The sequence below is a fragment of the Mercenaria mercenaria genome, unplaced genomic scaffold, assembly GCF_021730395.1.
Source record: "Mercenaria mercenaria strain notata unplaced genomic scaffold, MADL_Memer_1 contig_2075, whole genome shotgun sequence".
Lineage (NCBI taxonomy): Eukaryota > Metazoa > Mollusca > Bivalvia > Venerida > Veneridae > Mercenaria > Mercenaria mercenaria.
In genome coordinates, this window is record NW_026460109.1 from 4,453 (window position 1) to 73,267 (window position 68,815).

Sequence of the window (68,815 nt, forward strand, 5' to 3'; positions counted from 1 at the left end):
ATACAAAATTAGAAGTGCCTTATTTGAAACTACAATACCGAAACACTAGAATAGTTATATCTACGTATTTAATGGTATACGAACCAAAGTCCAACGGTAATGATCTTTCGGGTTCATTTATTACACCAAATACTGTTCCAGTTAATGTGCATCTATAATTTTTTCCGTAGTGCTTCTAATATTCCGTTAATTGTCAAAGTGTCCAAAGTGTCATTTCATAAGAACATTTATAGTTTAACTGAAAAATTGATTTGTTTTGCATTATATCATTTATAAATATCTAAAATCCTTCAGTTTGTCGTATTTTACATTAAAGCAATCTTCTATAAATGTTTTCTATTTATTAATACACTGTAGAGTACCGACCAGAGAAGAAGAAGTTAGTAAAACGTAATGGGATGTTTATTATCGTCCACCCGCTTTGTATTATGTTTACATAGAGAAATGTCTTCTAGGTATGTCGGTTTTAATCAGCTTCTTTATTATAATAGTTATCTTTTGCTGGAGTAAGCCTTAGTCATTTCCCATTACAAATGTCAGCAGTTTCATTATATGTGGCACTACTGTACTTCATTATTGTTTTCTAATTGTTTCACCAAAATTCAGCATTTGCATCTTGCCCCTGGTTGGTGTTTGTACACCTTTCGAAGTAAATATACTAAACTTTTATTGAGATGATCTCGACGGTTTAGACTTATTTAGTTCGTCAACTATATTCCTGATACCGTCCCAGTCTACTGTAAGATTTGGCAGACTCCTAAGCTTCTCAACAAGCGTGCCAATAGAAGCTGTTTCTGGAAATGTATCACGCCAGTGAAGAAGCATTTTATATATCCTCATGGATGTGCTATGATTGTCTGCTTTAATATGTTCAGTCTCAACCCTTCCTAATCCAAGTGCTTGTCCTAGTATTTGCCAGTCCTCGCCAATTACTTGCGAAACTCTACCTAGAGTCTGATCAGATAAGTCTTCCGAGGACACCAATTCTAGCGCTTCATTGCCTTGATACCATTCAGACTTCGCAAGATCAGTGTCAATCTTATGTGACTCCACATCTGGACACGGAATGCTCTGTATGCTAAATTCCGTACCAAATGTTATGATATTTTTGCTACCAGACACACCGTGGCTTTCGTGATTACATGCATATGCTTGTGTATATGGCAATTCCATGTTCTCTGTAACCCCCTGAAATTTTCGAAATTCGTACGTGATAACGGATTCAGCAAAGCGCCTTAATTTATCTGCAACCACTCTTTTGACATTACTAGGAGGACAAAGATTCAGCAAAGAAAGCTGTATATGCCTGTCATTTAATCTTATTACTCCAGCATGCTTCAGATCAATTCTGACTATTGACAGGTTTTCGAAAAGAAGTTTTTTCTCCCTAAATTCTAAAATGGACCACTTTCCGAGAACAGCAGCAATTAATCGGTGGTAAACTGTTGGCACGACTGCAGAGTTGTCAAATGACATGACGAACTGGATCTCTGTTTGATTCTTTCCCTTCAGAAAATCTCTTATTTCCGCTTCTTGACTATGATCTTTAAGTAGGCTTGGGACGATATACCAACCTAGTCCAACTGCCACCTGTTCATTTTCATCGAATCTCAAAGCTTCTGAAAGGATGCGATGTTTCTGAAGGAACCAGAGAATTGTGTCTCTGTGAGTCATTATCAATTTGTCTTCAGCATTTGTCCACAGTTTGTCGATCAACGAGGTTTCTAACTTCCCTTCTGTTTTAAGGGTTTGCCATTCATTCCAAACATCTGGCATGTTCGTGATGAATCGATTTGCTGTAATGAGACACTTGAAAGCATCGATAAGAAACTGTGGATCCAGGACAACATATTTTGATACTGGCTCCTCGTCAAAGAAAAAGAGAGTTCCCTGATCATGTTGGTGTTTCAAAAACAGCTTTATTTGTTCGGAAGAACCAAGACGGTACTCGTTTTTGTTATCTATTTCAACTATTTTTGAGAATTCAACTATCTTTTCTTCCTTGTAGGGGTATAAAGATTTTTCAAGCTGGATCCATTTGGCTGGAACTTTGTTTGACTTTGAGAACGCTTGTCCGACATGAAATATTGTATCATTCAGTTTAACAAAAATATCATCTTTAACATCTTTGTTATCTACTGGAAAATCATGATGATATATGTGGTGAAGTGATTGCTTCCCTTTAAATATTGCTCTAACATTATCAAAGTAGCTATTTGCCTGTCGTCGTTTTGATCGATCGTCTCCTTTTAAGTTGTCAAAATGTGTTCCGACAAGAATGATTTTAGGTTCTGTTCCATCTCTGTTTCCAACAAAAGAGTGAATTGAGTTTACCCAAAACCGTATGTAGTATTCCATGGTTCTCTGGCTTCCGTAAGTACAACATTCATCCTCTTCATTGTCGTTTGGCACAACATCAGTAAGCCCATAAGATAAATTGAACACTAGCAGGTAAATCGCTTTTCTGCTATGAAACAGCGTATGGGTTGCATAAAATACGTACTGACCACCGAAATCCCAAATGTCATAAATTTTAGAGTTGTCATTGAAACTGTCATGCTCATTTGTGCTTTTAATCACTTGAATTAACTGATGTTTTTCTTCTTCTGACATGTCCTTTGGTTGATACGCTGTTCTCCTTTCAAATGTTTCGTCTCGTTTCGCTTTTTTCTTTTCCACAGGTCTGGACACAATTTTAATTCGTTTCGCAATATCTGATGGATCAAGACCAGAGTTTATTTTGTATGTTATATTTCCATATGAATCTCGTTGGCATTTATAGTGCGCGATGTCTATACCGTTCGTACTTTGCTTACTGTCAATATCTTTTCTAATAAGTCTGTTTACTAGTGATGTTTTCCCTTGTCCAAAATTTCCCACGACATTTACTCTAATAGAAGAGTCTTCTTCGATACCGTCTTCAAGTGCCTTTCTGTACAAATCAAAAGCATATGGTCCATATTTCCATTCATCTAAAATACAAAATCACTCCAAAATTATAATGCGAAATATTAAATTTAGGTTATTTTAACCTGTTAAGGTACTTGTGTAGTTCATGTTTTATAAAACTGGCATAACATTATTTACCTCATCAATAAAGAACGAATTATTTCGGATCATCTTAATCATAGAAAAGTATCTCAGAGCTAAGCTGAAGGACCTCTTGTGTTAAAATTTGACCGTATGATAAATATAAGGGAAATCTGCACCTTTGTTTGCTTATTTATTGAATCGCATTTCAACGCTCACTGACTTAAGGGCTCTGTGCAAGCATCAAGTACACAAAGGTGTGAGGTAAGTAACAGGAAGTCAGCGACGTGATCCAATAGGCTATGGAGTAAAGCTGTGCGAATTTTAAATATTACATATTGTAGGTTTTGCAAAAATATGACTGTTTGTTCATGTAGCAATGATGTGATGGGATTTCTTTATGAATGAATACTCTCAAAACCAAATGTAAATTCGTCATGATTATTTGATACCTTGGTAGAATGTAAACATTCGTTACATGAGACAGGTTTTCAGAAATCTAAAAATTTACAGATAGCTTGGGCTATAAACATTTGTGTCTGTTAGCCCGAAAAGTCTGGTTTATTTGGCAATAACCATTTTATTTTATGTTTCAATATTTGCTAAGTACTTGTATACTATAGTTTGATGAAATGTGTAATGGACCTAGGACACTTCTAGCTTATATTTTGAATGCAAAATTCTCATGACGTATTTAAAAGTACACGAATTGTTTCGAATCACATATAAACCAATGTGTTAGTTAACATATTAAAGCTGAAACTGGTTTGTATCCGTTCTTATTAAGATGTTTTTCTTATTTCTGTACCTGTTGCAAAACTAAAGGTTAAACATAGTATGAACTTTTTATGCAGTTTATTTCAAACTATCAGACCAAATAATAATTTTGTATCAGCAAATATTCGTCGACTCCGGGCTGTCAAAATTGTTTTCGAAATGCTGCTTCCAGGGCAAAAACAATTACAGACAATTTTACCATCATGTTTCACATCTTGTTTATTTAAATGTAATTAAAAATATGTTGTTTATGCAAATTTGTGATTCGTCTGCACCCTTTTAGGCAAGAATGCTTGTTGCATCATTAGTTTTTTTTTTTTACAGTAAATACGTTTTGATAACTTCTATTGTATAACTATCATGATTTTTGTGGGAGTAAATATGTTTTTTAGAGACTAAATGCTTATCTTGTCATTTAATACATAAATGGTTTTCTTTTAAAACTATACCACTGGGCGAGCATGGGTCCTGTCCACCTGGAAAAACGATGGAAACAGTAAATTGGTGTTATGCCCGATTTCCAAAGTCCCGGAAGTGTTTACTATAAATTGGATCATTTGAATGGGACAATGCCTGGGTAGAACTAACGAGGCAAAGAAGTTGATATATAGTATTACAATAAAAATATTGCAATTTTAATGCCTGTTCTGGGCGAAGATTAAGATATTAAGAAAAGGCAGTCATCTCATCAAGGCCTTAGGGTTCGTAGGGTTCTCGCTGGGGATGAGTACCAGTGGCACAGAAAGCATTTGGCTAAAACATGACAGTTCTTTGTAGGGCTTGCCTAAGGAAGCTGTATCGTAAAATTTAAAGTTAACTCAGGATGCGTCTGACTGCAACCCCGCTAAAAATGTCAAATTCAATGAAAATTCAACCCAATGAATAATAATGATTACACAGTATTTACAGTGTTTTCTTCTGTCATTACAATACATGTATAGCATACCAATGTCCATGCTTTGCGAACATTTGTATGTTATTTGAGTTACAAACAGATGTAAAAATATGTGACTATCAAGTTATTAAAAATGAATATAACAAGTATTGGTTAGTTTACATTTGGGAACACCCTTTAGTTATATTTTTTTTTTTGTAAAACACAATAGTTACAGAAAATGTGTATAATTAATATCTACATATTATGCTGGCCAAATTTGGTTTTGATGCACGGGTGAAATAATGTTGTGTAAAGAAAAAAAGCTTTTGTATGTATATCACAGGATACGTAAATCCATTTAGGGTAAACAGTCACCGTTTATGGTAGAAATATTGAAAATTTGACCTTAAAAATAATCTCAAGTATGTAGTTTAGTTTTCACTCTTTGAGAATGCAATGACTAAACCGCTAGGTGAAGTGTCGTCTCTTTGATTTCAGCCAGCAGCAGTGTGATCAGTAGCATATATTGTACCTAGTATCAGGTAAAATTTCAAAATACATGTACATACATAAATGTATAACGACTTATTTTGTATTTATGATCTAAATCGGTTGACAGTTTCGTCCCGTTATGATTATTACCTGGAGAAGTTGCCAACTAATCAGACAAAAACAGATATGTGACATTTGGGACAATTACAATATGCTGATATGTGGTTGGTAGAAATAGTCAGTATGCCAAATGCCAGTTAGCTACCTAACCCAAAATTGGAGTATGCACAAAATATTTTTACATGAAACGGTCCTACAAAATGTACCTTCATAGAAACTGGATGATGAACTTTTTCACCATTGAGCATTTTGAAATATTCAAGATGGTCGCCAAAATTCAAAAAAAGACTTGTCGCCTAAATTATAGAAAATTTGGACAATATTATTAATTCATATATTATTTTTGTTGCTAGAGGTAACAAAATAAACATTAACTGTATATTTCAAAGAAGAAAATCATTTAAAAATCCAAAATGGCTGTCAAAATGGCCGCCAAAACGGAAAATCCCTTTATTTTGCATTAGACATTAAATATGCAGGTTTTCCTACTGTATTAAATCATTTCCAATAATTGAATGTTTATACATGTAACACTTTAAATGTTTCTTTAGTAACTTTATAACAAAGAGGTGGATAAAATGGATGTTCTTATTCAAAAGCATTACAATCTGAACACAAAACATATAAAAGAAGGTGGTATGTTTTGTGATCAGTTTGCTACAAATAACAGTAAGGATACACTCAAGGACTTTAAAACGCCCAATCTGTGCATTTGCAAAATTTAATTCAAGAAGATAATCGTTACGCATAGGCCTAACAGATAAAGGTAAAATGGCGGAAATTGGTATGTGCTTCTTGAAGCTCATATTCGGATAAGTATTATTCGGATATCGGTTGCCATCGCTGGATAGGAATAGCAAATAACTGTTTGTCTTTACATTGTTAAAAAATAAACAAATTGACCATTTTGTCCAATGATAAAAGGGTAAATTTATTTTTTACGTTGCAACACGCCAAAGTAGGTGACGTTGACGTAATGTATTTAACGTTAACATGGTGGTTTTAAAAAAGAAATACTAAAGCCGCAGCTTGTCCACTATAATTTTGGTAACTGAATCTCCCATACCGATATAAGTGGTTGGTGATTGATATTTTCGATTTACAGCGTTTCAGTAAAAGTTTTGAAAAACGCCTTTAAATAAAAGTCGAGAAATTTTGACGAAAACGTTGCTAATGAGCTTGGTATCGACGCCAACATGTAATAACATTTAATTTTTATAAATGCGTGGTGTGAATTTTGTATAAGGCGAGACAGTGCACAAGCTACACATGCATAGGCGGCATAGACGGCAATGATCATGCTTCAGGTATCACAAAAGGAACCACAATATCAGATCAGATATAATGATTAATAATAGGCAAGTATATAACTGCTTTAAAGCAGCATGCCTCCAGATTTGGGAAAAATATTTTTTTCTTCTTTCAAATTGAAGTTTGGCCATATTATGAACATTAGAATATGAATTTTTGTTTGAGGCTTTATCAAGTGTAATCATAATGCTACTGTATTTAATTAACTTATCCCTGTGCTGTCTTAATATTAGAACACTTATTATTCAAATACGTTATATCCAGTTTGACTTTCCAAAAAGCTATTGGACGATTGACATGTATAGCACTTCAGCTTTCGAAGTCTCTGCCAGAATCACTACATCAACATCTACATCACTGAATGTTTCACCTTCAACCTTCGTGCACCTATATTGAGAGGTTCAGGTTTTATGGCAGTTACAGAATATTGTGCAGCGAGGTGAGCTACAGGACAATACCAAAGGGATGTTGCAAATGGTTATTCTGATGCACAATTACAACAGATTTTGGGGAGGAATGTTGCCTTCCGGGATTGTCGACAGTTCAAGCCTCTAAGAGGTCTGGGTTCAAAGCACTCCTCAATATGCGTGCCTGTATGTGTGCTCCTTTGACATTCTCATAGAAAGAGTCTGATGTAGGTGAGAATGATTGTAATCTGAGCATCATTTGGATGGTTTTCTTTCCCATATCCCATACCCAAATGTAATATCTGATATACTTTCAGCTCATTTCTTACCCTAACAGGTTGCAATGAAACATCTTCTTTAAACTGCATCGACATATCCACTTTTGTTCAGATTGAACTCTTTTGTCAGCTGTTTGGTACTTAGCTTAGATACATTATCGCACCCAGGCAGACAGGACATGAGCAGCTAATTGGGACATCAACTGCCTTACTTAGTCAGTCATGTGAGATCATTTTTCTTGCTTGCTGTTGATACTGTTGCAACCTTTCCAAAGATATTATACATTAAAAATTGCTCAGACACTAGGACGTCATAATACGACGTCCAATTATAATGTCAGTATGCGCATATGTTCTCTAGCCTGTATTTTCCCGCGTGGTGGCAAGAAACAATCAGTTATATCGTACCCAGTATGGATACGATATGTTGTCAAACTATGTTTACCGGAAATGCAACCATTGTCAAACAGGTGAAACAAGGATGTGTTCTAGACAAACGGGATATGATCAAGGTCTTTGCAGGAGGTATCAGTTTTTTGCCCCCTGTTACGAAATGAAAGGGGCTAAAGGGCTGTCCGATATCAGGAATGATTATTTGGACATGAAAAATGAGAAACGAAACTGCTGATCGTTGCCACCTGCATTGAATTGTTCAATGATAATGTTAAGAGCACACAAACAGACATGCATATGATGGAGTGGTTCTGACCCTGACACCCTTTAGATTCTGATATGATATCTGGAGCAAGGATACAACTCTTTAAGAGGCCTGTCTGTACCAACCACAATCCTTGAAGTCGCCCCCACCCCAACCTCGGTACCAGCATTATCTTAAAGTTCGTTCTTTCTGGATCAGACAACCATGTGAAACAGCCGTTTCGTTCTGCAGCTCACCTTGCCTGCACAATATTATGTAACTGTCATTAAAACTGTAGCTGACAAAAAAATTGGCAAAGGACGTAGATGAAATACGGCAGGTGATGATTCTAGTGATTCTGACGGAAAATACTAAAACTTTACAATTATACACATGCCAATCGTTCAATAGCTCTTTGGAAAGTCATGCACAATATATCATATATAGATAACAGTGAACTTATTGAACACACATAGTAAATTTTATTCAGTAACGTTGCAGTGACACTTGATATATCATTGCTGGCATTTATAGCAAATTGTTCGCAAATCATACCTTCTTCTTATAAACATTTTATGCTTTTGAATAAGAATATCGAACATTACAGAAGGTGTGACCATTTTTATCAAAAAAATTCTATTACAAGAATAAAAATAATAGTTTTTATTACAAGAACTAAAGTAAAAGAATTTGGAACCTGTGAGGGCGTAAAATCATGGTAAGCATACTCCTGATACAAAAGAGCTTAGTACCGGGAAGGTATATTGCGTCTGTTAATGATTTCTATATTTTTAACATCTGTTTTCCTACGCGTAATGACATGGACTTGTCTACACATGTTTGTAAATAACGGCAGTTTTATCATAATTATAACAAAACAAAATTAATTTTGAAATTATGTGGCCATAAGTACGACATGATAGAAAGAGTGTAATACAGGGCTAATACATTCAATGGCGGTATATTTCATTTTTTTTTTATTTTCCTCTATTTATGCATACACAAATTGGAGCTATCTTTAAAGAGGCACCACAAAATAACTGTATTCTTTTGTATTTCCATGATGGTAATTATACATGCTTTCCATGAAGAAAATGAGAAGTAACAAGTATCTAGTTACAAATTGACAGTGACATATATCAGGCCGAGACAATGTGTGTAATGTCTTAACATTTTATTGAATTACTGTAGCAATATCTACAGAAATCAGTGTATTTAGTTAAATTTCAACCACAATTTGTTTCTACAGTGTAAGATAGTTATTCATCTATATTTTTGAAACTATGCTGAAAGGAGATTGACTTAATAAGTTTGCAGTTGAAGTTGTCAAAACACATTTAGTCAGGAAAGGCCTAAATTGTCCACCTGAAAACCTGTAGGAAATACGACTTATTTATAGACTAAACAATTTGATTTTACCCCGTTCCGACTAAGTTTCTTGAAGATACAGTCATAAATGTGGTCTCTAGAGTGTTAACAAGCTTTTCCTTTGATTTGACCTGATGACCTAGTTTTTGACCCCAACTAATAAAGATTTGAACCTGACCTATAGATCATCAAGATTAACATTCTCACCAAGTTTCATTAGGATATGGTCATAAATGTGGCCTCTAGAGTGTTAACTAGTTTTTCCTTTGAATTGACCTGGTGACCTAGTTTTTGACCCTACATAACCCATATTCAAACTGGACTTTGAAATTATCATGATTAACATTCCGACCAAGTTTCATGAAGATACGCTCATAAATGGCCTCTACAGTGTTAACAAGCTTTTCCTCTGATATGACCTGGTGACCTAATTTTTGACCCCAGATGACAGAATATCAAAATCGTCAAAGATTTTATTTAGGAAACAATTCTGACCAAGTTTCATTAAGATTGGGTCAAAATTGTGACCTCTAGAGTGTTAACAAGCTTTTCCTTTGACTTGACCTGGTGACCTAGTTCTTGACCCAAGATGACCCAATATCAAATTCATTCAAGATTTTTTTAAGGGTAACATTCTGGCCAAGTTTCATTAAGATTGGGTCAAAATTGTGACCTCTTGAGTGTTAACAAGCTTTCCCTTTGACTTGACTTGGTGACCTAGTTTTGGAACCCAGATGACCCAATATCGAACTTGTCCAAGATTTTATTGAGGGCAACATTCTGACCAAGTTTCATTAAGATTAGGCCAAAATTGTGACCTCTAGAGTGTTAACAGTCAAATTGTTGACGACGACGGACGGACGACTGACGACGGACGCCGGACACAGGGTGATCACAAAAGCTCACCGTGAGCACTTCGTGCTCAAGTGAGCTAAAAACTGAATAGAAACTTCTTAAGTCGAAAAAGGGGCATAATTTTGAAAAAAAAATGCATTAGAATTATGCTAAGTAAATGTCAGATCATGACAGTGAACAAGTGTGTGAAGTTTCAATCCATTGCCATTAGTGAGTACTGAGATACCAGCTTACATACAAAATGCAAAATAGAGTCATGGAACCTGTGCAATGTTAGTCAGTTTATCACAGTGAATAAGTGTGTGAAGTTTCAATCCATTCCCAAAAGTGGTTACTGAGATACAGCTTACATACAACTTTACTAAAAATTTCTGAGGCAAAAAGGGGCATAATTTTGTAAAAATGCAAAATAGAGTTATGGATCCTGTGCAATGTAAGTCAGTTTATCAAAGTAAATAAGTGTGTGAAGTTTAAATTCATGTCCACAAGTGATCATTGAGATACCAGCTTACATACAAAATTTCCACCCAAACAGGACGCTGCGGACGGGCGAGTCCAATAGCTCTAGTGTTCTATAAATAGTCGAGCTAAACATTCTTGTCTTGTTTTTAATCATTAAGTAGTATTATTGACAATGATAGTTACAAAATGTAAGACGACTTACCTATGTATCTTTGCTGTTCATCTGAAATAACAAATAAATCAATTTATGCAAATATGATAGTATAGACCATTATGTTTTTGTTTGTTTGTTTTGGGTTTTACGCCGTTTTTCAACAGTATTTCAGTCATGTAACGGCGGGCAGTTAGCCTAACCAGTATTCCTGGATTCTGTACCAGTACAAACCTGTTCTCCGCAAGTAACTGCCAACTTCCCCACAATCCGAGGTGGAGAACTAATGATTTCAGACACAATGTCGTTTATCAAGTAGTCACGGAGAACATACGCCCCGCCCAAGGATCGACAGACCGACGCTCTACCCTACCTACTGAGCTAAGCGGGCGGAGTAGACCATTATGTTCTTCTATCTTGATAATATTCCAATAATGCAAACAGACCGTAATAAGTAGAAAATTCGAGGACGTAAAAACATATCTTGAAAATTCTAGCCACATGATATGTAATATATAGATACAAAAGATTTTGTCATACAATCAGTAAAATTATGCTGATAGTATCAAATAATTTTGACTGCATCATTTGCATTGTTAATTCAATACAAACGTGATTGTCCCACACTCATATTAGAGTGTTTTTTTTTCAAGTATAATACCCCGATATTTCACATTTGATTTAAACAGCGTCAGTGTTCATTTCAAATGTAATTCTGTTTCCAGGCATACGAAAGTTTTTTTTTGAAGAGAAAGGATTCTGTGTTTTATATCTTCTTAAAAAATTTAAGCCCGTGAAGAACTGTAATGGCCGGCTTACCAATGAGAAAGTTATTAACATTTCAATATTTAATTAAAATCGCGGTCATTTAGTTTCCATTGCATCTACTTCGTTTTTTGACTTTATCCAGCATTTTAAGAGTAACTGCTAAATAAATTGTTTAGAAGTGTGTTAATGACGTCATAAACTATAACATGATTCCCTTTTCCGATTGTCATATCTTTTTGTTTGGTCAGCGTTATTGACGTATAAACGATGGCTTGTATATAACTCCGTACTGTTTAAGCAGTTAAAGATATGATATGAATAGTTACCTGATATAAGCCTGATATTTTGGTAAGGGGGATGTGAGTTCCTTCATACGCAAATCTAAAAATAAATCTGACTTAAGTACTACTTGATCTTCTAAATGAAGATCTGAGAATGACCCAATCACATTCGTCCTCGTATATTTTGGATTTCCGATATTATTATTATACCAGATTTGTTGAGCGCCCTTTTCATATGTAATATACGTTCAAAGGCGCTTTACAATTAAACATGTGACACATCGCAGATATGTAGGAAAATAACAAAACATGACATATGCAATCACAAAACTGAAACTGAACAATCTGATTAAGCGCCTTTTTTATAAATGATATTTTCAATGGCGTTGTACATAATAATAAAAAATAATAGTTATTACAACAATATCATAAATGAACAATGACAATATTTACAGCCTTATTGTAACAAACAGCCATGACCGCACCCCCCACCCCTGAGGTCGTTTTACCCCTATTGCCAATACCAGTGCTTTAAACATCTGGTACGTCCAGACGGGTTGCATATAGTGGTTCAACCTCCCGGTAAATGGTGCCATCATGTACTGTTTTAGATAGAAATACCACACATTTCAAGTGAAACTCAAGTCTTGCGAAAAACACACACATAGAACGTCATAACCCCTAAAATGTGACATGATGAAATAAATGATGGATTGTCAGTTTAGTTAATTACATGATGAATTGTACAGTTAAGAGACCTTCGTCAGCGACGAATGACTTGCTGTAGTTCTGTATTACAAAAATAACAATGGCATATTTATTATGAGTAGAAACAGTCACAGTTGGTATCTATATTGCTATTTTTATTTTAGTAAATCTATTTTTATTGAACCAGACAACCTGTTCGAATGTCAAAGAGTAAGAACAATGTGCAGTCAGTCAAGGCCTCGAACCCAGGATCCCTCGTTCACTGAGCAAGTGCCCTACCGACTGAGCTAACCGGTATCTGACATAAGAATTGTTATTATCAACAAGAGCTGTCCGTAAGACAGCCAAGCTCGACTATTTGAAATATTGTCACAGAAGCAGGAAATTATTACCCAAAATGTTAAATATCAAAAGAGTTTTAAGTTCGAAAGGGGACATAATTTAACCAAAATGCATATCAGAGTTATGGGACTTGATGCTATCAACTAGTTTTATAACCCCGAAGAAACATGTTAAGTTTCAATTCAATATCTGCATTAGTTTTGGGGACAGTAACTTGCATGTAAAACTTTAACCAGAATTTTCTAAGTCCAAAAGGGGGCATAATTTGCTCAAAATACATGTTAAGAGTTATGGAACTTGACCCAGTGAGGTTGGTAATTGACCTAGAAAAAGAACAAATAAGTTTCAAAGCTATATGCCTTTAAATGATAGCTGTATGTACTTGCATGCAAAAACTTAACCAAGGTGTGACGCCGACGCCGACGCCAGGGTGAGTAGAATAGCTAGACTATTCTTCGAATAGTCGAGCTAAAAACCAAGACTAAATACAGATTTTCTAGGCTTGCAAAATGTTGTAAGTAAGCCTTTAAACTGGCTAGCGAAAAAGTCGTCAGAACGAGGCTATCAATATCTCGTCTTCAGATCCTAAGCGTAGCATAATAGTGGATAGGGCCCTCCATCCTTTCTACGAGTTTCAACGGTCAATCTCTGCAAATAATATTCAAGCTTTTTCATGTCCTTAATTTCACAAACATTTTCGGGGATAGGAAAACCGAGTTCTAATGTCGTCTCGAAGCGCCAATGGATAGATCCGATCTGTCAATCAAACCAATAATACTGGCCAATAAGATAAGGCGATATCCGTCGATCAGTATACATTGTTGCTAAGGCGTCATTGTGTCTCACAAGCTTATTGTAACTAAGTATCTACAGACTGTAAAGTTCTAAATAACAAGAGGGCCAAGATGGCCCTAGGTCGCTCACCTGAGAAACACACCATAACACAGCATAACAGAGTAAACATGTTTGACCTAGTGATTTCATGAAAAAAAAATATTCTGACCAATTATCATTAAAATTGGAGCAAAAAATCTTGAGTATAAATACGTATTTTCTTTGATTTGACCTAGTGACCTAGTTTTTGACCCCAGATGACCCATATTCGAACTTGACCAAGATTTCATCAAGGCTATCATTCTGACCAAATTTCATGAAGATCAATTGAACAAGAGCTCGTCGAACACGAAATGCCCCCCTTGATGCCATTTAGTAACAGGGTTCATACAGACAAAGCCAAGTCAAATTCAAGGACTTTTCAAGGACTTTTCAAGCACTAGTCTTATAGTTTTCAAGGACTTATTCAGCCATAATACCGTGTTACTACCTGCTGTGATTCTTCATCCCAAAACCTTATATGAAGATCCATCTGTTTTTCTTGCATCTTTTTATTTCAAGTTTCATCAATCAGAGCGACAAATGGTCCCCTGATCTTTTCAATCAGTAAGCTTTTAAACTGGCCAAATACACAGATATAGGCAGTTTTTCTTTCACCAAGAACAAACTTTTTCGCTATTTTACGGTCTGGAAACATGGTTTGAAATATTTTATTAATGTTTTCATTGGACTTGTTTAAGGCATGTTTCTGGTTTGCATTGTCCATATAATTTCTGCTTTAAGTACATTATTTTTTTATACTTAGTTTGAAATACTAGCACTCGATGATGCAAACAGAATGGTAACTGTTTGGGGTGGGGGTACCGTTAAACTGTCACACACTTTCCCATTACGATAAGAATTGTGATTCATGCTCCGTGACGAATTGACGCCATTTTAGTCAGGGGAGACAACGCTAAACAGAAAGTACGAAACATTCGTACCCAAACTTTGCTTTCGTCCCGAACACATTCGACCTTTTTTTTATTACGGCGTTTTCGTAGCTCTGCCCATTGTTCGAAACTTGCCATTTTATTCTAAAAGATTTACTTTTGGTTTTTGGGGAGATTTTAATTGTCTAGCATACGAGAAAATAAGAAATTCAAGTACTTTTCAAGGCCTTTGGGCAATTTTCAAGCACTTTTCAAGACAAATTGTGTTTTCAAGGACTTTTCAAGACTGCCCTTCATTTTCAAGTACTTTTCAAGCCTGTGCGAACCCTGAGTAATTGCACAAGGAACAGAAATTATATGTTCACTGTAAACAAAAGTTCTACCATTCTGGTTTAATCTGACCTTGACCTTTAACCTATTAACCTAACAAGAGATTACAGGGTGATCTTGGCGCCATCCACTGAGCCATTTTTGAATGTTCCAAATTTCAAAACTAGCTCAAGGTCAAAATCAAGGTCAAATTTCATTTTGGTACAAAACAATGTGTATGTGGTCCAAAATTGAAAGCTGAAGCTTGAGAAATGTGAAAGTAGGTCACTAGATCAATTTCAAGGTCAAAGTTCATTTCGGTAGACAGACCTATGCATGTGCTTCAAATTTGGAGGCTGTAGCTTGAGAAATGTGGAAGTAGGTGATAAGTAAAAATCAATGTCAAATTTCAATTCAGAACACAAAAATATGCACACGGTCCAAATTTGAAGCCTATAGCTTCAGAAATGTGAAAGTAGGTCATTAGGTCAATTTCAAGATCAAAGTTCATTTCGGTACACAATAGTATGCATGTGGTTCAAATTTGAAGGCTGCAGCTTGAGAAATGTGAAAGTAGGTCACTAGGTCAAAATCAATGTCAAATTTTATTTCGGAACACAAAACTATGCAAGTGGTCCAAATTTGAAGCCTGTACCTTCAGTTATTTATTTATTTTGTTGGGTTTAACGTCGCACCGACACAATTTTAGGTCATATGGCGACTTTCCAGCTTTAATGGTGGAGGAAGACCCCAGATGCCCCTCCGTGCACTATTTCATCACGAGCGGGCACCTGGGTAGAACCACCGACCTTCCGTAAGCCAGCTGGATGGCTTCCTCACGTGAAGAATTCTACGCCCCAAATGAGGTTTCGAACCCACATCGATGAGGGGCAAATGGTTTGAAGTCAACGACTCTAACCACTCGGCCACGGAGGCCCCCCTGTACCTTCAGAAATGTGAAAGTAGGTCACCTGGTCAATCTCAAGATCAAAGTTCATTTCAGTACACAAAAAAAACTATGCTTGTGGTTCAAATTTTAAGCCTGTAGCTTAAGAAATGTGAAAGTAGGTCACTAGGTCAAAATCAAGGTCAAATTTTATTTTGGAACAAAAACCTATGCCTGTGGTCCAAATTTGAAGGCTGTAGCTATAGAAATGTGAAAGTAGGTCACTAGGTCAAGATCAAGGTCAACTCGTGTCAAGGTTCATCTTGCCACTCAAAACTATACATGTGGACCAAATTTGAATGATGTAAGTTTTGGACATGAAGATTCTAAGTTTTTCCCTATATAAGTCTATATGAACCATGAGACCCCTGGGACAGGGCCATATTTGACCCTAGAGGGATAATTTTGAACAAACTTGGTTGAGAACCACTAGATGATGCTACATTACAAAATATATAAGCCATAGTCTTTGTGGTTTGGACAAGAAGATTTTCAAAGTTTTTCCCTCTATAAGTCTATTTAAACCATGTGACCCCCAGGGCGGAGCCATATTTGACACTAGGGGAATAATTTGAACAACCTTAGTAGAGGACTACTAGATGATGTCATATACAAAATATCAAAGCCCTAGGCCCTGTGGTTATGGACAAGAGGTTTTTCACCAAAATTTCCTATATAATCCTATATAAACCATGTGACCCCCGGGGTGGGGCCATATTTGACCCCAGGGAAATAATCTGAAAAATGTTGGTAGTGGACCACTAGATTTTGCTACATACCAAATATCAAAGCCCTAGGCCCTATGGTTTTGGACAAGAAGATCAGAAACCGTTTAACTGTTCCTGGCCAATGTGACATTGACCTTTGACCTAATGACCTCAAAATCAATAGGGGTCATCTGCTGGTCATGGCCAACCTAACTATCGATTTTCCTGACACTAGGCCCAAGCGTTCTTAATTTATTGCCCGGAAACCATTTTACTGGTCCTGGTCACTGTGACCTTGACCTCTGACATACTGACCTCAAAATCAATAGGGGTCATCTGCTGGTCATGACCAACCTCCCTATCAATTTTCGTGACCCTAGGCTGAAGCGTTCTTGAGTTATCATCCGGAAACCGTTTCACTGTTAAGGGTCACTGTGACCTTGACCTTTGACATACAGACCTCAAAATCAATAGGGGTCATCTGCTGGTGATGCCCAACCTCCCTATCAACTTTCATGATCCTAGGCCCAAGCGTTCTTGAGTTATCATCCAGAAACGGATTGGTCTACATTCCGACCGACCGACCGACCTACCGACCGACTGACAGACCGACCGACATCTGCAAAACAATATACCCCTCCTTCTTCGAAGGGGGGCATAAAAATACAGCCATTATCGTATACACAACGTTTTTATTTGATTTGACCTAGTGACCTAATTTTTGATCCATGACTACCCATATTCGAACTTAACCTAGATTTCATCAAGGCAACCATTCTGACCAAATTTTATGAAAATCCAGTGTAAAATGCAGCCCCTATTGCATACACAAGGTTTTTCCTTGATTTGACCTAGTGACTTAGTTTTTAAACCCAGATGACCCATATTAAAACCTGATCTAGATTTCATCAAGGCTATCATTCTGACAAAATTTCATGAAGATCAGTTGAAAAATACAGCCTCTATCGCATACACAAGGTTTTTCTTTGATCCAACCTAGTGACCTACTTTTTGACTCAGATGACCCATATTCTAACTTGAGCTAGATTTCATCAAGGCAATCATTCTGACCAAATTTCATGAAGATTAATTGAAAAATACAGCCACTATCGCATACAGAAGGGTTTCCTTTGATTTGACCTAGTGACCTACTTTTTGACCCCAGATGACCCATAATCAAATTCAAAATAGATTTTATCAAGGCAATCATTCTGACCAAATTTCATGAAGATCAATTGAAAAATACAGCCTGTATTGCATACATAAGGTTTTTCTTTGATTTGACCTAGTGACCTACTTTTTGATCCAAGATGACCCATTTTCTAACTTGAACTAGATTTCATCAAGGCAATCATTCCGACTTAATTTCAGGAAGATCAATTGCAAAATACAGCCTCTATCGCATACAAAAGGTGTTTCTTTGATTTGACCTAGTGACCTAGTTTTTAAACCCAGATGACCCATTTTCGAACTCGGCCTACACTTTATCAAGATTATCATTCTGACCAAATTTCATGAAGATCAGTTGAAAAATACAGCCTCTATCGCATACAGAAGCTAAATGTTGACAGACAGACAGACAGACGACAGACGCCGGACATCGAGTGATAAGACAAACTCACCTGAGCATTGCTCAGGTGAGCTTAAAAGAGTACTCTTTTACATTCTCTTCACAGTCATATGTGGAAAAAGAGATGCTTTACATATAAAATGTAAATATTACATCTAGAAATAAGAAAAGAAGTGACCACATGTAATAAAAACCAATGTAGAATGTTCATTTATCAAGTGTATCATTTCAAGAAATTACAGCTTTTCATGTATTTTTGAATTAATTTTTAAGACAGGTGTCACAGGATTTTCATTCGATGCTGCACTCGAGAAAACCGCAATTCTCTAAGGCAAATAAAACATATACATGTGAACGGCGATCTCCAAATTTCGACCACACGAAGAATTTTGATGCTAAATATTCGTGAACTGTTTTTTTTTCTTTTCTCCTAAGAATGTCAGAAGTAATGTCGAATGCATTATCATTTTTAGTTTCAGCCACACTCAACAGATTTTGTATAAGAATTTAAATGCTAGATATTCCGTGAATGGATTTTTTGTTGTTGTTTTTTCTCATTAAGGATATCAGAAGTAATTTTGGATGCGCGCCACGCGTTATTCATGTTTCTTGCCTTATTTAATGTTGCAGATGGTGCGTGAACCAACTGAAACAAAGACTGTTATGAAAATGATGTTGGTTGCATTACCACACTCACCAATAACGCCTAATAAACATAAGTTGCTGTTCTATACTGATACACAAATTAACTATTTTTATAGATATAAATATGTATTTTTACATGGGAATCAGCATACATTCGGAACAGGGCGTTTCAGCATCTATTTTCCAACGTTATGTATATATTTCGGAATAATGTCTGTGAGTGCGAGTGTGCGAGTGCATGAGCCTTTTTAATTTAGCAATTAGCAGAAAATTCCGTAATGATGTATACACATATATTTTTTAACTTTCTTGTTTACAAAATACAAATCTCAATGAAAATAGAATTAACATGCGTTAAATGATCGTATGGCTTCTGTATTTAATAACTACTTAGATGTCTATAAACATCATTGCGTACATCTTGTAAGAAATACGTCAATTTGTAGCACTGACTGATCAAATAATAAGATAATTTAATTAATGACATGAATAAATGTGTCACATATTGAACAAGAGCGCCGCCAAGCGGGGCAATATACGCCCAAAGGGTTACATCACAGGATGGGAGAAAAATTTAAAGAACAAGACTGTTGAAGCCCAAAGGACAGGAACAACAAAAAGAAGAAATTCCAAAAAAAGAAAATCTAAGTCCACAAAAAAATTCTTACCAGGTAAAGTTGGTAAAGTTTTGTCAAAATACATCTAAACATTAGATGTACCATCCATGTTGTACCACAGAAAAGTGGTCTCGGTTTTTCCCTACAGCCAATAATAAAAAAGTTTCAAAATAAGCTATATATAGTAACAAAAAAGGGAAGTAATTAAAAAAAAATATTGTAAGAGAACAAAAAAATGATCTGCCAAATAAAACCAAGAGCACTGCAATGCATAGATATATATATATGGAAAGCAAAGTCATGTATGACTTTTGACCCCTAAGTGTGACCTTGACCTTGAAGCCAGTCATCCAAAACTTGCGCTCTGCACGTCGCCTCAGTGTGGTGAACATTTGTGCCAAGTTTCTTTGAAATCCTTCAAGCAGTTCAAGAGTTACAGAGCGGACACAGCAGTCATATATGACCTTAAACTCCTAAGTGTGACCTTGACCTTGAAGTTAGTCATCCAAAACAAGCGCTCTGCACGTCGTCTCAGTGCAGTGAACATTTCTGCCAAGTTTCTTTGAAATCCTTCAAGCAGTTAGAGTTACAGAGCGGAAACAGCAAAGTCATATATGACCTTAAACTCCTAAGTGTGACCTTGACCTTGAAGTTAGTCATCCAAAACAAGCGCTCTGCACGTCGTCTCAGTGTGGTGAACATTTGTGCCATGTTTCTTTGAAATCCTTCAAGCAGTTCAAGAGTTACAGAGCGGACACGAAACACACTCATATGACCTTTGACCCCTAAGTGTGACCTTGACCTTGAAATGAGACATCCAAAACATGCGCTCTGCACGTCATCTCAGTGTGGTGATCATTTGTGTCAAGTTTCTTTGAAATCCTTGAAGGGGTTCAAGAGTTACAGAGCGGACACGAAATTGCTAACGGACGGACGGACGGACAGACGGACACCGGGACCATAACATAATACGTCCCTTCGGGCGTATAAAAACGTTAACACCTGCAGATTTGTTACCCTTTCTTTTCAGTAAAAACATGTATAATCAATTACAACTTATAACAGGTACCCTCTACTTGTGATTAATACCAATGTGACAATCGATCTGTTTCCTTTTGTCGTTCGCAGCGGGCGATAACCGTGGTACCTACTGCCAAAGTTTAACTTTTTCAAACCGTGGGACATTCCTTCACAAGGTATACATAAATATTGCATAATTTCCACACCTAACGATGTTGTAGCTACCAGTATCAGTCGAGTCTGCAGAATAATACAACATATTATAAAATACAACGATTTTATTTACATTTAAATATAATACTGGTACTTAATTATTCGCAAATATAGAAATGAATGAGATTTTGAATCATAATATATCGGTTGCTTAAAAGTAAACATAATCATGCACGAACATATAGAATTTACAACGCGTAGGTGTTATTCAGTGAAATCAACAGATTAAATTTAATCTATTTATAGACATATTCCTTGTATCGTGATTTCTTTTTATCATACGTATCATACTTTATATCAGTAGTCTGTGAACATTGTGTGCGGTCCCAAAATAAACAAATTTATCAAATTCTATGACTTTCATATTTATGAAGACCTTATTCGCACCGACATTTAACGGCTACATTTCATCACTTTTCTTCATGGAGTTAATATAACCTTAAGTATAATCATTAAATGATTCATTTAGCGCGTGATCCGACAGGTTTTTGATCTTTTTACAGTAATAAGTAGAAGATTTAGATACTTTATAAGAGAGAATCTGTCATAACGGTATAATGTATATCCGCCATTTTGGAGAAAGCTTGTGAGACATAGCAACAATATCCAAGAGGGCGTTCCTTATCAGAAAAATCGGATCTATCCATTCTTGTAGAAGCCCATTCTCTCCACACTGAGGTTGTCCAGTTATTATTTTGGAGAGTTATTTTTAGGAAACGCTTCGATGTGTTTCTTCTTCTCAAGTTCGTCTGTTGGAACCGAGGGGGCAAACCTTGTATCACCTGTCCCAGAAAATTAAAAAAATCATGAAAATCATCTTTACATTGTTTTCTTACTTTTAAAACAAATGCCTGTGTTTTTAAACCTTATCATACACATCCTAACCATGAGTAACCGAATAACTCAGCATCTGGTCAAACTTGAAAATATTAGAAAAAATAAATGAATAAAAGGGAGACGAGAATTTGAGCAGAAAACAATTTTCACAGCATGTCGAGGGCTAACGTCTGACTTTTTGGACAGACGTCTCTGTAGACCTACATTGACATTTTGGATTGATAGACATACGGACAAGTCAGCACAAAAACAAGCGGTCGCTAGATCAGTGATGCTGACAGCTGAAATTTGTCTAGCCTGCTTTGCACATTTTCAATTTTTCTCTTTTAACGCCTATTTGTCAGTAATATAATTCGTAAAGAAACTAAGGCTCTTACCGAAACAGACATGCGAGAACTGAACCGACGACCCTCTTTCAATGATAAATCAAGTTTCACTGACTACGGATCAGACGTGGATTTTCTGCTGTGCAACAGTAATAGTGCTGAATGAAATGGTAAATGGATAAATTATATCTTGTTCAGGAAGCAAATCGTAGGTTACAATGGACATAATCTGGGTTGAGTAGGTACCTCTGTTATATTGAAATCATCACCGAAAAGAGCTTCAAAATCTCCGGTTGCACATAAATCAAAATTAAATGTTTCTTCATTGAAACTCTTTGTGGTATGTAAACCTATGCAGAAAATAATCACAATATGTATGGCTGGTTGCACCACTAGGTAAACTGTACCGAGTAATCTGAAAACGTCTGGAGAGGCGTCGCTAGATAATTTTCACTTGACACATACATGGTGCCTAAAAATAGGTTATGTCACTGGCACCAGACCAGAAAGAAAACGCCTCTGTACATGTTTTACCCTACTCATAGGTATTCTAAAAGGACCGTGGTCATGAACGTAAAAACATACTAACCCGTTTCAATCGCGCATTTCATACCTAAAGCACTCAGTGCGGTAAATGTGTACTATGGATATTAAACAAGTGGTAATATATCTTCCATTGTGTACCGGTCACATTTTGTCTATATTTCTTATCATAGAGAAACAACGCACACTTTATAGATTTTTTTCAACGTTACAGAAAAAACTTGGTTGTACTTCCCTGGTGAAGTTCCAGTCTAGATTATGAAACCATTCTGATCGGCTGATGTTAAAAATGTAAATGTCAGTCTTCGTTTAAGTGCACGTGTACGCTAAAATGTGTATATACAGCACAAATGTGCCAAATTAATTAAATGAGCAAAACAGATATATACTACATGAGCCATAGGGTTGATTGGTACCATCTCGGGGGATTAATTCTCATAGTGATTTTTGGAAAGGTATACAACCCTGGAGTAAGATAATGTATGATAGCAAATGTATTGACGGTAGCTTTTGGTGTGATATCATCCTGTTATATGCCTGCACTTAGATACAAGTTCAGGTGAGCTAAAATATATCCAATGTAGACATACGAATTATGGAACATATGCTATTCAGTTTGAATAATTGATGTATTTGTAACAAGTATTTCAGAACAAATACATAAAATATTTCCTTAATTTTCGACATTTTTTGGGTTTGCTTCTTTGAATAAATGTTAATTAGAATAATGATTATAAAGAAAATCATTGCAGCATGGACAACTATTAAGCATAATTACAGTTCTTAATTTAGATTTTCTTCAGATAGATGTTAGACCTTGAGGTACCATTTCCCCCTGCCTTCCCTAAGGAATTCAACATTATGGCTTTCGGAAATACTGAATGCTTTTTATTCCTACATAAATGCCGTTTGATTGTTAGGGCTTTTGTAATTTACGGGACATTTAATGTGTTTCCTAAAAACATTTAAGACGATGAAATAGTGTTACACAATGATTAAGAAAAAGTGCATTCTGTAGTTTATTAACATTCTTATTTAACCATGAATTGAATGTGCTTTAAAACAAGATATCTTTGACGTACACGTTAACATCTTAATTAGTGTAATTTACATAATAGTGACTTTATTACCAACATTATAGATATTTTACTCGAACTTATAACCCAATAACCAAGATGTTATGATTCTTCAATACAATTGAAAGTACAGATTGAATAGAGTTTCTTATAACTATATTTTCTGCGGTGAAAGGAACTTTTCTACATGATGTAACTCCGTAAAAGTTTGTATGTTACCAAAATGTTACAAATCTGAAACTTCTAAAGTGAAGAAAATACCCTCCACAGCTCGTTAAAAAAATTATAACATTTTATAATAACTATACATAATTTGTATTGTTGAACTAGATATTTACTAGAATGCAGTGAATCACCATCTCATTTCAATAGTTGTGTGAATTTTACATTACAATTATATGTGTTACCGAAATCAGTACAAATCAATTACAAATAAACAAGAACATACTTTTACATGTATATATTGTAGTACGTTTTAGAATTAGGTTTTAAACAGATAGAAAACTAGAATGTGTCTATAGGACACAGGGTGTGCCCCCCACTGGTACATTTGTCACAAATAAGGGGCAATCATTCAAATGTTTGCAGTCTTAATGGGGTAAAGCCTCAACAAACATTTTATGAAAAGGATTCATTATTATAGGCCATTTACTTTTTGAGCTATGAGCATCACAAACAAAAAATCCACTATTTTGTCTAAATCAAGGGCCATAACTCTGTAATAAGCACTAAGATTCTCAAGAAGAATGCCAAATGTGCAAGGTCACATCATTATAAAGACTCAAGCAAGGTTTCATGAATTTACATCAAATACTTTTTGAGCTAGGCACATACTTAGGTAAAATGTGCATTTTTTTACTATTTCAGGGGCCATAACTTTAAAAATAGATAGTGAAACCAGCCAAAAAAAAGCGGGGAGGGGGTGTGTGCAAGTTTATATCACGATAAAGACTTGTGCAAGTTTTCAACCATTTATATATCATACCTTTTGAGCTAGTGCATCACGGTGAAAATGTGCATTTTTTAATATTTCAGGGGCCATAACTCTGAAAAAAGGGAGCAGACCCAAATGAAAAACAGGAGGTGCGCAAGTCATATCATGATTAAGACGCATGCAAGGTTTCATGAATCTATATCAAATACTTTTTGAGCTAGGGGTGTCAATAGGTGAAAATGCGCTTTTTGGCTATTTCAGGGGCAATAACTCTGAAAAAAGGGGGCGGAGCCAGACGAAATATAGGAGGTGCGCAAGTTCATATCGTGATTAATACACATGCAAAGTTTCATGAATCTATATCAAATACTTTTTGAGCTAGGCGCGTCACAACGTGAAAATGTGCATTTTTTACTATTTCAGGGGCAATAACTCTAAAAATAGGGGGCATAGCCAGACGAAAAATAAGAGGTGCGCATGCTCATATCTTGATATAGACTCATGCAAGGTTTCATCAATTTATATGAAATACTTTTTAGCTAGGCGCGTCACAAGGTGAAAATGTGCATTTTTGACTATTTCAGGGGCCATTACTCTGAAAATAGGGGGCAGACCCAAATGAAAAATAGGAGGTGCGCAAGTTCTTATCATGGTAAAGACTCATGCAAGGTCTCATCAATTTATATGAAATTCTTTTTGAGATAGGCGTGTCACAAGGTGAAAATGTGCTTTTTGACTATTTCAGGGGCCATAACTCTGAAAATAGGGGGTGAACCCAAATGAAAAATAGGAGGTGCGCAAGTTCTTATCATGGTAAAGACTCATGCAAGGTATCATCAATTTATATGAAATTCTTTTTGAGATAGGCGTGTCACAAGGTGAAAATGTGCTTTTTGACTATTTCAGGGGCCATATCTCTGAAAATAGGGAGTGAACCCAAATGAACTAGAGCTATCACTAAAGGTGATGAATGTACCCCCCGCATGCACTGACACAGTACATTGCAATTTGACACACACAAGATTGCATAATTATGTGGACTGTATGTATATAGACTGTATGTATACAGTATAGTAACAAACAACAAAGTCCCATAACTATGCAATATATTTATCTAAAAGAATGTAACATGCACCATGCACAACTAGGGTTGGTACTGATCACTTGTGTGAAGTTTCAATAAATTGTGTGCAAGGGTTTGGTAGATTAGGCACGCACAAGATTGCATATGCAGACTGTATGTACATAGTATGTTAACAAGAAACAAAGTCCCATAACTCTGCAACTTTTGTCGCTGAAAGAACCTAACATGCCCCATGCACAACTACTGTTGGTACTGATCACTTGTGTGAAGTTTCATTAAATTGTGTCAAGGGGATGAGGAGAGATGGTGCGCATAAGATTGTGTCTATGTATATAGTATAGTCACAAAAAAACAAAGTCCCATAACTCTGCAATTTTTGTCACTGAAAGACCCTAACATGCCCCATGCACAACTACTGTTGGTACTGATCACTTGTGTGAAGTTTTATTAAATTGTGTCAAGGGGATGAGGAGAGATGGTGCGCACAAGATTGTGTCTATGTATATAGTATAGTAACAAAAAAAAAAGTCCCATAACTCTGCAAATTTGTTTTCTGAAAGAACCTAACATGCCCCATGCACAACTACTGTTGTTACTGATCACTTGTGTGAAGTTTCATTAAATTGTGTCAAGGGGATGAGGAGAGATGGTGCGCACAAGATTGTGTCTATGTATATAGTATAGTAACAAAAAAACAAAGTCCCATAACTCTGCAAATTTTTTTTCTAAAAGAACCTAACATACCCCATGCACAACTACTGTTGGTACTGATCACTTGTGTGAAGTTTCATTAAATTGTGTCAAGGGGATGAGGAGAGATGGTGCGCACAAGATGTGTCTATGTATATAGTATAGTAACAAAAAAAAACAAAGTCCCATAACTCTGCAATTTTTTTTTCTAAAAGAACCTAACATGCCCCATGCACAACTACTGTTGGTACTGATCACTTGTGTGAAGTTTCATTAAATTGTGTCAAGGGGATAAGGAGAGATGGTGCGCACAAGATTGCGTCTACGGACAGACGGACAGACAGACAGACAAACAACCTGAAACCAGTATACCCCCCCCCCCCCCCTCCCTTACAACTTTGTTGTCGGGGGGTACAAAAATAGGAGGTGCGCAAGTTCATATCATGATTAATACACATGCAAGGTTTCATGAATCTATATCAAATAGTTTTTGAGCTAGGCGCGTCACAAGGTGAAAATGTGCATTTTTGACTATTTCAGGGGTGGATCCAGATAAAAAATAGGAGGTGCGCAAGTTCATATCATGATAAAGACTCATGCAAGGTTTCATGAATTTATATCAAATACTTTTGAGCTAGGCGCGTCACGAACTTCGGACGGACGCACGGACAAGACCAAATCTATATGCCCCAACCACTCATGGCGGGGGGGGGGGGGGGGGGGGGGGGCACAACAAATAGATACTTATTGAAACACCATGGCTTAATAGGGACACTATCATTCTTAGTTTAAATGTTAGAAATCTTTTGACACTTACTTATTAACAGATGACACATATATTCAACCATAATTATTTGACCTTCAACCGATGTTTATGTAAACAAGTAAAGGAACTTGCTGACAATCCAACTGAAAGTCAAACAGCGTTCAAAGAGTACTTTCAAAAGTACCAACACTTCGAAAGTGTCAGAGAGACATCACGGAAAAGGGCACACTTCTGTATATACTTTATTGATATCATTCATTATATACTGGCATTAATAGAGGCCACAAATGTCAACGACCTGGATGTGCATATAGGAATCTGGCACAACTTGTGCCCACTATCATTTGCGTCCAATCATCTGAACGATGCAATATATCTACCTGCTTATCAGTTAGTTTATACTAATTTGTTTTAGCTCGATTGTAATGAAAGCTTCAAGCCTATTGGTATCACTGTCGAGTCCGCTTCCTGGAAAACCAGTACTGGTGTCAATAGAAAAGTCATGGTTGTGACCCCAGTGGGCCTCGAACCCACGACTCCTGGATTGAGCCGACACCTTATCCACTAAGCCACCGCTCCCCTATCTGTTCCTTATGAAGAATCTTGAAGTAGCTCACCCTTGTTCAGAAAAGCTTTTGAGGGGTCAAGGCTTCAGTGTGTCTAGATCAGCCGTACCAGCATCAAAGAATGCTGGAAAACTTACTATAGAACAGACTATCAACCTTCATGACAAGAAAAAGAAAAGCATCATAAGTTTCAGCAGAAAATGTTCTTCATTCTACAGGTGTTGTTTGATAGAGCACATGCGAGCTAAATATGTTAAGCTACACAACCATGACTTTAGAAGACAAATCCACACACAAAGAAGTGGAACCTGCGCAGATCAAAGCCGATTATGCGGATGAAAAAAGTGATGACAGTTGTAGAAAAATTTATGTTACCATTCAAAGCTGAAAGAAATGTGTCTGGGCTATTCGTGATATTAGTTGTTGAACGCGCATGATGTAGACATAGAATTTCCTGTGTCCTTGGCAAACTACGGAAACAAAGACAGACAAAGCCAAACTATTAAACTACGTTGAAGTATCGAGCTGCAACAATCGTACCATTCTATTGAAAATGTATCTCACATCATTGATGGCGATGCTTTCATAGTAGATTTCGTTGCAGATACATACTTTTCCAAAACAATCTAGTCTGTCGAAAGAAAACGACGTGGAACTGCACCAACACTTCTGTTTTCTAGTCAAAAATACCAAAACATCCGCAGAATTGGAAATATTTCGTGAGCAATGATGACAAAACAAGAGCTGTCTCCATAGGATGACACATGCCCCCGATGGCACTTTAAATGAATAGTTATGGCCGATGTTAGAGTTTAGGACCTTTGACCTACGGAGCTGGGTCTTGCGCGCGACACGTCGTCTTACTGTGTCACACATTCATGCGTATTTATTTTAAAATCCATGCATGAAAGACAAAAATATGGACCGGACACGCCAATCAATGCACTATCATGAAAAATGACCTTTAACGTCTAAGTGTGACCTTGACCTTTGAGCTACGGACCTGGGTCTTGCGCGCGACACGTCGTCTTACTGTGGTACACATTCATGCCAAGTTATTTGAAAATCCATCCATCGATGACAAAGATATGGACCGGACACGCCCATCAATGCACTATCCTTTAATGTCTAACTTAGACTAAGTGTGACCTTGACCTTTGAGCTACGGACCTGGATCTTGCGCACGACACGTCGTCTTACTGTGGTACACATTCATGCCAAGTTATTTGAAAATCCATCCATCGATGACAAAGACATGGACCGGACACGCCCATCAATGCACTATCCTTTAATGTCTAAGTGTGACCTTGACCTTTGAGCTACGGACCTGGGTCTTGCGCGCGACACGTCGTCTTACTGTGGTACACATTCATGCCAAGTTATTTGAAAATCCATCCATCGATGACAAAGATATGGACCGGACACGAAAAATGCGGACAGACCGACAGACTGACAGACCGACAGACAGACAGACGGTTCAAAAACTATATGCCTCCCTTCGGGGGCATAAAAACTCAATTATGTTCAGACAGCTTAACAGGTGGGACGTCAACATGTGTGCTCCGACGACGTTTTGGGGGACTGAGTGTCATTTGTATTTGCAGTATAATGGTCATCCAAAATATCGGAACATCAACAAGGTTAGGTACGAAATCAAGAAGACCGGCAACCAAAACGGCGTTCTTGATAGTTCCGACGGCATAGACATGACCAGTCAGCTATCAGTTACATATTTGCGAATCGTAACAAATCAAAAACTTAATAACAGATTAAGTTTGTTCCTGACAGTTTTTGAAATGTACAACACCCCTCACGACCCGCTAGCATCTTCTAAAGCGAAACTCTATGTTCATAATAGTAAAGGAAAAAAGCTAAAGAAAGCCAAATCTGGGAACTGTGTGATCCTTAATATGCAATTAATTGTCTGTAAGCAAATGTCATATACGAAACGAAGAAACTCAAAGCTTAAATGCCTGTGATAGTTCTTTTACCATATCGTTATAAATTCATTCATTTGTCGGCACGGTAGAAAAGTGAACTCTATCAATTATTCTTTTGAACATGGTGATTTAACGGAGTTACAAAAACAAAGCATTATAACACTATTACCCAAAAAAGGAAAACCTACAGTAGACATCAATAACTGGAGACCTATCTCACTATTAAATGTTGATTATAAAACCGCAACTAAGGTTATCGCCAACAGAATAAAAAAAGTTTTATTCAAAATAATAAGTAATAACCAAACGGGATTTATAAAAGGACGCTATATCGGCGAAAATGTACGAATTCTATTCGACGTCATAGAACAAGTAAATGAATCTGACGAAGAAGGTATAATTTTCTTCTCAGACTTTCATAAAGCTTTTGACAGCCTAGACCATTCATTTATTTTTAAATGTTTAAAACATTTTGATTTCGGCCACTCAATTTTAAATTGGGCGAAACTTTTCTATACGGATGCTAAGAGTTGCATTACAAATAATGGACATATGTCAGAGTTCTTTCCTATTAAAAAGGGAGTTCGTCAAGGCTGTCCTTTATCCCCTTATCTATTCATAATATGTATTGAAATCCTTTCTACAGCTGTCAGGAATAATACAGATATTAGAGGTATAAAAATGTCAAATACCGAGACAAAACAAACCCTCTTCGCTGACGATGCAAGCTTCCTTTTAGATGGTAGTAGAAAATCCTTCGAAACCCTAATAAATACACTGGATAATTTTGGAAACGTATCTGGTCTAAGACTGAACGTATCCAAATGTGTAGCTTTAAGAATTGGTTCACTGAAACACTCAAATGTTATATTCTGTAGCAACAAAAAGTTCACATGGACATCAGAACAAGCAACAACGTTAGGAATGGTATTTTCGAATGATTTAAACCAGACACATAAATTGAATTTAGAACCCCAAATAGCAGAATTTAAGCACACACTACTTTCTTGGAGTAAATGGAACTTATCATTAATTGGAAAAATAACAGTACTAAAAACGTTTGCGTTTCCTAAACTAATTTATCCATTAACAGTTTTAAGCAATCCCACACACGAAACAATTTTAGATTTAAAAAGAAGCATGTTTAACTTCCTGTGGGACGCTAAACCAGAAAAAATAGCGAGAAATATAATTATACAAGATTATGAAAATGGAGGTCTCAAAATGATAGATTTAGATTCCTTTATAATTTCCTTAAAAGCTGGCTGGGTAAAAGACTACTCCAAGAAAATAATGCACAATGGAAAATACTATATAAACATGAACTTCAAAATTTAGGAGGTACATTCTTTTTCAAATTTAATTGCCATTCGACGGATATACAAAATATGAACATAAAATATAAATTTCTTAAAGAAATATTGAATGCTTGGTGCTCGATAAATTATCATACAAATAATGGGATCATTTCACATCAACTACTATGGTATAATCACCACTTGAAAGATAAAAGAGGAAATGTTTTCTTTTACAGAAAATGGTTTGACAAAGGGATATTATTTTTAAAAGACATTTACGACTACAGATTAAAGAAGTTCTATTCCTTCGATTTCGTTAAAAATCTTTACGATATATCAGAATGTGATTTTATGTTATATCATAAAATAATAGGGGGAGTAAAAGCCAATTGGAAACTGAGATTAAAACATGAAGACATAAATACAATAGTACAGAAAGAATATTTGGTTTCAAAAATAAAACAGGATACTCAAGTAAATAAACTGTTCTACCAATTACAAGTGAGGGCGAAAAAAATTACTAATACCCGAAGTCAAAAATGGGAAACACTTTTTTTAAACGACAATCTAAATTGGAAAAGTATTTATACTAATCCCATTATCAGTACAACTGATACCAGATTGAGAACATTTCAATATAAATACTTAATGAGAATAGCACCAACTAATGTATTCCTATACAAATGTAAAATATCTTCATCAAATATGTGTGAATTTTGTTCAATGGCACCAGAAACATTTATACATATGTTTTGGGAATGCCAATCAATACAAACCCTATGGAGTGATATTAAGACATATCTTTCAAGAAAAAGTATCGCAGATATCCCTTTTAAACTTTAAAAATTATTTCACTAGGTTTCTATGGAAACATTGGGAAACGCAAACAAAAAATTATTAATTTTATTCTAATTTTAGCAAAATATTTTATTGTTAAAAGCAAATACAACAAATCTCCACCAAGCTTTGAATTATTCAGAGTATATCTTCAATACAGAATAAACATAGAATATACAATTGCAAGTGTAAAGAATAAAACGGACACGTTTAATGCGAAATGGAAAGAATTTCTTGATGTTGCATAAACAGTACCAAATACAATGTACATATATATATATATATATATATATATATATATATATATATATATATATATATAATTTGTGAGCAAAACAAATACTCTACTCTGATTACTCTTTGTATTTTTACATTATATTACAAATAGTGACACACACCAACCCCTCCCCCCCACGCCCCCTCTCCCCCTCCCCACACACTCCCTCATCATTTCATTTCATTTATCATCATTTTCCATTATTCATCATATAGAAACACATTTTAGAACAAAAACAAAATGCATGTCCTTTATTTCTATTACTGTCTGTCATTGTTACAACGTTTAGTTCAGAACTATAGATATATATAACTGAATAATCTTCTCTTTGTATTGTCAGATAGAATAGTATATGTTGTTAATTGTTTAATTTGTTCTAAAGTGAAATAAAAAATTGAAAAAAAAACAACAGAAAAGTGTTCTTCATTGTAAGTGCGAATAAAACTAACTAAAGGACTTTTTAGAAGATCCGCTAGTGATTTCATCCAATAAGGCAAATCAAATATTTTAATATTGATCAAATATGGCTGTGTCTTTCTTTTTTTTGTAGTCACACTTCGATTAACACAGTAAAAACATATTTCCAAAACACCAATATAACAGTTTATCTCAGTTTAACAATTCTATTAACTTTTGTATCGTTTTATTTTCATAAAAATGCGTGGACTGGTTTTACAGTCACGGATACAAGAGCGTTTCAAGAATTGCGCGGTACATGTATTGAAGAAACTGGAACTAGAACATCATTTCTAAATGCAAATTTCTCAATCATTAATTTTGAAATTTGCCCACTTCTTCGGAGGGCAACTTATGTCTTTGGACATATGCAAGACAAAAAATTTGAAATTGCAGAATGTTCCATGCTGCAAACTTAGGCGAACATCTTTTTTAAATATACAATTCCATCTGTTTGGAATTAATTAATACAATCAAAATTTACTACTTTATATTTTTATGAAATTATATCATTGACGCCAATAAATATAAAGTCTTAGTCGACTCACCTAAACCCACGGGCAGGCAGGGATCTGAAATAACGAAAAAATAACGTATTTAGCCGAAACAATGCAGTACAATAACTCAAGAACTTGAATCCTTAATTAATATTTCAAAGTCCAGAGCAAAATTCATTTTGTATTCAGGTACAATTTAGCCTTTCAGGGAATGTGAACATGCTCGGAAAATGTAGTCTTTATTCAACTTACATTCTTAAATTGTATCAGAACGTCGTTTAACACAGTGAGATTAACCGTTCGTCAATATGTGTAGCTATCACAATAGCTACACACTCTACTTTCAACAGATAATACTTTGTGACCTTCTGTGATACGAGACGCGGTGTGTGTACGCCCATCTGTAAATGTTTTACTCAATCGTGGTTTGTTTTAAGTATTTAACCAAGAAAGAAAACTTGCTTTGCCTTACTTTCGTTGCAGTACATATACATTATATCAATGATACCCTGTCAAGTATATTTACAATACCACACGTTCTATGTTAACATTAGCGCTTTACGAAAAATGTCAAAATTGTAAGACAATGTTATTTGACATTCTACTTGGGTTCGCAAAAGATAACCTATTCATAATTCGTCCATGGTGTTACCTTCATCCAGGCGTGCTAAAAGTTAGTGTTGTAGAACTTGAATGCAAGGATATCTTTTTAACTTATCAGTTGTAAATAAAGATACTTAAATACCTTACGCATAAATGTGTGTATTTAATGCAGAAAATTTCAAATGTATTACATTTGTACTTTGATTATTCACAACAGACTGTCAGGCTATTCTTACTTTTGCTCCCGTTATCATATACAATTAAGATTACTTTGATTTGCCATTATGCCAATAATCAATGCACAAATTGATGAAGTTTTGAAACTTAAACACAAAGCTATTAACTTGAACTCACTGCATATTATTGTTTGAGATCATATATTAATGAACGGTATACATATATTGCTGTAAACATAATTTGACGTATATGTAAGATGTATGAAAAATACTTCATAACTCAAATAAAATCCAAAATATCTCCGTCGATACGCTCAACCGGATTGTATTTTTTCAAAACCTGATGTGTTGATTATCATAACATGCACGTTTTTTTAAAGCACGTTTACCTCTTATTCTAACACGATCCGATTCTTTTGCCTATTAAACAAAGAAGGCTGAAAAAAGTGAATCATTTTACAACAGCTCACTGTTCTGCGCCCTCGTGATATAATTTCATCGCATCTGACCTCCAAAAAAATGATTTATTCATCGACAAATCACTAAATGAGATATAATATTTCTTAAATATATATATTTACTGTTCTACGTACGAGTCTCATGAGGTAGTCAGGCAAGTATGTTGACCAGCATTTGCTTAAAATATCCAGACTTTTTCCAGACCTCGCATTGTGGATATGGTAGACTGGGTTGTTTAGGTATATGCACATATTAAGGGGGTAAACAGGAATTTTCGATCCTAGGTACTATGCCGTTTTATAAAGATTTTGTTAGGAAAAGTGATTAGATTTAGATTTAAATCTAGAAAAAAGGTAGGTCACGAGATTTCAGTCTTTACTTCCTTCATAATTCTGCGTTCACGTTACACCTAAAATGAGTATTTTCACAAGAGAATGAGTGAATTGGGTTTTACGGCGAAATCGACACAAATGGTCATATATCGCCGAGTATTTTCACAAGGAAATATTACGTGGTGCACTTGTAGATTATTTTGTCCTCAAAATTTTTCATTTTGTTTTCAAATTTTGTTTTCTTTTGAATATACACTCATTAACATGATTAATAAATTAATCAGGAACAAAATGAAGATGGCCTAATAATTTGAAGTGTGTGCGAATTATGTACATCCCAAATGATGAATGTATGCAATGACCTACATTATGCAGCAATGCATAAAATCGTTTTTTCGCTGGTTTCATTGTCATTATCTTTACAATCTCTTTATATAAAACCAATATATGTATTGGAATTTATAATTAGAATATATGTCACATATAACGGTCTTATTTAGTTTTTGCATTTAGGTCTCAGCGTTAAATAAAAGTAATTATTATTTATTATCATAAATTAGGATTTTTAATATAATTATAGGATATTTCCTGTTTCTCGAATGATATGGAAATATCTTCACAAATACATGAATAAACTAATATGTTTTCACGGGCGAATTCAAATGTACGAGTTCCATGACTTAACGGGTGGGATACCTAGGATGACGTCCATGTGTAAAAACAACGTCATTGACCAACCATGGTTGACCATACATATTGATGCGAGGAATGTAATTCTTAATATCAACATTACACAAGGTATATCAATGACTGGATTGAAAATATTGGGTTTTTTTTCAAACTGATAGAACTGTAATTGTACAGTTACTGAAGCAACCACAGCTATGAAGTTCCTAAGGTATTGAGATTTGTGCTCGTATTCTTGATCCCAGAGCCCATATAGATCTTAAACGTTTTAAATCCATAAATTGGCTACCAGTTAGCAAGAGTCCACTGGCACAAGAACAGAAAGAAAATGCCTCAGTCTGTACATATTATATCCTACCCCTAGGTATTCTATAAGAACAATGGTCATGAACGGAAAAGTGCACTAACCCATTTCAATCGTACATTTCTCACCTAAAACGCGCAGTTCGGTGAATGGGTACCCAGTATATTGAACAAGTGGTAATTTATCTTACATCGCGTACCAGTCACTTTGTCTCAATATTTTATATTGCAAGATACTCTACATATTTTATGCTTTCGTACACGTTACAGATAAAAAAAACTTGCGTGAACTTCCCTAATGAACATCCGGTCTAGAGGTCACAGCTGTGTGCACATGTTAGGCTAAATGTAAACAAACATAACAGAATGCAAAATATTCAAAGTTTTACAATAAAACTCGAAATGATGAATGAAATTAATCTTATATATGATTTTGAATTTGAAGTCATACATTTGTATACATCTGTACTGTTTACTTAATTCATATTGCACATTTACGCTGCATATACACATATTGGCGTACACGTGTAGTTAGACAACGACTGACATACATTTTCACATCAGCCAATAAGAATGGTTTTGTAATCTAGACCGGAACTTCACTTGGGAAGTTCAAAGAAGTTTTTTGTGAAACGTTGAAAAACTATAAACTACGCGTTGTTTCTCTCAAGTAAGAAATATTGAAACAACAGCTGTCACTAATGGTGCCAAATGCCTCCGCAGTGCCTTGACCTTTGACCCGGTGACCTTGACCTTTGATCTGGTGACCTTGACCTTTAACCTGGTGACCCCAAAGTCAGTAGGGGTCGTGTACTCAATAAGTACTATCAGCAAGTGAAGTTTGAAGGTCCTGGGTGCAGTGGTTCGCGAGTAAAGTGCCATCATGCAAAAATTTAACGTTGTGACTAACGAACGAACGGACAGTTGAAAACTAATATGCCCTTTGGGGGCATAAAAACTAGAATGTGTCTGTAGGACACAGGGTGTGCCCCCCACTGGTACGTTTGTCACAAATAAGGGGCAATAATTCAAATGTTTGCCGTCTTAATGGCGTATAGCCTCAACAAACATTTTATGAAAAGGATTCATTATTCTAGGCCATATACTTTTTGAGCTATGAGCATCACAAACAAAAAATCCACTATTTTGGCTATTTCAAGGGCCATAACTCTGTAATAAATGTGAAGATTCTCAGGAAGAATGCCAAGTGTGCAAGGACACATCATGATAAAGACTCAAGCAAGGTTTCATGAATTTACATCAAATACTTTTTGAGCTAGGCACATAATTAGGTGAAAATGTGCATTTTTATACTATTTCAGGGGCCATAACTTTAAAAATAGGGAGTGGAGCCAGCCAAAATATAAGAGGTGTGCAAGTTTATATCATAAAGATTTATGCAAGTTTTCAACAATTTATATTAAGTGCTTTTTGAGCTAGGTGCAACACAAGGTGACAATGTGCGTTTTTGACTATTTCAGGGACCATAACTCTGAAAATAGGGGGTGGACCAAATTAAAAAATAGGAAGGTGCACAAGTTCATATCATGATGAAGACTCATGCAAGGTTTTATGAATCTATATCAAATACTTTTTGAGCTAGGCGTGTCACAAGGTGAAAATGTGCAGTTTTGACTATTTCAGGGGCCAAAACTCTGAAAATAGGGGGCGGAGCCAGACAAAAAATAGTAGTTGCGCAAGTTCATAACATGATAAAGACTCATGCAACGTTTCACCAATTTATATCAAATATTTTTTTAGCTAGGCGCGTCGCAAGGTGAAAATGTGCATTTTTTTGGATGAATATTTTGTTCCTCAAGATTCTATACATACACATAATACAAGACTAAGTCAAACAGATGGCTATAGTCGACTAAAATGTCAAAGGACCTGGATTAGAATATTTTAGTTTTAATGGTCCTTATCTTTGAAACAGTCTTCCAGTGGAAATCACTAGAATTAACAAATTTCAATCATTTAAGGTACCTATCAAAAGTCATTCTAATATGCTTTTAAAACACTCTTACGCTAGAGTGACGTTACATTAACGTGCGGTGACGTCAACTATTTTGATTGCGACCAAGAAAGAGCGCTTCTATATTTTATCAATTGTTTTAGATTAAGGGCATATTAGAATCGATATATCATTTATAGCACAAACGTGTTTCAACAATAATTATAGGTTATTAGCTTTGTATCGGGAAATATGCAGCTTTAGGAGCGCAATATTCTTCCGCTGAAGAACGAGTGCATATTTCCCGATGCAAAGATAATAACGTTTTTATTACATACGCATCTACACGTATAAATATTATGTAATTATCATAAATATGTTCATTAGCCTGAATAGGATTGACAATACTGAACTAAACAGAAAACAAGAGCTGTCGGATGACAGCGCGCTCGACTATTCGAAGAATTGATTGAAGAATGGGGTCAAAATATTTCCATAGATTTTCAGACAAAAGAAAAAAATGGATTAAACAAAAAATTTTCCTGTATTTGTGGATTTCGATTAGTCTTGCACTAAGTGGCAATGTGTGACCATGATGGCAAATATGTTATTAAGTTATATGTTTGGCAAACACAGACTTGTATGAAAAGTTTAACTAATTTCCAAGTCCAAAAAGGGTCATAATTCAGTCAAAATAGTTGACAGAGTTATGTACACTTGCCTACAGATGGAAATCATGTTGATATACTAGTGTTAACAGTTTCAAAGCCACAGTTCAAATATTTTGACAAAAATGTCAAAGTCCAAAAAGGGCCAAAATTCAGCCAAAATAGTTGTCAAGAGTTATGTACTCATAATGGAAATCATAATGATAAACAAGTGTTTAAAGTTTAAAAGCCATATGTCAAATAGTCTTGACAAAACATGGACATATATGAAAACAGAACCAATTTCCAAGTTCAAAAAGGGCCATAATTCAGCCAAAAAAGATGACAGAGTTATGTACTCTTGCCTATTGATAGAGTCTATAATACTGAACAAGATATAAAAGTTTCAAAGCCATATGTCAAACACTTTACACAAAATATAAACTGGTACGAAAAACTTAACCAAGACTTCTAAGTCAGAAGGGGCCATAATTCAGCCAAAATGCTTGATGGAGTTATGTACTCTTGCCTACAACTAGATATGGTGATGGTAAACAAGTGTTGAAAGTTTCAAAGCTTTATCTCAAAAGACTTTGTCAAAATGTAGACTGGTACGAAAAACTTAACCAAGATTTCTAAGTAAAAAAGGGGCAATAATTCAACCAAAATGCTTGATGGAGTTATGTACTCTTGCCTACAACTGGACATGATGATGGTAAACAAGTGTTGAAAGTTTCAAAGCTTTATCTCAAAAGACTTTGCCAAAATATGAACTGGTACGAAAAACTTAACCAAGATTTATAAGTCAAAAGGGGCCATAATTCAGTCAAAATGCTTGACAGAGTTACATACTCTTGCCTATAACTGGACATGGTGATGGTAAACAAGTGTTGAAAGTTTCAAAGCTTTATCTCAAAAGACTTTGTCAAAATGTGGACTGGTACGAAAAACTTAACCAGGGTGTGACGCCGACGCCGACGCCGTGGTGAGTAGGATAGCTCTACTTATTCTTCGAATAGTCGAGCTAAAAATAGTGCAACAACACACACTGAATTACGTCACGCACCCGATATGAAATTAAGGCGTCAGTGTATGGAAAAATATTGACGTTTCCGGTACCAGTGTAACTTAACGGGGAATAGAAACGAGTATGTAATATTAGTGACTATTTATACACTCGGGTGGTGATACGTCGTTCAAATAATTTCACTCGTATAACCACCAATCGTGCATAAATAGTGTCAAAGCACTCTTATGCTATAAATTAATTTTTAAATAAATGCATTTGAATGTTTTCTTTTAATGTGTTTATTGCATTTCTATTGTTTATGTAAGCGGATATCTTAATACTATTAGTAACAGTTTGATAAAGTTCGCGATAGTCTAACTGTGATAATTTTTATTTTATAATTTTAATTGGTGATATAAATCTTTTGCCTTTTATATAATTTAATTCAATAAGTGCATCTCTATGTCATGCCGTTTATAATGAGGACCACAATGGAAATAAGAGTTTGCTCTTTATTGTGTTATCCTTGGTACTGACTACTGAGAGCATGCTATGGTTTCCTTTTGCATAACGTAGTTTTTAATGATGCTTATTGTTTTATTCTATATTGTGATTTTTAATTACGTAAATGTTATCATTTGCCGAAATGAATTTATCTATAATCTATCTATCTTTCTAGGTATGTATGGCCCGAGTTATTCTCGCATTTCATATGGACTTTCATTCGAATAAATAACGCATTTATTTTAGAAACGGAAACACGGACAGTTTAGTTTTGCCAACACTAAACCAGCATTACAACATAATTAACTTGTGACATTGTTGTCATGTTGAATAACGATTGACATGAATTAAATTTGCGTAAACTGTTCCTTTTCCCAGTATATATTCTAAAGATGACATTTAGTGAGTCTTAATAAAAGCGGCATTTATCAGCGCTTTACGTCCTGAAATCTACAATCATAAACGTTAAATTCACTGTATGTAGTAAAATTGGGATTTGGACATTTTGTTTCTAAAAACGCTTTGTGTATTTTTTTAAAGTGATTATAGCTCAATAAATGGATAAGCAATTAAACTACAACTAATTATTATTGTTCCTTCTCAAGAGAAGGAACACTTATGGTGAACATGTCACACTTGACTGAGCATGTAATGGATGCAAGGGTATCATCAAAGGAATCCGATTTCCCGTAGGGGGCCGCCATCTTGGACTCATGCATATTCATTACAAATAGCTTCTAGCCCAATATGTGTTTACGCATAATCAATCTTTATTTCAGTCTTTATAGTGCAATACAACTACTAAAATAACAGAACAACAAGACACAATAATAAAGTTTAAATCATGTAACTCCTCAATTAAATATATCATAGTAAAGAATCGAGATTAATGAAATGAATATGAATATGCATCATCTAAAAATAGACTCCCGCCAAATAAAAATTTACGTAATGAAATTTTCCCTGGTCACGTGATTCTTTTAGCTTCTAACGTTTCGGATTTGCAGGTGCTTTCTTTTGCGTACTTTTTTTACTCTTCCTGATTTGTTTTTCGAATCGTAAATGCATGTATTAAATTTCTTTGTGTTAAGTGTGCAGGTACTCGCTGGTGTAGTCGCGTGATGAAAATATCCGGAACACAGACTGCAAGACAAATGCTTCCAAATAGCAGAATATGTACTGCACTTGCTTATATTAAAAAAACAATTTTGGGTTATTATAAAACCGTTTATACTTAGATTAGTTCTTAATTAAGTTTGCACCAATAATGACAGCACATATTTTTCTCGTTGCATTATTAAACATTTGTAACATTATGCTAAAACAATATCCCTTAAAAAGAATATTTTATATGCGCTAGAAGGAACCTTTTGGTAAGCTAAATCTTGTTGGAACGATTTGTTTTTAATGTATCAACATGCGCAGTATTACTTTTGTGCAATCTTTATAATCTTGCTTATCTCACCTGCGTGCTCCAGATAAATCAAAGCCTAGCAATTGCTATGTAATGTCATATCCTTCTTTTGTTATTCAAATTTTACTGCTTAAACATAAAACCAAGTTAGATTGTCAAATTATTAACTGTATTAATTGGACGAACTAACTTATGTTTCCAAGACATCACCTATAATCATACAGTTATGATTTCTCAATAATTTATTGAGTTTTGATTTGGAACAAAATATAACCTGTTTCTGTTTCCTCTTAGTAAACAAATCCGTGATATATTTTGCAGGAAAACATGAAGATATTCCATTAATGTTGAGTAAGGAGTGCAGTATGTATGTATATACAGCATGTTAACTACGGCATTTTTGAAATTTGAAATTCTAAATCTAAAAAGTCAGACATGAAATTTTGCTACATTAATTTACAAATGGAATTAGCTTCAAATATCACGTGATATTCCGTTAAAATATGGTGCTCTCCTCTTGTATAACTCGTTTTACATTCAAACATGTTTTAAGGTCCAAAATTGTTTCAATCGAGAAAAGAAATAAGAAATCGTTTTAATTGCACATTTCTTTGCATAGTACCTGTGGTGAATAAGATTTAAAACGATACGAGCAAATATCGACAATTCTTACTGTCCTGCTTAGGATTATCATAGCTAAAACTCTTCCTTGTTTTCAGAAAACAGAACAAAAACTATCCAGATATAATTTTTTTTTTAAATTTGTATCACGTTCATACTTACCAACATGATGAATTGCTAAGTCGTTGAAAGCGAACCTCTCTGCCATGATTGAATCCTGCCGTTACACTACTGAAAAGACAACAAACGAGACGTGTTAAAAGCATTGAGTTTTATAAATTTTCAATGTTTTGGGTACTGGAAAGCATTTGAGACAAATATATATCAGGTAAGTTGCTGTGCAAATGAAAACTTTCATTTCTATTGAACCAATGGCATATCTGCCGTACCTATTAGAAGAACAAGAGGGTCATGATGACCCTGAATCGCTCACAGGTCTGAGTAATATGAGCCACATGTTTCAAATGGTAAACTGACGCTAAAATATTAGAAAGTAGGTCACTAGGTCACATTCATGGTCACTGAAAGTCAATTTTAAACTGACGCTAAAATATTAGAAAGTAGGTCACTAGGTCACATTCATGGTCACTGAGTCAGTTTTAAGATTGGTGTGCAAAACTGTACATGTCATCCAAATTTAAAGGCTGTATCTTAAAAAAACAACATGAAAGTAGGTCAGTAGGTCAAGGTCACAGACAAGTGACTCCTAATCGCTTGGGGTCATCAGATAATTATAATTAAACAGTCTAGGAAATATGAGCTGATAATTTTTTAAGTATTTATTCCCATACAATTCATATAACAATATAATGTAATATTTCAAAAAGGGGGCTAGGCTATTGTTTTAAAAGACTAAATTATTCAAAGTCTTGGATAGTATATATTCATTCAAAATTAGTTAAAGGCTTTCATCGGAAACTCTTGACCTTTTAAAATTGTTGAAATATAAAACTGACAAGTAAGCGTAGCTCTGGGCAGGTTAAGACATAACACCAGGAAAACTACATCTTAATTTGGTAATCAACAGTCTGGCCGGTGCATATAAAAGGTCTCTGTACTAAACATTCAGGGAGGCGAGGCGGCAGAGCCACCACCCGTGGTTCTGCCAACGTAAGTCAAAAATACCATTATGCCTCGTTAGGTTAATTTCCAAATATGTTATGTAGATTTCATGAAAGACAACTTTAGAATATACATAATTAGTTATTAACATTTTATAGTAGCTAAATATTATTTGAAAGATGGGCACTGAGACAATAAAATTACTTGTACTAAAAGACTTTCTTTAAATACCTGAAATTAAAAAAAAACATCTGAAGCGAACTATTGTGTCTTCAATCTTATATATGTGTGTGAAAGTCCAACCACAGGTTTTACAAGTCTGGTAACACTGGTGCCATGTGGCTCTTAGAGGCCATAATGCATTACGCTACACGAGCCACTAGATCTTCAAAAACGCATTGTCAAGTAGAAATGTCTATTTTTCCTTTTAAAAGTTTTGGGTATATTTTGGGAGAAAAAAATAGCTGAATTCAATCTAGCACGAAATGCAATTTAAAATTAAAACTGTTACTGAAAAGTTTGCCTTAATATAATTATGTATATTTATGTATCAAATCAGAGTTATGCAAGTTCAGTTGTCAAAGTAACGTGTGGGTAATGTCATTTATGGTATAAAATCTAGATTACACCTGTCAAATATTAGTTAACATGTAGGTAACTTGTCAAATTTGCTTCTGGCAGTTCGCATGTCAAACTATACTTTAACATACCTGTATTCAATTTAAAATTCATAATTTAGACTACACTTGTTTTAAAAGTATTTTGGTATCATATTTTTTGGAGCATTATTTAGATAAAATGTTGGTATGAGGTTTACTGTTTCAAAAGAATGAAGGTTCGGATTTTGTAAATAGATGTTGTATATATTTCTGACTTTGAATGTAATATTGTGATTATAGTAAATGTAACGTGGCAGAAACTAAGACCACGGTAGATACAGGAAATGTGTTTGTTGATGACCTGTGAGCAGTGACTCACAAAGAACACTAGATTAGTGTTATTTTAGGTATAAAGGCCATGCTAACAGAAGCATTGGAAACCTATAGAATATACCTACGGAATAGTAGATAAGTATATCTACGTAACGAACGTATATTTTTTATAAGCAGTGAACAATATATATGCATTTTGTCAACGTTTTGTTTTGAATTAATATGTTGATATATTTATTAAATTGACACAATTGATAAGTTTTCATGTTAACCGAGCTTGCTGCACGTGTACAAGTAGTGTGGAACATTATTAAAACTTAACAGATATGTAGAGAATATATCTTTGATGTGCATAAGTTATACATATGAAAAGTTAAAAATTATTCGTAAAAAAAAGATAAGACCAAAATTTGCTTAATTCATCAAAATAGAATTTAAAACGCATGGTAAAATAAATGTAAATGAAAACAGAAGATGATTAATATCAATATTTTTCTTAAGGGCAAAATTTTTATTAAGGCCTTTCGCCAGCTGTCAGAAAGCTGGTAGGTCATGTCCTCTTGTATTGAAACCGTAAAGATCTAAATATAAATTATATAATATTGATATTAAGGAAGTAATAAATTGGGTGCAACTATTTTGTTCAAAATTTCAAAAACACGTAAGGTGAAAGGAAAATGGGCGAAGACAATTGCTATGTGCATAACAAAAGCGCCGCCAAGCGGGGCAATATACGCCCGAAGGGTTACATCAGAGGATGGGAGCAAAATTTATAGAACTTGACTGTTGAAGCCCAAAGGACAGGAACAAGAAAAAGGAGAAACTCAAAAAAAAAAAAAAAAAATCAAAGTCCACAAAAAATTCTTACCTGGTAAAGTTATGTCAAAATACATCTAACAAGAGGGCCAAGATGGCCCTATGTCGCTCACCTGAAAAACACACCATAACAATGTAAACATGTTTGACCTAGTGATTTCATGGAAAACAAGGAGCTGCGTTCAATAAACGCGTGATGCCCCCGGTGGCATCCTTGTCGATACGAAGCAACCTAAGTCCAAAACGAGGTCAAGGTCAAACTGAGGTCAGATGATGTTTGAAGATGAGGAATGGTCACAGGTTACATCTGTATTAGTATCAATTCATTCTTGTAAGCGGTATTAATGCTAGACCAAACGGTCCCATTTGGTAAACCAAGAGATGGCTCATATAAAGCAACCTAAGTCCAAAATGAGGTCAAGGTCAAACTGAGGTCAGGTGATGTTTGAAGATGAGGAATGTTCACAGGTTACATCTGCATTAGTATCAAGTCATTCTAGCAAGGGGTATTGATGCTAGACGAAACGGTCCTATTTGGTTAACCAAGGGATGGCCCATATAAAGCAACCTAAGTCCAAAATGAGGTCAAGGTCAAACTGAGGTCAGGTGATGTCTGAAGATGAGGAATGTTCATAGGTTACATCTTCATTAGTATCAAGTCATTCTAGCAAGGGGTTTTGATGCTAGACGAAACGGTCCCATTTGGTTAACCTCGTACGGACGGACGAACGGACGGACGGAATGACGGACGGACGGACAGGACGATCACTATATGCCTCCCGCATCAGTAGATGCCGGGGGCATATAAATATTCTGACCAACTATCATTAAAATTTGAGCAAAAACCTTGAGTATAAACAAGTATTTTCTTCGATTTGAACTAGTGACCTAGTTTTTGACCCAAGGTAATCCATATACGAACTTGACCTAGATTTCATCAAGACTATCATTCTGACCAAATTTCATGAAGACCAATTGAAAAATACAGCCTATATCGCATACACAAGGTTTTTCTTTGATTTGACCTAGTGACCTAGTTTTTCACCCTAGACAATCCATATTCAAATCTGACCTAGATTTTATCAACGCAACCATTCTGACTAAATTTCATGAAAATCCAGTGTAAAATACAGCCCCTATTGCATACACAAGGTTTTGCCTTGATTTGCCCTAGTGACTTAGTTTTTGAACCCAGATGACCAATATTCGAACTTGACTTAGATTTCATCAAGGCTATCATTCTGACAAAATTTCATGAAGATCAGTTGAAAAATACAGCCTCTATCACATACACGAGGTTTTTCTTTGAAATAACTTAGTGACCTTCTTTTTGACCCCAGATAAAACATAATCAAACTCAGCCTAGATTTCATAAAGGCAATCATTCTGACCAAATTTCATGAAGATCAATTGAAAAATAAGCTCTATCACATATATGAGGTTTTCTTTGATTTGACCTAGTGACCTACTTTTTGACCAAAGATGACCCATATTAGAACCTGACCTAGATTTTATCTAGGCAATCATTCTAACCAAAATTCATGAAGATTAATAGGAAAATACAGCCTCTATCGCATACACAAGGTTTTTCTTTGATTTGACCTAGTGACCTAGTTTTTGACCCCAGATGACCCATTTTCGAATTCGGCCTAAACTTCATCAAGGTAATCATCCTGACCAAAATTCATGAAGACTAATTGAAAAATACAGCCTCTATCGCATACACAAGGTTTTTCTTTGATTTGACCTAGTGACCTAGTTTTTGAACTCGGCCTAGACTTCATCAAGGTTATCATTCTGACCAAAATTCATGAAGACTTTTTGAAAAATACAGCCTCTATCGCATACACAAGGTTTTACTTTGATCTGACCGAGTAATCTAGTTTTTGACCCATGATGACCCATTTTCGAAATTATCCTAGATTTCATCAAGGTAATCATTCTGACCAAATTTCATAAAGATCAGTTGAAAAATACAGCCTCTGTCGCATACACAATCTAAATGTTGACAGAGACAGACGACAGACAGACAGACGACGGACATCGAGCGATCACAAAAACTCACCTGAGCATTGCTCAGGTGAGTTAAAAATTGGATGTACCATCCATGTTGTACCACAGAAAAGTGATCTCGGCTTTTCCCTACTGCCAATAATAAAAAAGTTTCAAAATAAGCTATTTATAGTAACTCAAAAGGGAAGTAATTCAAACAAGAGGGCCATGATGGCCCTATACATCGCTCACCAGAGTTGATCTGGCCTACTGACCTAGTTTTTGACCCCACATGACCAAGAGTTGAACTTGACCTAAAGATCATCAAGACAAACATTCTGACTAAATTTCGTAAAGATTTTGTTACAACTGTGGCCTCTAGAGTGTTCACAAGCTTTACCTTTGATTTGACCGGTGACCTAGTTTTTGACCCAATATGACCCAGATTCGAACCTGACCTATAGATTATCAAAACAAACATTCTGACTAATTCCCATGAGTTTCAAACTTAAATTGTGGTCTCTAGAGTGTTGAAAAGAATTTCCTTTGATCTAGTCTAGTGACCTCGTATTGGGTCAAAAATGTGGTCTCTAGAGTGTTCACAAGCTTTTCCATTAATCTGACCTACTGACCTAGTTTTTGACCCCACATGACCCGGTTTCAAACTTGACCTAGAGATCATCAAGACAAACATTCTGACCAAGTTTCATAAAGATTGGGTCAAAAATGTGGTCTCTAGAGTGTTCACAATCTTTACCTTTGATCTCACCTACTGACCCAGTTTTTTACCCCACATGACCCAGTTCGAACTTGGCATAGAGATCATCAAGACTAATATTCTGACCAAGTTTCATAAAGATTAGGTCAAAAATGTGGTCTCTAGAGTGTTCACAAGCTTTTCCATTAATCTGACCTACTGACCTAGTTTTTGACCCCACATGACCCGGTTTCAAACTTGACCTAGAGATCATCAAGACAAACATTCTGACCAAGTTTCATAAAGATTGGGTCAAAAATGTGGTCTCTAGAGTGTTCACAATCTTTACCTTTGATCTCACCTACTGACCCAGTTTTTTACCCCACATGACCCAGTTCGAACTTGGCATAGAGATCATCAAGACTAATATTCTGACCAAGTTTCATAAAGATTAGGTCAAAAATGTGGTCTCTAGAGTGTTCACAAGCTTTTCCATTAATCTGACCTACTGACCTAGTTTTTGACCCCACATGACCCGGTTTCAAACTTGACCTAGAGATCATCAAGACAAACATTCTGACCAAGTTTCATAAAGATTGGGTCAAAAATGTGGTCTCTAGAGTGTTCACAATCTTTACCTTTGATCTCACCTACTGACCCAGTTTTTTACCCCACATGACCCAGTTCGAACTTGGCCTAGAGATCATCAAGACTAATATTCTGACCAAGTTTCATAAAGATTAGGTCAAAAATGTGGTCTCTAGAGTGTTCACAAGCTTTTCCTTTGATCTGACCTACTGACCTAGTTTTTGACCCCACATGACCCAGTTTCAAACTTCACCTAGAGATCATCAATACTAACGTTCTGACCATGTTTCAGAAAGATTAGGTCAAAAATGTGGTCTCTAGAGTGTTTACAAGCTTTTCCTTTGATCTGACCTACTGACCTAGTTTTTGACTCCATATGACCCAGTTTCAAATCATCAAGACAAACATTCTGACTAAGTTTCATAAAAGTTGGATAAAAAATGTGGCCTCTAGAGTGTTAACAAGCTTTTCCTATGATTTGACTTACTGACCTAGATTTTGACCCCGCATGACTCAGTTTCGAACCTGGCCTAGAGATCATCAAGACAAACATTTTGACCAAGTTTCATAAAGATTGGGTCAAAAATGTGGTCTCTAGAGTGTTCACAAGCTTTTCTATTGATCTGACCTACTGACCTAGTTTTTGACCCCACATGACCCAGTTTCAAATCTGACTTAGAGATCATCAAGACAAACATTCTGACCAAGTTTCATAAAGATTGGGTCAAAAATATGGCCTCTAGGGTGTTCACAAGCTTTTCCTATGATCTGACCTACTGACCTAGTTTTTAATCACACATGACCCAGTTTCAAACTTGACCTAGAGATCATCAAGACAAACATTTTGACCAAGTTTCATAAAGAATGGGTCAAAAATGTGGTCTCTAGAGTGTTCACAAGCTTTTCCTATGATTTGACCTACTGACCTAGTTTTTGACCCCACATGATCCAGTTTCGAACTTGACCTACAGATCATCAAGACTAACTTCTGACCAAGTTTCATAAAGATTGGGTCAAAAATGTGGTCTCTAGAGTGTTCACAAGGCAAATGTTGACGGACGACGGACGATGGGCGTCGACGGACGCTGGACAATGATCGGTCACAATAACTCACCTTGAGCACTTTGTGCTCTGGTGAGCTAAAAAAATATTGTAAGAGAACAAAAAGGGATCTGCCAAATAAAAACAAGAGCACTGCAATGCATAGCAATATACACAAAGCAAAGTCATATATGACCTTTGACCCTTAAGTGTGACCTTGACCTTGAAGCGAATCACACAAAACATGCGCTCTGCACGTCGCCTAAGTGTGGTGAACATTTGTGCCAAGTTTCTTTGAAATCCTTCAAGCAGTTCAAGAGTTACACAGCGAACACAGCAAAGTCATATATGACCTTTCACTCCTAAGTGTGACCCTGACCTTGAAGCTAGTCATCCGAAACAAGCGCTCTGCACTTCGTCTCAGTGTGGTGAACATTTGTGCCAAGTTTCTTTGAAATCCTTCAAGCAGTTCAAGAGTTACAGAGCGGGCACGAAACACACTCATATGACCTTTGACCCCTAAGTGTGACATTGACCTTGAAATGAGACATCCAAAACATATGCTCTGCACGTCGTCTTGGTGTGGTGAACATTTGTGTCAAGTTTCTTTGAAATACTTCAAGGGGTTCAAGAGTTACAGAGCGGACACGAAATTGCTAACGGACGGACAGATGGACACCGGGCCCATAACATTATACGTCCCTTTGGGCGTATAAAAATGCTGTGCAAATTTGAGAAAAATCAGAAGTCATCATGGAAAAAATAAATGAAATGCAGTCATACTGGAAATTCTGTGAAAAAAAAAAACAGAAAATAAAAAAAATGTTGGCCTCATTGCAGTACTAACACTAATTGACATACAAAAATATGCAAAAATTTACAGATATATTTCTGATATACATCAAGGTTATCTATATAAACAGATCACCTTGCTGGTTTCCTTCGCATTTCTGGTATATCGACATTCTTAAAAAACAAAAAAGTATTATTGCCCCTTCTTGATGAGAAATGCAAGTATCCATCGTAATGGAGTAAACAAGAAATACTTCTGGCTTTCGGAGAATTAAGAAAAAGGCATTTATATCAGAATAACATTTTTGCACTTAGGTATTTTGGCATGCAAAATATTCGACAGTCCAAAAAGTATCAATATTGTTGGCGTTTACGTCAGTGTGAAACATAAGCTTTGCAGTTTGCAGAGGAAAAGGCTTTTTTTCACTTGATTTGACCCATGTATGTTTCTGATAGTATAACATTTTCATGGTCATGTTCAAATGTATGTACTTCTAAATCATGTTTATATGCGTTTATGAATAGCTTATGTAATTAAAAGTTCAATATTTTGCAAATTGTTATCTTGGAAACCAATACAGATCCAATCTTTATACATTTTCGTAACATGTGTTATTTTCATAATATATGAAATGTATAATGCGGATAGGATGTGATGTGTAACAAATCTTCCATAACCGGTTCGTATCTACAATGTAAGCAGGTCATGGGAAAGTAATATAGGAATACATTTTAGATTCTCAGTGGAAGTTAGAATTTTTAATAAAAGTAAATAATCACCTTTACATATCTATGTTCCATCTGTTTGAGTACAACCGAAATTTTAAACAAAGTTAACTTGTAACAGAACTGTGTTAAGTTCTCTTAAACGAGTCGGATATAACTTCAGTATATATCTGGGACACAACGGTTCTGTATATGGTATGTTCTTGCAAAAATATTAATTATGCAGTTAAATTAACATTCTGATGAAATACAATTCATTCTGCAATACATACAATTAAAGCCTGCTACGTAGAAGTGTATGAAATGCAGTGCGAAATCTAATACGAAATGTAGTGTAGTAAATGAGTAGTAGGAAATATAGGGTAGTACAAATTTAAGGGTAGCTATTAATACAAAATGCAGGGTAGTAAATCATGTTGTTCAAAATGTAGTGCGAAATATAAATAAATATAAAATGTAGACTAGTAAGAATTGTACTGCGAAATGTACGGTAGTACAAAATGCAAGGTTGAATGAAGTGCAGTGCGAAATTTAATACGAATTGTTGGGTAGTATGAACTATTGCGTATACGAAATGAAAGGAGTACAAAGTTTAAAACGAATTGTAAAATAGTACGCACAGCAAAAGAAAATACAGGAAAAAAACAATTATTTTTACTTAAACACTTATTTTTGCGAGAAGGAAAACATACTGGAACAACTTAAAACACAAAATAAAACTGTCAAAAACATTCAGAAAAAACAAAGACAAATATCAAACAGGGAATGCCACGCACCAAAAACGCAGCCTCCTCAAAACGAAACCCACAGCACGCAGACGCGTGCACCACACACACACGCACACACACACAACACATTAGGACAAAACGAACAAACAAAGGAACACACACACACACACACAAAGCCAACACATCAGGACAAAACGAACAAACAAAGGAACACAGTGGGGCACCGCCTTGGAACGGTCAGTGGCAAAAACACCACTGGGGAGCTTAAACCGGTTTATGGTGCGCACCCAACCTCACTCTTAACCCCACCATGTTCCAAAGACACGGGACAGTGTAAATAAAAGTAATCCCGTCCAGGTGAATCTCTAACACACGTAATGGAAACAAAAAGGCATGGCATGTAAAACACAAAAATGCTCGTGTATAAATATATAAAAAGCAAACCTTAAGAACCAAAAACGTATGTACTCAATGCCTTTTCAGAAGACAGAGCAACAAGAGAAACACCCTTAAGGGCCCGACGAAACAGGCCAGAAGACAAATATCAAAATAGTTCAGTCCTGGTAGGATTTATAAACTGCTTATCATAGAGTCCTCCCCCTCTTCCGTCAGACACAATCAAAGAGGGAAGCGTAGTGTCTAACTGTAAACGGGTTGAACACTAAACATGCGGTGTGTCTCAAAACAGTTGGGTCGTAACCTCTTTTAATAAAACGTTTTATAATTTTACCAAATACATTTGGAAAATTACCATGACCCAATATCTTACGAAGTTTGTAAACCACATCCCCATAAAAAACGGGTTTAGAAATACCTTCTCGCAGAAGTGTCTTTAAATTACTATTGAATTTTAAAACTAAATCAGCATTACGATAGTAAAATTTAGCAAAATATTTACGCAATTTGTAATAACAGTAGCCTTGCTGAAGAAGTTTACTTGTAATATATTGATTACGTTCATTGAAATGCTTGACATGACTACACGCTCTGGCAAACCGAATTAATTGAGAAATATATACCCCATAAGATGTAGCCTGAGGTACATCCCCATTCAAATGGGGAAAATTTACAATACTAAAATTAAAATCATCCCTCTTGTCATAAATTTTGGTATGTATAATATTGTCATAAATAGAGAGATGTAAATCTAAAAATGAAGCATCAGTATCCGAATTGTTAGTTTTAATTAACTGAAGCTCCCTAGGATAAATAGTACCCACCAAATGACCAAAAAACGGATTATCCATATTAAGAATATCAACAAGATAGCGTGATGTATTATTAAATGCAGTCTGCCTGCGTATCTGGAGAAAGGCTCAACATAAAGTCTCTTTCATAACAATACAAAAACAAATCTGCGACAAGGGGTGCACAATTTGTTCCCATGGGAATACCAACAACTTGTCTAAAAACTGCATTCCCAAACCTGATGTAAATGTTGTTCAATAAAAAGGAAAGGGCTTTACAAACTTCGTCACAGGTCCACATTGTATAATGTTTAATAATATTGCTAGTAAAAAAAGCTTTATCAAAATTGCAAGCGAGAAATGTAGCATTCTCTCTGGCAAAAGTCTTTTGAATTAGGGCAGTTAATTTGTCATTTATTAAGTTATGTGGTAAAGTGGTATACAAAGTAGAAAAATCGTATGTACTGACTGTAGAAACCTTGTAATTATTTATTTTAAACTTATCCAGGATTTCGCCAGAATTTTTAATCGACCAAAATAAGTGTTTACCAGAGTTTTCGTATACTTTATCGCAGTATCTATCCACGTGGGCTTTCACAGCAGTTAGACATGATGTTAATAGTTTTGAAATATTTGTAGTTGTACAAGAGCTAGAATTAGCGATGAAGCGAGCTTTATATGGTTGTTTATGCAATTTAGAAATCCAGTACATTGTCGGTAGTTTAATTTGTTGATCGTCTATACGAACTTTTAAATTAGAAACTTCAGTGATGTGATCAGTGACCAACTTATTTTCAACAGAAGGACTCAATGTATAAGTTTTAGTGCTATTTAGTTCGTTTTGTAAAACATTAATATAATGTAGGCGTCAAATGATGATAATATTGTTGGCCGCCTTGTCTGCTGGAACTAAGACATACTTGAGTGAAATTCTTGGATTTCTTTTTTCAAATGTCTTAAAGTAAACTTGGGTTTTGGTGGAAGTAGGTGTTCATTAGTTTGATAAAATTTTATTCGAGAATCAAAAATGTTAAAAATATTTCGTTTCCAAGACGTTAATGCATTGGGATCAGCGTTCTCACGACGGCACCATTTAACACAGAAGGTTTCGATGGATTCCGCAATCTGACCACGACAAGCATTAAAATCAATAGTTGAAGAAATTCTATATTTAGGTCCTTTAAAGAATAAATTACGAATACGTTTGTCTTTAATAATATCAAAATTACCAGTGATGACATGACCTGCATCTGAATAGCAAAATTTTGAGGTTTTACATTCGCAGTAAGAAGGGGTATTTCTTAGAACATCTAAGTCGGAAACAATTTTATTGTAATTGAATATAACATTTCTTACAGGTGTTTTATATTTATAACAAATAATAGGAACTTCGGAGTTTCTGAAATATTTAGGCACAGAAGCCTTTTTTATTTGAAATTATTATTTATTTTTATTTTCATAACTACCCACATTATGCCTAGTTAACAGTTTCCAAAGAATTTATGCGCATATAGATTCAAATGTGAATGTACGTGTATATTATTTAGCAACGCGAACAAAATTAAACTGAGCATAAGCAAAACTTGAAAAAATCTGGTTTCTAACTTTACTACTTTTTTAATATAGACTAAAAGATGTTCAAGCTTATGACAGTGCTCAGCTTTAACAGCCGGTTCCGTGATATCAGCACACCGCTCATTTCCTATGACAGCGTTTCAAATCATAATTATAAATGGACAGACTGAAGAAAGGATAAATACAGAAAGAGTTCATGTGTAGTTCACAAAAGAATAAACATATCACATCTGGCAAATTGTTTAGCAACGCGAGCAAACTTTGAGCATACGTAAAAAATTACATGTTTCTAACTTCATTACTTTTTTAAACAAGAGCTGTCAGTTATGGAACAATATTAAGGCAAAAATTGCATATTGCCTTCTTGCGTACACGTGTCTCCGTCTGACAAGTTGACTGCTTGATTTTGACATTCGGAATCCCATCTTGCATTCTTACATATACATGCCTTTATTTGATATTCAGTTTGATTTGATCTTGCCTGCTTCATATATTCGTCTCGCTTTCGGACATGCTGTAATCTGATATACTACTTCATCATACTGACTAGTCTGGTTCCGTACATCGTACCTTCTTGGACCGTCAATAGTGTGAATACTTATTGATGAAGATAACATCTAGCTATCGGACATGCTGTAATCTGACATACTACTTCATCATACTCAACTTGTGGTTACTTACATCGTGCCTTCTTGGAGCGTCAACGGTGTATACTTCTTGGTGAAAACAACTTAAGCGGTTTCTTAACTATGTGATTGCAAGGAGCTGGGTTGTGAATTAATTTCAATGCGTTCTTAAGTTCTTGTTCAGGTGGAGATAACCCTTTCGTACGGAAACACACGAACTATACCGAGAGTGTTAAGACTACACGTCCGGTAACCGGACTAACACCATATATTCCTGTTTGAATCCAAGAGAAATGAATATTTTTTTTGAGACTACCTTTAATCGGATATATAAATAGCGCGCTATAAATATCCTACAGAACAGAATTATGTCAACACCTGTGTACTAGTCCAAATAATTACACGTTCATACATGTATTGTTTTATATTTGTGACGCTGACGGGCAATCTAAATGGGGATATTGCCATATGAAACAAGAGATCACAGAGTGATCTTGGCGCCCACCAATGTGTTATTTTTGTGTGTTCCAAATTTCAAGACTTACTGACTAGCTCAAGGTCAAATTTCATTTCCGTACACAACACTGTGCATGTGGTCTAAATTTGAAAGCTGTAACTTAAGAAATGTGAAAGTAGGTCACTAGATCAATTTCAAGGACAAAGTTCTTTGTACACAAAACTAAGCATGTGCATCAATTTTGAAGACTGTAGTTTGAGAAATTTGAAAGTAGGTCACTAGGTCAATCTTAAGGTCAAAGTTTATTTCGGTACACAAAACTATGCAAGTGGTCCAAATTTGAAGGCTGTAGCTTGAGAAATGAGAAAGTAGGTCACTAGGTCAAAATCAAGGTCAAATTTCACTTCACAACACAAATCTATGCATGTGGTCCAAATTTGACGCCTGTTCCTTCAAAAATGTGAACGTAGGTCACTAGGTCAATATCAAGGTCAAAGTTTGTTTCGGTGCACAATCCTATTCATGTGGTCTAAATTTGAAGCCTATAGCTACAGAAATCTGAAAGTAGGTCACTAGGTCAATCTTAAGGTCAAAGTTCATTTCGGTACACAAAACTATGCAAGTGGTCCAAATTTGAAGGCTGTAACTTGAGAAATGTGAAAGTAGGTCACTAGGTCAAAATCAAGGTCAAATTTTATTTCGGAATACAAAACTATGCATGTGGTCCAAATTTGAAGCCTGTACCTTCAAAAATGTGAAAGTAGGTCACTAGGTCAATGTAAAGGTCAAAGTTTGTTTCGGTACACAAAAAAATGCATGTGGTCCAAATTTGAAGGCTGTAGCTTGAGAAATGTGAAAGTAGGTCACTAGGTCAAAATCAAGGTCAAATTTTATTTCGGAATACAGAACTATGTATGTGGTCCAAATTTGAAGCCTGTACCTTCAAAAATGTGAAAGTAGGTCACTAGGTCGATGTAAAGGTCAGAGTTTGTTTCGGTACAATTACCATGCAGGTGGTCCAAATTTGAAGGCTGTAGCTTGAGAAATGTGAAAGTAGGTCACTGGGTCAAAATCAAGGTCAAATTTCATTTCGGAACACGAAATTATGCATGTGGTCCAAATTTGAAGCCTGTACCTTCAAAAATGTGAAAGTAGGTCACTAGGTCAATGTCAAGGTCAAAGTTTATTTCAGTGCACAAAACTATGCATGTGGTCCAAATTTGAAGGTTGTAGCTACAGAAATGTGAAAGTAGGTCACTAGGTCAAAATCAAGGGCAACTCATGTCAAGGTTCATCTTGCCACTCAAAACCATACATGTGGTCCAAATCTGAATGTTGTAGGTTATTGACAAGAAGTTTTTATAAGCTTTTCCCTATATAAGTCTATATGAACCATGTGACCCCAGGGCGGGGCCATATTTGACCCTAGGGGGATAATTTTAACAAACTTGGTAGAGAACCACTAGACGATGCTACATTACAAATATCAAAGCCCTAGGCTTTGTGGTTTGGACAAGAAGATTTTCAAAGTTTTTCCCTATATAAGTCTATGTAAACCATGTGACCCCCGGGGCGGGGCCATATTTGACCCTAGGGGATAATTTGAACAATCTTAGTTGAAGACCACTAGATGATGTCACATACAAAATATCAAAGCCCTAGGCCCTGTGGTTTTGGACAAGAGGTTTTTCAAAGTTTTTCCTATATAAGTCTATATAAACCATGTGACCCCCGGGCGGGGCCATATTACACCCCAGGGAAATAATTTGAATCATATTGGTAGAAGACCACTAGATGATGCTTCATACCAAATATCAAAGCCCTAGGCTCTGTGGTTTTGGGCAAGAAGATTTTCAAAGTTTTTCCCTATATAAATCTATGTAAATTATAGAAATAAACAAAGGGCCATAACTTACTAAAAATTTGTTGAACCAGTCTGATTTTCAGGGGGACACAACTAGGGTACCAATACATCATTCTGACAAAGTTTGGTCAAAATCCCCCTGGTAGTTTCTGAGGAGATGCGATAACGAGAAATTGTTAACGGAAGGACGGACGGAATGACGGACGGACGGACGGACGGACGGACGGAAGGACGACGGACCACGGACGCAGAGTGATTTGAATAGCCCACCATCTGATGATGGTGGGCTAAAAATATCACAATATTTCCTAGGATCGCGTCAAATTAGTTGGACTACTGTTACTGTACTTATTCAAAGGAGACATGATATTAAACATTTTGAGAAATGTGAGTACACTTTTAGCTGTTATAATTCAGTTAAGGATATTCCGACTTGTCGGCCATGACAGTTATGCAGAATGTGGGTGCGAAAAGAAAAGACACCAACTCTTTGTAAATGTGGTGCATAGAATATAAAATGATATAACATTTGAAAAGGCACGTTACTAGCTATGCAAAAAGCAATAATACAGTAATAAGTGAGAATTATAAAAACGAAAACAATTACCTGTAATGTAGCCAATTTTTGAAGACAAGATAAATTCCTAGTTCACCAGATAAGAAACTTCATGAATGGGAAATGTCAGGATATAGTCTACACTAGTGCAACTGAGTAATATTTTTCTGTAAGAAACACAAAAATATTAAAAATAAAATCTCCAAAAACACCACACTGTCATGTGCTAGATAAATGCACAGACACTTGGGGCTTAGACAAGCTTATAATTGTATATTATCACCACACATACGTATCTGACGAATATGAACAGGTTTCGTAAGTTTCTACTAATATTTAAAAAATGCCCCCATATACTATCAAGCCTTAAAATACTGAAGATACCAAACTTTTCCTCATTGTTTACATGTACAGTAGTGACCTTGTTTGGGACGATTTTATTTAACTTAATCCGACACAAACACGCATATTATTGGTGTCCATCCACTCAGCGCTTAATAATCTTTCCGGTCATATACATATTATTACACGTCATGGACTTAATACAGCAAATTTCTTCTTTATTTCCATCTCACGCAAGTAACTTTTCGTTTGCCACATCAACTCTCTGTTGAATTGTCCGTGGTACCCGGCTGACAAGCACATGTATCGACAACGCAGAGTGAGGGGAACCAATAATGCATATGTGTAACACATTACTTAATCTGGTTCCCTGTCCAATATTGGTTCCCATTCAATAATGTACATTTTGGTGATTAATATGCAAGTATATAATCTTGAATTTATCATGTACTGTATATTAGTCTTTCATATTGTCCTTGTACCAACAAATTATTGTGTGGGAAATTTAGAGAAAACCTGTTATGTTTTATGGTTATCTATATTATTTCTCAAAGTGTATACCAAAACAAATTTGTACAAAAATACACAATTAACATGATTAATGACAAAAAAACCCACAATGTTTTGTAAATTGGAAGTCCAAATAAATATTTCTCATATACAAAGGCTTAGACCTCACATATAAGTTGATTTCCTTTTTGTGAAATTTGGAGAGTCAGTGTTATTTCAAATCAGGAATTTTTTAATGCTATTTACTCTGGAAAAAAATGTTTTTATCAAAATTAAAACTATCTGTTGGAGATTTTTCTGTATGAATAAATAGCACTTTTGGGTAAAATTTACTTTTATGTTGCTGTGCTGAACCATGATATACAAGAAAAAAGCACATGTCAGGAAAGGACAAACAGCAAAGTATGGGCTTAAAATAGTATAATTTTCTGAGTAATTGTAAAAAGTCTTTTATACCTATTCAATAAAAAATGGGGAAAACTGGATTTCTGTGAAACCAGGCCTCTTCCTACATTCTTACAATTATGGAGTGTGGAGTGTAGCAGGCATTTTTTTCAAACTGGAAAATATATAATTTTTGAAAACATTTTGGCACAATAACCTTTAAATTTCACTCAGAGTATATATTAACTGTTTACATAAGTAACAGATTGGTCAACACATTCTGGTGTTCTCCAATGAAAAACTTGCATTTGGTCAATCTCATTTAAGAAACATGTTATAAAAATTATGGCATTTAAAATGAAAAATAGGCATATTCTTATACAACTGGCATCAGTTCCAAGAAATCATAGAACATCCAAAATAATTTTTATGTCTCAGCTGCAAAAAATGAAAAAAAAACTATTCCACTATTTTCCATATACTACATACTCTTATGCATTCCCAAGTTTCCTCCAATATGAATCTTCAAAAATTACTTTGCCTGCAGTGCATATAAATAAAACCAAAATGACTTATAAAGGGAAAATAAAATGTTGTTGTTTTTTTTTAATAAAAAATATTGTTTGTTTGCAGTGCTCTGATATAGATGCTTTTCCCCATTTCTGCCAACACAGACATGACAAAAATACAGACAAAGAAAATTCAAGCTGTCAATATTTAGGCTAATAATGAATAAATCATTACATTCTACAGAAATAAGTAAATAGTTAATACAATTTTTTGTTGCGGGTTTATCCCCCGACCAAAGTTAAAGTGTATTTCAGACAATCATAAAGCATCTTTATTTGATTCCAAATCACATCCAAATGATGTTCATGTGCTACACAAAATAGTCCCTTTCACGAACAATGCGGAAGAATTATCAATGAACAAGTAGTTCTTATTCAACCTGTATTCACTCACACTGACCATTTAGATTATATAAGATCTATCAATGATAAGGTATTCCTGCCCATTGTTACATCACAAGCTTAGATATGAGGCACATTAAATTTGTATTTGTTTCTCATTCATGTGTATTCATAGACTGCTAGTTATAATCGATAACGATTGTTAAGCAGTATAACATAGACATAAACAGAAAATAAATCTACCAAAAACACGCAACCATCAGACATTTCGAGGCTTTCATTTCTGTATGCCAGGGCTTCCTGCTAGGATTTGAACCTAGAATTCTTACTGAAGTAATTTAGCGTGTTTCCTTACACTACAAGAAGTAACCCCATAGCAACACAGACAATTTAGAGCATCCTAACACTTTCATTTATATAGAATATAAAAGTGCAATTAGTTCCGAAATCTGCAATAACAGATGATAACTGAAAAGACATATACAAAACGGCAACCTATATTATATATGTGACGGTGATACTTGTAAATATTTCAACGAAACAAAATTTAATACATCATGAACTGTTGTGATATGTGCTGATCGATAAATTAGCAACACATGGTAGTATGCACATGTAAAAATAGCAAAATGAACAGCGCCATGAGAAAACCAACATAGTGTGTTTGCAACCAGCATCCGTACAGTCTGGTCAGGATCCATGCTGTTCGCTTTAAACGCCTCTTGCAATTAAAGAAACCGTTAGTGAACAGCATGGATTCATGCTGGTTGCAAAACCACTATTTTGGTTAGATCTATACATAGATCTCTGAATTCGGCTACCCCTGTCGGGCCTCAGTCAGATAAAATACATGCGATCAGCTGTTTAGATGGCATAGAAGCTATGAATATATTCTGGTCAACTCAATCTCATGGTGCAGCTCAAATGAAAGTAAATTTTGTTGTTGTTGAATCTATAAGTGTCAAAATTAAAAATATGTATCATATTTATAAACAAACGGATGCGGTAACCCTTGACCCTATGTCTACCTGTCTGGGTATGTTATATTTGTTTGTTTGCTTTGGGTTTAACGCCGTTTTTCAACTGTATTTCAGTCATGTAACAGCGGGCAGTTAACCTAACCAGTGTTCCTGGATTCTGTACCAGTACAAACCTGTTCTCCGCAAGTAACTGCCAACTTCCCCACATGAATCAGAGGTCGAGGACTAATGATATCAGACACAATGTCCTTCATCAAATAGTCACCGACTCACGGAGAACATAAGGCCTGGTGCACAGTAAAGTGCCCAATTCAGCAAAAAATCATGTACATAGCCCCAGCTTTCAAACAATACATGATAGAACTATGAAATAAAGTTTGTAAGTAACGTACGATACAGATGTAGATGTGGAGGTGAACATTTATCATGAAAATTTAGAAATAAAGTAGTGCGACAAGTTTAAGTATGCAAAAATTAGCCATTTTTGCATGTAACGGGTTAGCATCTAAAATTTCATCATTTTTGTAAGCTGACTCACAGAAATTCTTTTTTTTTTATATCTTCACTATTAAATTTTGTGAAAGAAAAATATCTTGGCTTTCATTTGATATATAACATCATGTACTTCTGTAATTCTTGTTCTGAGAATCATGGTTTGAACCAAAGTTGTATGGATGTAACACCCTAGAAATCTGAAAAAGCTATACTTAAAAATGTGTAGAAAAAAAGTAGTATCTTTTGGTGCTAAAACATGTGAGATAGCTTTGAAAAGTTTGAAAAATATGTAAGCTGAAATAGTCAAAGAATCATTTCTGTACATCAAGTCTATAAATAAATATGGCTGAATATCTCATCAAAAGTTAGTTTGTGACAAAAAATCCGTAATGTCCGTCCCCCTACCATAAACTTCATTAAGTGTTATAAAACTAGAAATTTCAGCACATTTTTATTACATATGATGACATGAGTAATATTTCCAAAAATTGTTGAAATCCATCAAGCAGTTTTTTAGATATTGACAAAAGTGTAAAAGTTATCTGTAATGTCCGTCCCCGTAATGTCCGTCCCCTCTTATCATTGCTTTTGAATGTTGTATATATATTATTATTTTCTATCAAATTCAATTCCTTTTATTTCTGTTTTACCAATAAGAACTGAAATTTAAAAAAATGCATTGAAAATCAGTAAAATACATTATTTTGTGATATTTTTTCTTAAAAACACATTGTGTGTAAAAAAGTTACAAAATTTGTTGAAATCTTCAGCAAAATGAATCCGTTTCATACATGAATTTTACTTTCATATAAAGAACTCATGCAAAAACATGAAAAGACTAATGAGTATATAAATAAAGTAAAACTTTGCCAAACATTATCTATAAGCACATTTAAAGTGTTGGGGGACGGACATTACATTTTTGGACTAAAACTACATGTTGAAAAAAGTAAGTAGTCTGAGTTTCAGTCCTCAGTCTTCTTGAAATTTATAGTCTTGTAATTTATAGGGTTTAACATCATATCCAGAAAGCTCTGCCCCTCTTTTGTCCCTAATTACAAAAACTTTTTGAAATGCTACCATAAACACTTGATCCCACTCCCCTAGTGCCCTATTGTATATTTCTTATCTTTTATATTTTCTCTTATATTTTCATCTACAAAATAAAGGGTCATAAGATGCATCAAAATCATTCCTAATTAAAACAACATAATTAATAAGTGACCTATTGAGGTGGCAATAACATGCCATAAAACACAGGTGGCCACAGAAAATCACAAAATCACACTTTCTCAACAGGGTGCCAATATACAAGGGACTATAAAACCCCTAAACTGGATCTTAATTGATCATTATGGAATCTTTACCTAAAACAACACTCTTTGATGTAAGTGTTATAATCCCGTGTATTGTATAAAATTAAAACCCCTAGTAAGGATATATTTTGCCTTTTTTGCTAAGGACTTCCCCCTTAAAAAAAAACATCAAAAAAAAACACAACATATTTTAAATTAAACTGTGAAAAATAAAAGACTGGTACAAGTATACAAAAAAAAGACAATGTGTTGAAGTGTTTTATTTTTTCAATCATAGACAGAACATTATTATGTTATCATTATTTCTTTTTGTACCATTAACACAGCACTGATAGAAAGCTAAACTGATACAGTAATGTTATGGTCATCTACATTTAATATGCTTGTATTCTACGGAATGTATGTTTTTTTTCTTTGAAACAGAACAGTACTTGCATATATGATAATATGCAGTGAAGAACTGATTATAAAGCTGATTTTGACAAATACTGCTTAATACTAGTAGAATACTTTTTGAAAATTAGTAAAAATTAAATACTTCAATCTCGCTAGCTTTTTTAACTGCTATTTAAATGAATGTCTGAAATGAATTTCCTATATCATTTAGTAAAACCATTTACTATATTTATAGACATATTACCTATTGAAATGACACAAATGTTCCCTTAGTTAAGAAATTTGAATTTCAGAGTAATTTATGTTTCAAAGTAGTTATAAAAGCTGAACCAGTCATTTTATGTAATGTCCATCCCCCATTTCTGGCACTATTTATTTATGATATTTTCTGCTTAAATGTAATATAAATAAGAGTATTTATGTTTCTACTTTGTTGTTTGTTTTAATTACTTGCTTTAAAGGTGTTTTCCTGCTGTAAATGTTCCATTTTCCAAATGTTAGATTAAAGTGAATTTTACGATTAACAGAAAATAATCGTAATTTCAAAGAAATTAGCTATATTTTTTTTTAAAATGGAAAAGCAAAGAGTTAAGGCTTATATTTTCTTGATCTTTGCCCTAAAACTATTAGAAAATACACATAAAACAACTGGTTTTGCATAAAACATTTACAGTAGGAATCTAATTTGAATGACAGTGTAATGTCCGTCCCCAACCCGACATGGCAACTTAAATCCACTTTTTTGAAAAAAAATCCCAAAAAGTTATCTATTTGGGTACTGATCCTTGTGCACAACATGTTGAAGTGTAGAAAAAAGGCATTTTTCAAGGCAAAGTAAAAACTTTATTTTTTGACTTAGATGCTAACCCAATTGGGCACTTTACTGTGCACCAGGCCATAAGCACCACCCGAGGATCGAACTTGCGACCCCAAGATCCGTAGACCAACGCTCTTACCTATTAAGCTAAGCGGGCTGGCTGGGTATGTTATAATTTACTGGTAATTGCTATTGGGAAAAGCTGAAGTAAGTTATCATTAAAATTGCCTCTTTCCATGTTATTGAAGAATCTATACATTTGTATGAAAAACAAATATCTGTGGGGCGTTAGACTTGAACTTAGATTATTAATTAAATGATTTAATCAATTATTTGGGGACGAACTGTCAAAACAAGAGTGAGTTGACTGGGGGCGAATCGGCAGTATGCCATTATTTACGCGTATTTTTAAGACCTTCGTCTACTTAACATGAAACAAACAATGAAGAACAGTAAATCTATAACATTTAAATGAAATGGGATTTGTAACTGCCTGTATTGATTTGAAACAAACCTACATTTCGTCAGAAAATAAAAACTCTCGGTAGCTTACCTCGCAGCCGCCGCCATATTTGTTTACCAAAATCCCTACAGCCAATCAGGCTACAGAAGTCGCTGGGTGGTTACCTGTCGTACTTTTTCAAAGTCTACTCACAAACTCCAACGCAGTGATCTCCCTTGCCGCTTCGCTCATTGATCACTGCCAACACAATGTTTTTAGCTAAAATTCAGCTAAGTGGACTTCTTTTAGTTATATGATTATTTAGTTATTTTTTCCCCAATGTTTTCGAAGTTAACACTTCTTTTAGCACAGGCGAATGTTCCATAATGAAGAAAATAATGATTTTGATTGAAAATGGGTATTTATTTACACGACCGGTAAATATCCTGAAACGAAACTGAAAGTAAACAAACGAGTATATCAGCGTTAATCTTTGGCGAATCAATGAGCGAAGCGGCAAGGGAGATCACTGCGTTGGAGTTTGGTCTACTCAATGATCTCGCGTAAAATCTTTTGCGCCAATCAATCGAGAATAAGTTCCCAATTTTTTGACCAGTCGCTGGCTGCTGCAAATGAGCAGCGTGTCACTCAAAAGAACAAAATGCTTATTTGCATTTGGAAATGCGGATAAATTGACACGTCAGTCACCGCGATATCTTATTAGGAATGCAAAAAGAATACTTTATCAGCTCTTTCTACTGCGTCATAACGATTGAAACGGGCGGTTGACTTTTACTCGATTAATCAAGTAATTATAGCACGAATTTTGCGTTATAAAACACAGACAGAGAAGTTTGAGGTTACATTCTACCAATTCAATTCCTTATTTATTTCATATTAATAACAAAACATTCAGACCTCATTTTCAGCACTTTAGAGCATTTCAATGATATGAAAACCATATATGGTCAATTAGTATAACATGTCTTCTTATCAAAAATAGAAAAATATTGACATGTTATGTTGAATATAAGAAAAATAATCTGTTCTGAGAAACATCACCCTCTAAAAATGCCCCCATGAAAACAGCCGTTTAGCAGTTACGCGTAGGTAGACATTTTTCGCAAGGAATAAAACTTATTCCAAGAAATTTACAATGAAAATGGTCTAGATCTATTCTCAATACTATAAGCAATAAACATAAGCCAAAAATTTAACTGTCACCTCCTCATGTCACTCATTATACCAGATTTCATCCATAGCATGGAACTACATTTTGGACTACATCACATGTAACACTGAGTAGTCACTTCCGGTTTGGTGTAATCCGTCCTTAAAGAAACATTTTTCATACTCAAAATGTGTTATTTTCACTTAAATTGTACCAGTAACCTAAATGCATGAAAAAAATACCAGTTTCAGTTTGATACAATCAATTTTCAAGGTTTTATGGCTTTTTCAGTAACGTATGCTAGCGCGCCAAATTTCCTGGAAAAAACCTGTCGCGACATCATTTTTGACCATTTTTCCTTGCTTGAGCTTATTTTTGCCATGTTTTATCAAGTTTTACCATAAACTGCACTCAAATCACACACTGTTACTGTAAAAATACCTAAACTCACCCCTGACACCTAAAACATACCAATATTTAGTCAATGAATATGCATTTTTTGAAAAAAATACACCCAAAACAGTGATTTTGAAATATTTTTAGTTTTTCTTCTTTTTCTCTGCTAAATTGCACTGAAATTGTCATCTTCTATCATAATCTGGCCAAACTAGCCTGTTTACAGCCACATCTAAACAAGTTTAAATTTTTACCCCTGCACAACTTATAGGTTACATTCTACCAATTCAATTCCTTATTTATTTCATATTAATAACAAAACATTCAGACCTCATTTTCAGCACTTTAGAGCATTTCAATGATATGAAAACCATATATGGTCATTTAGTATAACATGTCTTCTTATCAAAAATAGAAAAATATTGACATGTTATGTTGAATATAAGAAAAATAATCTGTTCTGAGAAACATCACCCTCTAAAAATGCCCCCATGAAAACAGCCGTTTAGCAGTTACGCGTAGGTAGACATTTTTCGCAAGGAGTAAAACTTATTCCAAGAAATTTACAATGAAAATGGTCTAGATCTATTCTCAATACTATAAGCAATAAACATAAGCCAAAAATTTAACTGTCACCTCCTCATGTCACTCATTATACCAGATTTCACCCATAGCATGGAACTACATTTTGGACTACATCACATGTAACACTGAGTAGTCACTTCCGGTTTGGTGTAATCCGTCCTTGAAAGCATATATTTAGTAAGTACTAAAATTATTTAGTCATGCTAAGTCGTAGTCAAAGCTTATTTTATGCCATGGCATTAAATGGCCATAATGTTGTCCTAACTGGTCAAGGTGACAGTGGTAAGACCTATGTGTTGATGATGCTAGCTAGAGAACTTGCCGCACGTGGGAAATGTGTATCTATTACATGTAGCACTGGAATTGCAGCTACACAGTATGAACATGGCCAGACTTTGCACAAATGGTGCGGTATAGGTGATGGGGGTATTCCCAAAACAGAATTAGGTAAATTGATTGTGGAAGACGAAAGGTATAAGCAGACTCGGGAGAACATTTACCGGTGCCAAACTCTGATTATTGATGAATGTTCTATGGTTAGTCAGAAAATGTTTGAAGCTGTTGAGTTTTTATGCAGATATGTTAGGGCAAATGTTAAATTTTTTGGTGGTATTCAAGTGATTCTGTCGGGAGATTTTTATCAGCTTCCCCCAGTCCCAGATGTATTGTATGGGGAGACTGGAAAATATTGTTTTGAAAGTAAGTTTTTCTTTCATGCTATCCCTCACAGTGTTTGTTTAGAGACGGTATTTCGTCAGGTAGAAAATGATTTTATATCATGTGTTAATGAGATTGAGAGGGGAACCCCTTCAAAAGGTACTTTGGGTTATTTAAAACAGTTTGAAAGAGAAATCACTTAAACTGAAAAAAACTGTTCACCTTTTTTCTACAAATTTTAAAACAAAACTTTTTAATCATGATAAACTGAAGTCAATGCCAGGTGACATCAAAATATATCGTGCAAAAGATGAAGGCGATTCTTATTATTTAAATAGATTCCAAGCACCTGTTACTTTAGGCCTTAAAGTAAATTGTCCAGTTATGCTTGTAGTTAACCTCAGTGAAAGTCTTGTTAACGGTACCTGTGGTAAAATTAAAGAACTAAGCGACGATCATGTATCTGTGCATTTTGAAAAACCAGATAAAGTAGTGAAACTAAATCGACATTTATTTACGAAAATTGACCCCGTATCTAGGCGAACTCTGTGTAAAAGATTTTAGTTTCCACTCATATTAGCATTCGGAATAACAATTCATAAATGCCAAGGAATGTCACTGGAATCTGTTCTTGTTGATTGCGAAAATGCATCAATTCCAGGTCAAATAGGCGTTGCTATTGGACGAGCCATTTGCCCAGATAATTTACAGGTTAAAAACTTTAAGCCGGCTTTACTAACAGAACATCCTCCCATAGTAAAACAGTTCTATAGTACGGTGTCCAAAACAATTTGTATTGATTGCAGTTGCTGCAGGGGTGATTTCATTCCTTTAGATGTTCAAAAAGATCTTTTCACCCCCTTTGATGTAGAGCAGGAAGATAATTTCTTTCCTGTATATGAATTTGGTGATGTAGGTGGTGATGATGATAATGATGATGATGACGATGGTGCTGATGATGATAACATTGCCATTGATGAGTGTGATGATGATGATGATAATGATGATGATGATGGCAATGCTAATAGTTGTGCAATTGATCCGAACCATGGACATTCTTCAGATGAAAATTTGCTAAACTTCAGGCCCGAAGTTTTACCATATTATATAGACCCTGTAGAATTGTTGCAAAATGTTTATGATGAATACAAAAGTAGCCCAATGGAAAGCTCTATGTCAACATTGTATGAAGAAATTCTAAAAAATACTGAGCCTTTCTTCAACTGGATAGGTACTCAATTTTTAAATTTAAATAAAATAGGAGAAGCTAACTTTTCAGATGCAAATATTTCTCAACAGAAAGACGTCACAAAATTCTGTTCAGATATCAACATGTTTTTAAAAAGTGATGAATATTTCAGTTCTTGCGAAACATTTTATTGTCTCTATGGAAAAGGATTTCAAAGAGTTGGCCAATTTTTCTGCACCTCTTTAATGTTTAGTCTTCAAAGCATTTTGCTTGAAAAAAAGGCTGAACTTATAAGCACCTCAGAGATAAAAGAAAGAATTGTTCCAACTGAAAAATGTGAGGAAGGTAAAGGTAATGTGCCTTATATTGGTGGTTACTGTGTCAGTAAGGTAAAACATTTATATCAGAAAAAAGTTCAGACATCTCTGTATGACCCTAAGAAAGAAAAAACTCTTCAGGTTTCTAGAAAAAAAATGTCATTACTAACACAACTTACAGTTTCTTTCTCAGAACTAGTTGGTTCAACTGACTATTTTGATACATTGAAAACTACTTCTAGGAAACAAAATGTTAGACAAGGTCTAACAAATATTACTGACGCAGCCTTTATCTTCTTTCAAACTTTAAATAGAAACATTCGCAGAATTGAAACTTTTGAAAATTTGCATATGTACGGTCAAGATGTTATTGAAACCATTCGGGTAACTATTTTGAATGATAAAGAGATTTTTCAAATATGGTTAAACTTATTTAAGGACAGGAATACTGAATCTGAAATCAGCATTGCAGATGAAGACGATATTGCATTGACTGTATGCTATTTAACAGAATTATTCAGTGAAATCGTTTCAAAATTTATCAAAGTGTCAGCTTCACATTTTAGAAAAGATTACCTTCTACATGTAAAACGAGAAAAAGGCAAAGCTCACAGGAAAAAAGTAATGGAGAAGAAAGGAAACAAACAAGAAAAAAAAATATCTTGATGAAATTAAAAATGATAAATCTGCTGGAAAATTAGTCTCCCATTTGAAATTAAAAGCGTGTGTACTGGGTGACATTCAGTATTTTAATGATAAATTTTACACAAAAAAA

General features: G+C 35.1%; 1 protein-coding gene, 1 long non-coding RNA gene and 1 pseudogene across 2 annotated transcripts in view; 1 reads left to right on the forward strand and 2 right to left on the reverse strand.

The window, feature by feature from the left end:
* Positions 1–10,859, reverse strand: part of LOC128552139 (probable serine/threonine-protein kinase qkgA) — a gene marked incomplete at its 5' end in the record, with an annotated part of 13,706 nt that extends 2,847 nt beyond the window's left edge. The window contains 2 exons of the mRNA XM_053533155.1: positions 1–2,972; positions 10,817–10,859. The exon at positions 1–2,972 is cut by the window's left edge and continues 2,847 nt beyond it. Coding sequence (XP_053389130.1) covers positions 667–2,972; positions 10,817–10,859 — 2,349 coding nt within the window. The remainder of the gene's footprint in view (positions 2,973–10,816) is intronic.
* A 21,780-nt stretch (positions 10,860–32,639) lies between these two features.
* LOC128552138 (uncharacterized) lies at positions 32,640–57,397 on the reverse strand. The gene is made up of 3 exons (XR_008368983.1): positions 57,184–57,397; positions 41,656–41,724; positions 32,640–32,859 (listed from the first exon to the last, which is right to left on the reverse strand). It is a non-coding gene; the product is annotated as an uncharacterized LOC128552138 (long non-coding RNA).
* An 8,713-nt stretch (positions 57,398–66,110) lies between these two features.
* LOC128552137 (uncharacterized) lies at positions 66,111–68,784 on the forward strand (annotated as a pseudogene).
* The last annotated feature ends 31 nt before the right edge of the window (positions 68,785–68,815 follow it).